The 72,089-nt window shown below is 39.6% G+C and overlaps 2 protein-coding genes across 3 annotated transcripts in view; both read right to left on the bottom strand.

The window, feature by feature from the left end:
- The window catches only part of LOC121958893 (hepatic leukemia factor-like), a 14,647-nt gene extending 7,617 nt beyond the window's left edge, over positions 1–7,030 (bottom strand). Inside the window, exons 1-2 of one of the 2 annotated variants that reach the window (XM_042508057.1) lie at positions 6,653–7,030; positions 4,265–4,639 (exon numbers count right to left, since the gene is read on the bottom strand). In XM_042508057.1, coding sequence (XP_042363991.1) covers positions 4,265–4,639; positions 6,653–6,785 — 508 coding nt within the window. In that variant the 5' untranslated portion in view covers positions 6,786–7,030. The remainder of the gene's footprint in view (positions 1–4,264; positions 4,640–6,652) is intronic. The other variant, XM_042508058.1, reaches the window with a different exon arrangement.
- Positions 7,031–16,259: 9,229 nt separating this feature from the next.
- Positions 16,260–70,894, bottom strand: stxbp4 (syntaxin binding protein 4). The gene is made up of 22 exons (XM_042508466.1): positions 70,839–70,894; positions 62,066–62,139; positions 61,787–61,882; positions 61,623–61,692; positions 60,318–60,392; positions 52,856–52,941; positions 51,396–51,549; positions 49,847–49,979; positions 48,648–48,754; positions 47,926–48,151; positions 47,007–47,088; positions 43,913–43,995; positions 42,761–42,857; positions 41,320–41,444; positions 38,515–38,604; positions 38,328–38,393; positions 32,190–32,369; positions 30,149–30,265; positions 29,669–29,718; positions 25,870–26,006; positions 17,804–17,861; positions 16,260–16,419 (listed from the first exon to the last, which is right to left on the bottom strand). The coding sequence occupies exons 1-22, from the start codon at positions 70,892–70,894 to the stop codon at positions 16,260–16,262; spliced, it is 2,322 nt and encodes a 773-aa protein (XP_042364400.1).
- Between the last annotated feature and the right edge of the window lie 1,195 nt (positions 70,895–72,089).

The raw sequence follows: 72,089 nt of genomic DNA, 5'->3' as shown, positions 1-72,089 counted from the left end.
TAGTTTGTGGTTTGTCCGTTCTGGGCTACTGTAGAAACACGGCGACAGAACATGGCGATCGCCGAAGACGAGGATCTGCTCTCTATACAGATATAAACGGTTTATTCGAAGGTAACAAAAACACAACCATTCTTATTTCCAGGTGATTATACACTAAAGAAAAAAGACTTTTTAATAAAGTCCATTTCTGACAACATATCAACCTAAATTCTGCAAACTGGACTTTTACAAAGAAGTCAAAAAACAGTACGTTTTTAAAAAGTTGCATAGTATCATAGATTCTGAAGAACGTGCAACTGTGCTCTTCAGAAAAGTTCAAGAAGGACACAAACTTTTTTGTGGGAAAAGACGAATATTTAACAAAAACAAGTGGAGTGATCTTTAAGAATATCTCAGCTCCAAAAAACCAAATGAACTCCTGCAGCTGATTTCGGAAACACAAGACATGAACTCTGCTCTGACCCAAGAGGAGTATCCCTGTCTGACTCACACACTTCAGCCACGTGTGTGTGTGTGTGTGTGTGTGTGTGTGTGTGTGTGTGCCACAGGGTTATTAGTTGATGTGAGCGTAAACACAGGGTTGGAAACTTGGTGAGTGTTGATGTGAGGGTTGCCGCCCCCTGGCCTATTTCTTCAGAGAACACTATGTTCTTAAAACATTGATCTCATGCAGAGACATGCACGCACGCACACACACACACACGCACACGCACACCCACACGCAAAGACACGCACACACAGACACACACACCACTGGTCACATGTCTCTGCACGCTGTGAGAGGAAGGCTTGTTTTCTTCCTCTATAAACATGAGGAACTCGAGGTGAGTAAAAGACTTAACACTGAAGTTTTCGTCGTCACACACACGCGTGTCGGTACACGAGTGTGTGCACACACAAACACACAAACACACACACACACACACACCCTGAGGCCAGGACATCTGTCGAGGTGCTGAATCTGACACCTCTCTCACTCCTGGCGTCTGGGGCCAACATGTTTTCCTCGCAGCGGCGCAGAGCGCGTTACTACTCACAGTTTCCCCCCATCTGAGATCACACCTGAGCTCATCTCACCTTTGCACTGTTTCCCGTTTTTACGCAGCGTTTCTGTGACCACGAAGAGGTCGAGGATTTAAACTTTGCTCTCTTTGCTTTGAGTGTTTTCTGCGTGTGGCGAAAGAGCCCACAGACTGAAGATTAGAGCGCAGGGCGGTCGGATCGCGTGCAAAGAAAAGCCTGACAACAATGTGGAAATGCCACACGAGTAGATGTCATAACGACTGACGGTCACACTGCCACCAGGTTTTGTTTGTTAGTTATTCCACAAAATTTGGAGGACAAATTGGCTTCAAGGAGTAAGATTTCTTTATATTTTTGCCAACATTTCTGATTTTTTTTTTTGAGGATAAAAAAAAAGAAGCAAAAGTTAAAAGTTAAATGTTGCCTGATTGCTTCACTTTTACAGGGTTTTGTGTGACAGTTTCTAAAATAAGGATCGTTAAAATATCAATAACAATATCAATAGCAAAACAGCATTTTTTAAAACCTTACTTCTCAACAAAATCATTTTTTCACTAAATATAAGTAGCTCAAAATCTCAAATGTGAATTGTCTAAAAATGAGCAACTTCACTTAAATAAAAAGGTCAGAAATTGGCTAAAATGGGATTTGGCTCCTGGTGTTTTAACTTCTGGGTGTATTGTTTACCTAAACCTCTGGCATGTGGTTTAAAAATAGCGTACAGTGGCCGCATGACGTCATAAAGTTACATAAGAATCAGGCTGACTCAGAAATGTTTGTTTGTCTTTGAAACTTTGCTAACGTGACTCAAGAAGTCACCATAAGATACTGGTCTCACCAGTCCCTGCAGACTGAGCGCACTGAGATGACACTTCGTATTTCTTATGAATTCAATAAAGTCCTTCTTAGGAACTATCCTAACAACATCGTTATTTGTATATTGTTTTGGCCCCGACTGACAGAAACCTTCTCGTCTCTCTCATGTTTGTTGCAGTTTTCCTGTAAATGTTCTTCTGCACCCTCAGATGTTTGCTTTCTCTTTCAGTTTTCCACGAGCTGCATGATAGAAATGTCATCAATACGGCCACTTGCTCGACAAGGTCCTGTTTTATTTTGACATAACCTGAACGGGACAGTGCACAGACTTTGCACTAAGGACTTTTTCACACACAGCTCCTCCAGCTAAAGTCAAGATTATTTCAGGTTTGCAGTGCATGAGTGAGCGCACACGAGAACCGAGACCTCCGTCCGGACGGACGATGAAGTGGAACTGTTACTTTGAGGGACGCTGAATTAAAAAGCATTTAGGCTATTTATCTGAAACGTAACTTGCATGCGTGAAGTGCGGCCGTGATGTTCTCACAGGATTCGCACGTTGCCAGTTTACACGGCGACAGAAAGGGTGGCGTTTTTAAAAGTTTACACTCTGGAACCCGATTACAAAAGTTTGTGTTTTCAGGTCCGCAAAACGATTGTTTGTGAAAAAAAGGCCAAACCTCAACGAAAGTTTAACATTTAATGCAAGAACTGTTGCCTGTAAACTGTAAATGGCCCTTGAGTTTAAACTTGTGGAATATGAACAGCCCTCAGGTGTTCAGACAAGCAGACGTGACCTTGGTGTTGCCGTAGTTACGGCCCTGCTGAGAGTCCTGCTATTTAACAATCGATTCCCAGCGACAGCTAAGAGTCCAGAAATAATTTCATCTTAAAGCTGAACTCATGTGAACTCATTTTTACCGATTCCTTCCCTAAGCTGCAAATCAAACCGTTCCTCGAGTGAGATATTTAGCCGATTGATTTTTCTAAACAAAGACCAAATCCCCCCTGCAGCCACGAACGCCTCCTGACTGCCTGTTTTCTGCTCATCCATCACTGCAAATCACTCAGGAAGACAAAGACTTCTGCCTCCTACTGCAGCTACAACTCATCGTCTTCCCTTTTGTTTTCAGTCCGTGACGACTGCTAACAACGAGGCAAACGGGTTGTTCAAAGTAACAACTCTGCTCTGGCAGCTTTCTTTAGGTGTTGAGTGAATAAAATGCAGCCTTGATGTCAGTTTGACCGCCTCGCTTTTCAAGTCTGGTGATTTCTCAGCTCAAAGAAGAGATCATTTAAAGGAAAATGTTTTTAGTTCCTGCAGATCATATAAAGTTATATTTTTGCTCATTAAATTCAAAATGTAGAGCTTTAGACATCTAGCTGTTTTTGCCCTTCAGTTTCAGACACCTTTTGGTTTCCATTCATTTTTGTGAGGTCTGTTGAACTAAATTTGAAAAGATTAGCCAGTTTCAAAATTTGCTGATAGATTTATTGACAAAAAAGAACAACAGAATACTGAATATTTTGGGGTTTTGGACTGGTGGTTGAATAAAAGAAATACTTTCACATATCACATAAAATCACATACCTATTCCATAATTATCCTTTTTGTGCCAATTTGGATGATTTCTCATTCTAGGAAGAATCTCTGGTGAGGTTCCTCAAGGACCCATTTTAGGGTCCTGTTATTTTTCTCCCTGAAAATTTCATTTTGCCTCTATGCTGATGACACCCTGCTTAATCTACACCTAAAAAATAAACGGACTGACTTTAAGACTCTAAAAGACTGCAAATTGCAAGAAATTAGTAGATTTTTTTTGAAGATTATCCCAAAAAAGTAAAAGTAAAACTGTCATGAAATCTTTAATTCTAATATCATGATTATACTTTTTAAAGGATGTTGTAGAATTATTGTTCTTTTCAAGCACTTTTTCAACCAATTTCCTTGTTTTAATGGTTTTCTTAGACTTGTATGATAGTATACTGAATATTTTGGGTTTTGGGCTGGTGTTTGAATAAAAAAGCAATTTAAATCTGTAAACTCTGGGACATTTTAACAGGCATATTGGGTTTTGTCCATGTTATATCACATAAACCCTACACTTATTTACTGATTGTCCTTTTTGTGTCAGTTTGGATGATTTGGATTCAAGAAAAACTCTCTGATCAGGTCTGTCCTTGGGTCCTGTTATTTTTCTTCCTGAAAATTTCATTTTGCTGCTATGCTGATGACACCCTGCTTAATCTGCACCAACACACAGTTGCATGGTTTGCAAATCCAACTCTGCTTGTAAAGTATTAATGCAATTTATAGTTAAAAGGGGTAAAACTTGCAAAAACATCACCTTAAACTGAGGCTGGAACACGAAAATCAGTTAAAACCTTTAAGGAGCCGCTGGGTGTAAAGATGTGTGTGTGTTACCTGCTCTTGCCGGGCTGCTGTGCAGGCAGTTCGGAGAGACGACGCTCGTATGTACGGAGGTGGAGGCATGGTTGCTGAGGTCCATCACGGAGGGTGTGGATGTGGGCGGGGCTTGGGACATGATTGGCGGCTGGTGCGGCTGGTGCGGCGGAGCGTGCGGTTGGTGCTGGTTGAGTTGGTGGTGGTGGTGCTGGGAGGGGCTGGAGGGGATGCCGTTTTCAGACAGGAACTCTTCCAGGTCCATGTACTCCAGCTGGAAGGTGTCTCCATCGTAGGGCAGGGTCTTGTCCCACAGCGTGGGGCCGAGGAAGGCTGACTGTGGGGCGCTGCGCTCCTCCTCCAGGTTCTTCTCCTTCTCCTGCTCCTTGCTGAACGCTACACAGGAGGACAGAGGGACTGAATCAGTCAGTGCACCCAAAAAAATAACTTCACTTTTCTGGATATGTCTCTTAGGATTGGTAGTATTTGATCTATTTTTTCCAATATTCGTGTTTAAAAGCTACCCTGTAGTTTGACAACTTGGAGCGTTTCACAATTGTCTTGTTCAGCAAGTCCATGTTTTTATTTGGGGTCGACAGATTATTGGCCTGGCCGATCAATGGGGCCAATATTCAGCATTTGCCAATTATCTGTATCGGCGTTTTATTTTATGAATCGCCAATAAAATTAATTCATGAAAAAGTGTGTATTACACTCAACTAAGAGCAGGGAAGGCAGTCAGCAATAAATGCAAAGAAAGTGTCAGCAGAGGAGACACAAGCGATCAAAAGTCCTTTGTCTTCGTAAAACTCATTCGTTCTGACAATTTAATTTTCAAATCCATGTTTTCTGATGCAAACATGGATTTAAACATTGCAAAATCTATTTTTTGTAATTATTTTGAAGAGGTTTACTCTTTGAGTGAGGAAGATCTGCTTTCAGGGACAGTTTGAATCTCAAAAGTAAACATGAGATTATTTACATGCATCAGGTGAAAATTAAGAAATTTAAGTTGAAAGTAAACAATGCTTCTCTGAAAATCTGTGTCCCCTCACAGGAGAACTGCAGTGCTTTTTTCATTTGTTGTGAAAACACCAAACAAGAGGGATTATGGGTATAAGATGGCAGATGTCATAACAGGATACTCAGTATGAATTGTAAACACATGATAAGCCAATGTGTTTACAATTATGTTATTTCTAACAAATCACCAAAACTTGGGACGAGCACAGTTCAGATTTTTGACTAAAAACTTGAAACACGAACACGGCGCCTCAATACCAGAATTTCTCTCTGAGAACTTTGATGGTTTTCGTACTGACAACATTTCCAGCAGCAGCGAGGCGTGTCCGTGAACACAACACTGGACCTCCATCAGCTCCAAAAAAACCCTGACCTCTGACCTTTCCACAAACAGACATGTCTTTCTCACAGGAATCAATAAGGCCCACACAATCTATTATTATTGATTATGAGTGTTTTTTAAACTTTCTGGAGACATTTCTGCCCAAATGTTCTTCGACAAACAATCGATAAGTCCAATATTTTGAAGAAAGTATGAGTGTACTTTTCACGTTTAAATATGCACTAATTTTTTTGCATTCAGTCCTAAAATATTACTTAAACAAAACTCACCGTAATGTGAGGCCTTTCAAAAACATGGTGACAGCCGATTTAACAAGAAACGGCACAATTTCACAATGATGTAGTAAAAATAACTTGAAAATTACCTGAAAATAACCACACACACATAAAAAAAGATTTAAAAAACACCTTAAGAAAGTGCTAAAAAATATTTTGTACTTTTGCTATTTATTTAATGGGAAATGTTACAATTTGCATTCATTCATATTTAGAAATTTTACATAATTTCTTTAATTAAATGCATTGAAAAAAACAACTATACTCCAGAAAACTATATTTATGATTAATTTAATTTTAATATAAACTACTAAGTAATTTTCTGCACTTTTCAAGATGATTTTCTTTTTTGTTTGGTTTTCTCCTTTTCTTTTTTTTTTAACTTAATTTCTGGTAACTTTTTAACTCTAACTCTTTTTTTTCTTTACTAATTTCTTGCTATTTTGGGCATTAGCTTTTTGTTGCTCATTGCCTTCTTTTCGTGTTTTATAAAGAAATCGAGGAGATTTCAGGTTTCAAAGGGTTAAATGCAGGTTTTAAGGACTACAACTGACTTGTTGAGAGCGCAGAGAAACGCACTACATGTCTGTAGCGCAGCTCCGCAGCAGCACTGAGATTCTCATAAATCAGGTCTCTTTAACGCACTGCGCGCAGTCAACATGGACATAAAACCACAGAGTCATAAACACGGACTGTAAATAATCTCCTAAATGAGCTGCAGAGGTTCAGAGCTCGCAGCTGCGCCACACTTTTCCCTCCCAGCTTCACCTTCATGATGCAGCGGCAGCTTCATCGGGTTCTCCAGCAGAGACTTGAGCACTCCGTGCGCCGCCGCGGGCACAAAACTTGGGTTGAGCGGGATGGGATGTCGGGACATTTTCTCCATCACGCCTCCTTGCATCGGGGAGATCCCAAAAAAAGCAACACAAAAAGAAGAAAAACAAAAAGGAAACGTAGAGAAAAGAAAAGTATGACTGAGCTGCGGTTTCCTCGAGCTCTGCAGCCTACATGGATTAAAAAATACAAAATAAAAATCCCTTAGAATAAAAACCGAGAATTAAAACGGTGATCAGCGCGGGACGTGTTGTGGGCGCGTGCGGCGGTGCCTGACCGGGCTGCAGGAGGCGGACGGACCGATCACCGATCCCATGTGTGAGACCGGAGGACTGCTGACGTCAAACCGAGAGGCAAGGTCCCGCCTCTCTGTACCGCCACACCCCTCCCTCCCCCCCTCTGTCTTTACCACTAAACTGACATTTATTACTGTAAATAAAATAATGATAATAATAATAACACTGATAATCATTATTAGTATTCCAGAACTTTTAATTAATTCGGAGTTTTGACATGCGTTGTCAAAAATCAGTCATAATTAAAATTCCGTGAATGCACTTACCAGCATATCAGATGATTAACAATGTCAGTAAAATTGTTTAAATTTAAATTTGAATAGTAAAGCAAACTGAAAATATTTAATAACGTTTGTTTGAGGTCATTAAAGAAACAATTAAAAAGAATATATTGATAGAAATTCATAGAATCAAGAGTAAAACAGTAAATAAATACATAAATTTCATTTTTATGTAAAATAATATGTGATTTTTTTCTTAAAGTCACCCTAATAACAGGATTTAATAAGCCTGTAAAGTGCTGTAAATCTGGATTAAACTATAATCTTAATTCTCCTTTAACGGACTGTTTGCAGCCTAAAATGTATAAATACATAAAGTCAAGATTTCTTTTTTGTTGTTGTTGTTTTGTTTTGTTTTGTATGTGTGTGAAACTTTAATTTTTGGCTCCTTTTATGGACACAAAAATATCTAAATCCTCTTTTTGAAGCACACTGGATAGATCCTTAAAAATGTCATTTGTCCTAATAAGTTATTCATTTTAATGGTTTTTTAACTTTTTAAAATCAGTAAAGATGAGTTTCATATTTTGTGAGTCAAAACAGCAGTTAGAGCTGCTGAGTTTGTCTCCTGAAGCCTCCATTCATGATTTTTTTCTACTTTTTTGTTTTTAAACATTTATTCTTTAGATTTTGGTGATTATAGTAAGTGAGCACACACACACACACACACACACACACACACACACACACACACACACACACACACACACACACACACACAAGAATGCTGGGTCACATGAGTGGGCGGGCTTGACCTACTTTTGTCCAATGAGAGGACGCCGTGTCTCTCACTCCTCCCTCCGCTCTCCTCCTCCTGCTCCCCCCCGCAGCCGGGACACATTGAATCTCATGTGCTCCGGAGGAGAGAAAAACAAACCGAGGGGAGGAGGAGAGAGAGATAGAGAAAGGGGGGGCAGAGGAGAGGAGAGAGGTGGAAACAAGAGGAGGAGAAGAGAAAAAAGACATGAAAGGAGAAAGGAAAAGAGGAGAGGAAGGGGAAAAGAGGGGAGAGAAGGAGGGGGAAGAGACAGGAGAGGAGGAAACTAGTGAGGAGAGGGCAAAGAAAAAGACATGAAAGAAGGAAGGAAAGAAACAGGAGAGGAGAGGAAAGATTGAGGACAGAGAGAGGAGAAAACAGAGAGAAACAAGAGAGAGAAGACACGAAAGGAGAGGAGACAAAAGGACACGAAAGAAGGAAGCAAAAGAGCACAAGAGAGGAGAGGACAAGGAGGCAGGAAAGGCTAGGGAGGAGGAAATAAAGGAAAGGAGAGGAGCGAGGAGGAGAGAAAAAAGGACACGAAAGAAGAAAGTAAAAGGACATAAAAAGGACATAAGGAGAGAGGAGAGGCAAACAGAAAAGTGCTCTATATGTCCAATTTATTATTATTATTATTATTATCTTCTTCTTTGTAAAGCATCTTTTAGTATCCAGGAAAACGTGCTATAAGTTCATTTTTATTATTATTATAATTATTTATTATTATCTTTTTTGGGTTAGGGTTTTATTATTATTATTATTATTATTATTATTATTATTATTATTATCATCATCTTTGAAAAGCGCCTTTGAGTATGCAGGAAAGCACAATATAAGTTCAGTTTTTTAAAATGTATTTATTTTATTTTTTTGGTAAGGGTTTAATTATAATAATAATAATAATTATTATTATTATTATTTTCTTTGTATTAGCTGTGGACATGAGCTGAGCGGCTGGGTGGACGTCCTGCGGTCAGAGTCCTCTGTCAGACACCATATGTGTCACCGAGTGGGAAAAAGAAGTCGTCCTCGGCAGCCTTGACAAATCCCCATCAGCCTCGTCTCATTAAAACTTCCTTAGCAACAGCGGTTGCTACAGCACAGCGATGTTGTGACGACCTCTGAGAGAGAGGAAAGTAGGACAGGGCTCAGACTCGCTGAGAGGTGACTCGGCCAAACGCAAAGCTCTGACTCATCCCTTTAATACGCACGGTCGACCTGCAGAGAGCTCGCTGTCAGATCCTCAAGTGTCTGTCTTTAGTTAATGATTACACCTGTTAGAAACGCCCTCTGCCGCTCTGCACAGAGACTTTACCGAGTCAAAGCTGCTCTCATCTGCATTTTTATATTAACATGTAATATGAAAGTAGTTTCTTTCAAGCCTGTGGGAACCCAAATCACCAAAACCCAAAAATACCTTAATCTTAATATGTAATTTTGGGCCTCACATGCACAATAACAGCATCATTTACGACGGAGGATTAGGGCCACGTTAAAGAAAAAAAGTTCAATTTAGAGAATAAAGACACAAAATTACGAAAATAAAGTTGTAATTTCAAGAATAAACTCGTAATATTACGAGATTAAAGTTGTAATTTTACGAGAAAATAAATTGTACTTTTATGAGAATAAACTCGTAAAATTACAAGAATGAAGATGTAATTTTACAAGAAAAAAAGTCATACTTTTACAAGAATAAACTGATGTTACCAGAAAAAAGTATGAATTTTAGGAGAAAAAAGTTGTACTTTTATGAGATTAAACTTGTGATATTATCAGCAAAAAGCCGTAATTTTATGAAAGTTAAAGTTGTAATTTTATGAGAATAAACTTGCAATATTACAAGAAAAAGTCGGGATGTTAAACAGGCGAGAGTGCAGGTCAGAAGGTCACCTGATGACTGTGTGGCACAGCATGACATCACAGACAGTCGTTGCCAAAGAGCACAGGCGGTCTCCTTGGCAACGACTCAGTGGAAATGCAGTCATCTCACAATTGTATTTTTTTGGGAAAAATATGGCTTAAGTTTTGTGCAAACCTGTAACGGAAACCTGCCTACTGATATCAGTACGTACGAGGAAATGAAATTTTCAAAGAAGCTGAGCTGCTTCGGTGTCGCAGCGCTCCTCCGTCACACCTCACTCACCTGTCTGCCTCGTCTTCATCGTGGTTCAACATCCACAAACATCACCTGAGGAGATCCTGCACGCTGTTTTCACTCAGCATCACACTGATACTAACATTTTGTTTTCTTTGTTCTTTCATCAAGAGCGTCTGACGCTGCAGATCAGCGGACGCACAGATGAAACCGATAGTCTTAACGATGTTTCCCAGTCAGTCATTCAGGTGAAGCAGCGTGCACAACAGCAGAGCTTCACCTGAACATATGCACCTGTGCTTTTTCACTCACAGGTGATCAATTAAGCCTCCACTAAATCCTGCCCCTTAAGTTTCAGTTTTGCATTATTTTCAGGCTGCTTTTATGGATTTGGGGCTAAACGCTGAGCCCGGAGCACGGACCGGACAGTTCTGAAGGAGATAAACGTTTCTTCTCCGTTTCAAAACTGACATCAGTCGTTTTTGACTTTTTAATTATTAAAACAGTGAATACAGTGAATTAAAAAACAGTCGATATTTTACCAGCTGTGCGTCGCTTTTATTTGTTTATTTATTTATTTATTTATTTTGATTGTATATTTTCTGACAAACATTAATTTTGGCGTGTTGGTGGTGCTTTTCGTTTCATTTATTTTATTTGGTGTTGGCTATCTGGATTATTTTTGACTGTAGTCATTTGGCAAGATGTTTTGAAACAGCAGGACACCATGAAGACAGCAACGGCTACAACAAACAGGAACTCCCGATACAGAACACGAGCGGCGCGGAGCAGCGAGGAAACAGCAGAAAACCAGCATCAATGTGAAGCTTTTAGCATAAACAGTCACGTACGCAGCACGAAGCCACGACACACACGTGCAGAGCAGCTAAGACTCACAACGTAGCTCGTAATAATGTGTTAAAAAATGTATGGGTTGTCAATATATTTCAGGTCATGCAGCGTAAATTTTTGCAGGTTGTCAATAAAATGCAGAGTAATTAATTAGGATTAATCATCTTCAGACACCAGTGTGTCGAAACACAGAGCCAAAACCTAATTAGTGTCTTTTATTGTTATGAGACGAAAGTCTTTGCTGTGAATTGACGTCATGACGTAAAAAGGGAAACGTGGAAACATCGGTGGGATTCTGGTGGTTGTTTGTCATTAGACCACAGAGACTCTACTGTGAAACCTAAACTGGATTTTCCTCCTGAAACGAAAGGATTTGCCTCCGGACGGCTTCATGCTGGGGAGCTAATTTCCCTCAAGAGCTCCGTCACACAGAAGCGTTTTGTTTTGTGGGTCAGTTTTTTTTTTGTTTTTTTTTATAGCTGACTGTAAACAATAATGTGCTCATGTAACCCCAGCGTGAGCGAGCGTGGTGCCTGCTACGCTCTTTGAAACTGCAGATTTACATAACCAAATCTGGCCTGAATGAGCTCAGTCAGGAGCTCCTGGTACGCCTTAAGACCTGTTAGACCCTTAATGAGACCCGTCATCACGGAGAACTTAAGTCTCTTTTAAAATCATCTTTGTTAGTCGGGCCGAGCGCTGACCGACTGTGATCTGTTTGGGTCGAGCTTTCTAATCCAATCTGTGCAGCGCTGTTGATGCAGCCTGTGACCTTTGAGAGGTGCAGGTTGAGTCGAGGGAAGGAGGCTTTGCAGGTTGTGTAACATCTCCGCTCATTTGATTGTAAAGTGTTTCGGATACGAGCCGTGTGTGTGTGTGTGTGTGTGTGTGTGTGTGTGTGTGTGAACAGATGATCTAACACACGCAGTGTGTTCAGCAGCTTCCAGTTCTCTATAAATATATCAGCGTCTTTCCTCCACCAAACAAAAATCACGAGCCTTTATCGAGACAATATTGAAATCATGTTCTCGTTTATTTCCAGTTGGTGCAGGATATCCAGATTAAGTAATCCGAATCAGAAATACTTTATTGATCTCCGGGGGATAAGTGCGGTTCGTTGTAGTCGCTCTGATGAGAATTACAGCAAGAAATAAGCACCAGCACCAGTATATAAAAATAGAAAACAGATAATAGAAAAAAGAATTGGCACAGTACGTAAATATTTAGATCTTTAAAAAAGTATGTAACTAAATATGCTCAGTATGTAAGTGTGTCAACATAAATGTAAAATCAGCTCTAATCTGTGAAAATATGAATTATAATGTGTTGAGTGTGTAAAGTGTGTAAATAAAAACTATAAAACTGTGCATATGTTAGCATGTAATGTATCAACTAATCAGTAAGTTCAAATTTAAGAACATAAACATGCTACAATAACAACAATATATACATAATAGCAATAAGGAGAAATATCCACAGTATACAATGCGTAACATGTTGAGTGAGGCCTACATTCAAGAGTTAAAGAGTTAAAGAATATTCCACATTTGAGTGATTGAACAGCGTAATGTTGCTGTTGAAATAGAAATATTGCACCAAATATCACAGTGTAAACAGTGATATAAAGAATTATTGCACCTTAAAAACCATATTTCACATTTAAAATAGTAATAAATAAATGATGGAACAGAGTTGCAGGTGAGTGTATGACGTCCGTTTTACTGAGTCAGTGTGTCAGAAACTCTGGGGGAGATGTAAAGTTAATTAAAGTAAAATGTTGCTGCAGATCAAAACTTGTATATCTTTTGACTTCAGCCTTAAAAATAAGAAAACGTGGAGCTCAGATCACGTTGTTCATTGTTTGACACTGATGGAGACGCAGCCTCGGCTGAACTGAGTTAATGACCTTTTCTTTTGGATGAGGCTCCCCCAATTTTTTTGCAACCAAAGTGGTCAGGATGGAAATGACCTGGAAGTTTTCAATGATAATCATTTTGGAAAATTATTGTGTCAACTTGTGCTCTTAAAACGCTTAGATGAAATGTTCAAATGTACACGTCGACCGTACACAAGTTATACAACGTATTGTGACGTCATCGTCTTTTAATTTCATACAGGACACAAACAGCAGTCTCTCGGGTGAAAGTCTTGTTTTGTTTGACCCACTCATCACCCGTACTCACGCAAAATCAGCATTCAGAGAGAACGATGTGGGAGTCACTCGACCAACGAGACAGGCGAAAACATCCACATCCTATAGAATCTACTTCTGAGACCTAAATTTTAGATTTAAAGACATTAAAGACACCCGCTCCGCGAGCTTTGAGTCATTCTGTAACAAACTCCAGGCTGAGCGTGCAGAAGACCCAAAAATGTCCTGTTCTGTCTGAGCGTTCGGGACGGAGAGCATAAAGAGGTCCTGAGAACACGAGTGCTGACCGGTACTTTTTTTGGGTGATTATATGAAAAGATGCACCGCTGTAAGAGCTCACAGGTCGCCAGAGCTCGCCATCCAACCCGAGAGCAAAACTCACAGTGGAGGGTCAGATTCACACGCACGGTGAGCTGAATCAGCCGTGAGGAGACACTGAGCGGAGGCGTACGCAACATCCCCAACACCCGACACAACCGAAATATCACGTAGTTACTGTCGTCACACCTGTTCTCACTCCGAACTCAGAACGTCAAAGCTCGTCGTGGCCGAGATACCTAAAAACATCACAGGTCGGCGTGAACGTGCACGAACGTGTTCAAGGGTCACGCAATAGTGTAAGCACAACTTAAACTTAACAAATTTAAAGAATTATTAAAGATTTAAAAATGTTTACCAAAAACTGTCCCATCTAGCCAAATATATTTGGATTGTGGCAAAAAACAAATGCAGATACTTTTGAGCATAAAATCCTCCACAACAAATGTCAGAAATGTGTCATCGTTAACAAAAACACCACATGCAGTCATGTCTGTGTTTAGGTGTTTATGAGTGTGTGTACATGTGTGTGTGTCTCATGTCATTACAGCTGCAGATATTTATAGCTGCACTTGTCAGCGCGAAGGGAAATCAATACTCGGAGCCCGAGGCAGGAAGAATATTGGCTCGGCCCTTCCACTTCCAGCCCTCACACACACACTAAAAATACTACCATTCACACACACACACACACACACACACACACAAAGCCACGCATTTAATAAATGATTCCCCGACGACTTCCTCACCCGAAGCCCAACAGTAGAATAATCTTATTATTACAGGCTTTTATTTTGTTACTTTGGAGTAAAGACGTCAGCAGAAGCAGAAAACAGAGAAGAATCCGTTTAAAGACCCACATCAAAACGGAAAGACCTTTTTCTCTATCGATCTGCCTCTCTGACATAACATGTTTCAATCCAATAATAACTCATATACGCGGTACAGTGCGGCTACTGAGGACACACTCAGCAAATCGTTACGCGGGCTGCAATAACGGTTTAAAACGCTCCACATTCAGAGCTTTTCAAGATTTGATTCTCATGTGAAATGTGAAGAAATGAAATGAAAGAAAGGAATAAAAATGGAAAATATTTGAATGGGATTTGTTGGAAAGATTGAAGTCGTTTTGGGTCTCAGGATCAGAAGTTTTTACACGCAGCTGGATCTCAGTATTCAGGACATTAGCACACGTTACGTTTAGGAAAGATGATGTAGGATACAGCTTATCAGTTATCGGCTCCAAAAATGTTCAGAGAATGGTACAATGCAGCCGGTGCAATGATCAGATTTTCACAGAAACATCTTCATCACATGAAAACCATTTCACATACAGAAGCCCTAAAAGGACATCTTTCTGTTTTTTTATTTTCTCCGTTTTCGACACATTTTTCTTGAGATCACGACTTATTTTTCTCGTTATCTCGGGACATAAGTTGAGTCTATTTTTGCTCGTTTTGTGCTTTGCAGCTCTGAGGATACAACTTATGATTACCAGCCTGAAATGTCAAAACGGGCTTCGTTTTCCTGGGATAACGAGAAAAATAAGTCATTATCATAAGAAAACGACTGTCATAATCTCAACATCACGATATAAAGAAGTCGTGATCTCGGAAAAACAACCGGAAACACGACGTTATCGCGAGAAAACAGAACGTAGAGAAAGACGTTTTCAGACTTTCAGGGCTTCAGTGATTTCACACACAAACCACAGAAAAAGCAGCTTTGTGGGGCACTCTTTGAGACTGAAGTATTTTCCTTCTGCAGCACTTCAGCTCGTCTGGACTCTGTTTCTTTGTCTCCGCTCAGCTCCCGGCCTTCACAGCCTCGCGGCCTCAGCAGCCGGCATGTTTTTATTCCCAGCGACAGGAAGGTTTTCTCAGCGCAGCTATTCTGAGAAGGTCTGCATTCCTGCCTCTGAATTGTTCTTCGGGGCCACAATGGAGCCTGAAAGTTTGCTTCCACGAGCTTGTCCAAACTAACAAGATGTGTTTTTCTCTCCGCCGCGGCTCCAGGGCAGAAGGACGGAGAGTCGTCTGCAGCCAATCAACACGTCAGCTTTCCCGTCTGACGAAAAAGATAAGACACAGCCGGCAGAGCTGCTTCTCTCTAGTTTCTACGTGTTTATTTTCAACTATAATCTGTGTTTTTTATAATCAAGATAGGAAAAGTAGAGCGTGTGGTATTTATTTAAAAAAAGGCATGTCATCATTTTTGGATTTTTAATGGAAAAATTAAAATTAAAGAGCGGAGACTTTTTTCATGGACTCAGTAGATATATTTCTGATATTTTGTTCACAAATTTGTTAAAATCCATGTTAATGAGCCTTTTCCTTTTCAAAGAGAGTCCACCTGACAGGTGAGACTGATTAACCATTACTGCACAGGTGTGCCTCACTAACCAAAGAGCCAACACGCAAAACATCCAGCAGAAAACATCCGAAAACGTCCAGGAGAAAACGTCTGAAAACGTCCAGCAGACAAGAAGAGGACAAAGGAAAAGAGACTCAATTGCTGCAGAGTCACAGCAGAATTTTATTCAGAAACATTTCAAATTATTACTTTAATATCACGTTTACACTTTTACTAAAGCGACTGAGGCTTTAAAAACAGATTACATACTTCAGAAATATCCGGTGTTTATTTTACACTTCACCAAATTTCCCCTGAATTCCTTTAAAGTAAAGTTCTGTGAGTTTAACATTTTAAAATATAAATTACTCAAAAAGCATCATGTTGCTATGGTAACACTAATGGCAGACAGGAGGGAGAGTCTGCTGCAGGTTTTCACATCTCCGTCTCGATGGACGGGCTCGGACGCCGCTCCGTCAGCTCTCCGTTCCGCTCCGCCTCCCGCTCTGACGCCTCCGGAGGCGCAGGAGGCCCAGAGGCGCCGCCGCCACTGCTGGTCACAGGGAGGCTCCACGATGTCGTCTGGGTCACGTGACTGTCACAAAAAACACAAGACAAGATACTTGTGCGAATGCTATCAAACTTTAGAGGCCTCAACTTCCTCCTCAGAGTTTCTCTGGAGGCTTAATGTTTCTGTTTCGGAGATATAAATGACTTCATGATTAATGTGGGCGAGTTTATCAATAGTTTTAGATTTCAGATAAAACCCTTTGAAACCTGAGCCCAAAAGGGCAATGAGCAACTTAATCAGAAATTACCCAAAAATTAACAAAAATAAATAATACATAAACAAAACTACAAAAAGAGCGAAAAAAGAAGGAAAAATATAAAATAAAATAAAATAAAAATTCAAAAAAGCATATGACCTGGAAAAAAGTGCTTATTATAATAATAATCATATTTATGTAAAAAAAATGATTTTAAATATATAATTATGATAATGATACATTTAGTTTTTTTGGACATTTTTCTCTATTTAAAAAAAATCCTATTAATTTCCTGCAATTTGCGTAACAGTTCTTGTTGAGTTGCTCAGAGACTTTTTCCTCACGTTTCAAGTTTTTTATCGTGACGTCAACAAATGCGCGTGGTGGGATGAAGCAGCGCGGTCTTAAAGTTTGCACAACAGTGCGAACTGTCACCATGGTGATCAGGCAACAAAGTCACAGATATTTAGGATTAAGCGAAAGAGGAACACGATAAGGTGTGAAAAACACAAACAGAAATCAAACGCCAAACTCCAGTAAGTCGGTTGTTTAACCGCCATTAAACACAAAGAAGAAGAACAACAAAGTCACATGACATTCTCCAAAACGTGACTCGGTGTGTGAGGACGGAGGCAGAGACCGACTTCACTCGGATACGAGACAAAGAAATTACGACGATATTAGATCGGCTTTATTGAGCGGCTGAAATAGAAATAAAGCTGCCAATGTTTTGGACATCCATCGCCATGGTTACTGGGTTGTTAATCGCGAGAGGAAAGTTGCATAACATCACGAGAGAAGTCGCATAATATCACGCAATGGAAACACAGTCATCTCGCAATTGTGTTTTATTGAAATTTCAAAGATATCGCTTAAGTTTTGCAAAAATCTGTAATAGAAAACCGAGCTGATGACTATAGATGAATGTTAAACACAATCAAACTTCAAAAGATCCAAACTCACCAACATTATTCACACTTTCTTAATTAGTATAACACCAAAGATGTTCAAAAGATAATCCACATTCAGATGATAAAACAGGGTTTTTTCCATGTTTGACATCTGAAACTTTGTGCACGTTCTGGTTGCACATAAATTAGATTGAACGCAGATTTGTTTGGGAATTTGCACCACTGACATACTTTAGAAACTTGCACTGCACGGAGGGAAAAGTACTTTTTGGGTTTTGGGGTTGGAAAGTGTTGCTCTTACTTGATGTAGTATTTGACTCCGTCCGCAGTGTAGGCCTCCTCCCAGCCGTAAGGGAGACCTGCGGGGGGGAAACAAAAAGTCATCAGTGGGCGTCGTGTTGAACGTGGTCTGTTTGCTTCACTTTTCCAGACAGAATCAGGCCAGCAGATCTCTCTCTCACACACACACACACACACACACACACACACACACACACACACACACACACATATCGAGTTTCCATCCTGCCTCTTTTCCCTGAGAAGCTCCAGGATTCTCCGACTCCCCTGTGAGTCTTACTGTACTTTTCCACTGTGGCTCTCCGTTTACTGTACGAGCTGCAGGATGAAAAGTCTCTTAACCCCGTTTCAGAGCACAAAGGGGGGCGACGTTTCAAATGCTGCCCCCCGGAGATGATCCCGTAAACTGACGCCGAACATTTCACACCTCCAGAGAAAAGAGGGATTGTGTTGAACGCTGTATCAGTGACCCGATGACACGATACACGACATGATACATGACAAATGATGTGTTATTATGACATGGCAGCTCTGCAGGGAAACGCTCTAAAAAACATGGATAGGTATTATCAGTGGCGTCTTCAGCCCCTAATTTTTGTATACTTATATTTATATTTATTTCATGTGCGTGTTTTGACTTTAAATCTTCCTTTGACACTCATCTGGCTCTTTAGATTACACAATATTTAGCATGTTTGTGCTGCGTTCAGGCACTTTTCTCAAAATTAGTTTGATTTACTTCTTTTGAAAACAAGGAAAAAAGGCCATGAACAACTTGTCAAGAAATGAAAAAAATAAAATACATAAAGGAGACAAGAAAATGTTGAGAAAATTAGCTGTAAAAATTATCAATGAAAACATAAATATATATATATGTGTGTGTGTGTTATTTTACTTTTTTCTTGTCAATAAATCCAATAACAAGTCATAAATCAGCGTCAGTCCGTCTTTGCACACGAAAGAAAATGTAAAATATCATCACATTTTTTCATGTTGAATCAGGGCTCAGTTATTATTTGCAGGCTGCTGTAAATCTAGTGTATTTTTTATGCAGATTTGTGAGTTTTTTTAAAAAATGATGACAGAAATTGGAGGTCCAGCATCACTGTCGCTGATTTACACTGGTGCAGTTGTCATGGCAACAGCAACACAAAGACACTGGCAGTTATGGCAGACGGCTGCGTCTGTGAACTCTGACAGTCCTCGTTTTGAGACCGATTTTTTAAAGAAATGATTCACTCTGCAGTTTCATCTGAATGATGACGACTCCGAGATACGACTGAAAGCTCCAGAACTAAATGGACCTCATGGTGAGATTGTCAGCTTCTTTTCTGCAGAAGAAGTATCAAGAAAAACAGATTTTTTTGTCACTGCAGAGGAAAATCTTTGGTTGTCATGACACATTCAAACGAGGGTTTAACGCCTTCTGTCACATAATTCATGCAGTTTCACTGACACTGACCTGTCACACAGGTGCTTAATCACACCTGAAAACTGTTAGAAACATGAGTTTATCATGGGAAATATTTACAATATCAGCTTGTTAAAGACGACGAGAGCCGATGTCTCTTCCACAAAAAGCTCTTCTGTTATTGGCTGCAACTTTGCAGATTCAAGTTCAGCAAAGTGAACTCCACTTGTGCAGATTTGCACAATACTTAAGCGATATTTTCGTTAAAAACCACAATGAGGAGCTGACTGTGTTTCCACTGAGTGATGTTCTGCGACTTCTCCTCTGGTGATAACATCCCAGTAACCATGGCGACGGATGTTCAAAACATCAGCAGCTTTATTTCTATTGCAGCCTCCAAACTATCCGTCATTATTTCCAATCCAAGGCCACGTAGGCGTGTTATGGAGCCGTGATGGAAAGGCGAGCCCCTCATACGTGGGAGCGGCCACGTATGAGGGATTTCTGGGAGATGTAGTCCACGATTTCACAGAGGAATTGTGGGTTAAAAACTTAAAAGTTATGTGATGCAATAACAGCTCTTGTAGCTCCTGCTGCATCATGAGGGAGCCAGTTCCTACTGACTCACATAGCCACAGCGTCATGTGACCTCACAGCGTCATGTGACCTCACAGCCTCATGTGACCTAGAGGAACCAAAAAAGGGTTTCCACCACAGTTTGGACAAATGTATTTTTCCAGTCGCCTGAAATACGACCTTATGTGATTTTTTTGTTTTTCTGGTGTGATTTTTTCTTTCTTTTCTTATTATTTTTAAAAAATTCTTATGTTTGTGTCTCTTTACTGTCTTTATGTTTCTGTTAAATTGGCGTTCACATCTATGGATATCAATGCAGTCATCCTCAATATTGTCTCTATGGTTAAATTGCTATTATGTTACAGCAAAAAGTTTTAAAAAATATTCATGTATGTATGTATGTATGAATAAAGCCTGATATGAGTTTCTCAGGCGTCTCTCCCTGTGTGTGTGTGTGTGTGTGTGTGTGTGTGTGTGTGATTGTCTGAGTGGACTCAGGTGTGTTGGCAGAGCAGAGACGCAGCAGCTGCATCTCGTCCTGTAATCAGACGTCCTGCAGACTCAGCTCTGCCTCATCGTAGTATCTGCTCAGCCTGTCTGCGTCTTCACTCTTTTCTAGTTCAGATCTGCTCGTTTTCCTCGCTGATGCTGTTTCTCTTCTCCCTGCCGTCCCGCCTGCTCTCCTCTGCCCAAAAATGAGCAAGAAATTGGTGAAAAGTAACAAAAAATAAGAAAAAAAAAAAGAAAAAAGACCAAGACACTTTTATAAAAAATTAATTTTTCAATTAATTTTTATATATATATATATATATATATATATATATATGTATATATATATATATATATATATGTACTATATATTTATGATAACCTTGGATTTCTATATATGCCCTGACTAATTTTTGGACAATAGTATATCTTATAATAAAAATTGTAATATATATATATATATATTTCTTGTATATGATTATATGTTGGACGTTTTTTTGATAACCTTGGATTTCTGTGTTTTTTGGATAAAGAAAAAAAAAATTGTTTTTTTCTTGGTTTTAGGTGTTTGAATGAAATCAGCACGAATGCAGCACGAAAACTGGTGTTAACTCAGGTTTCAAAGGCTTAAATATGTTGAAGAAAACATACCAGAGCCATTAATAAATGTACAAAAAAATATATAATAAGTGATAAAAGTTTATCTGTCAACCTCAATTATAAAATTAATTATAATAATAAGGTTAATTCTTCTCTTTCACCTGCTTAATGAGCAGTTGATGATTATTATTTTTTTTTTTAAATCGAGGTCCCGGAGGCTGATTTGTTTTTATTTTATTTATTTTTTAATAACTGTGTTTTTCTTTTGTTTGTCTGTTAAATATTCTGATCAAACCACAGTCTGCTCAATATTCTGCATTATTAATGTTGAGAGTTGTGCGGGTTGGTGTATCGAGGTCGACATGATGGATGAATTCAGCATCGTGCGTTTAAAAACACGTTACTGTCCTGCTGCAGGTTTTGGGTTCTGACATGAACATGAGGAACCTCGTTCTTTACGTCTGTAACTCTTAACAGGATCTGACTGAGTGCAGCTTGATGTCTCCTCCGTCACAGCTGTATACATGCTGCAGTATCCTGATTTCTATCAGAGCGCTCCGGAAAAAGGGTGTGATATGACACGTACGACATAACCGAGTATAATCCCAAAAAATGATCAGAACCAGGGCACTAGGCCAGACGCAGGCGCTCAGTTCTTTGTGAGGACGTCCAGTAAAAACCTGCTGAAATGTTTTCTGGACAAAAATGTCTAACTGCTGCGTGATTCAGGACTTTTCGTCCGTCAGAAATCAACGTGGACAACAAGTCCTTGAAATGTCTTCAACATGTTGATAACAATGTGATTTGAGACGCCAGGCAACGGACAACAAAATGTCCTGCTGATAAACGACACTTTTTCTGTGCTCTTGGTTTGCTTTCTTTGATTTGATCACTTTTTATCTGGTTTCTCCTTTTAATGTTCGCGTTTTAAGTATTACTATGTTTTTTTCGACTTTGCTCTCCTGTTTTTGAATCACATTTAATCAAATGGTCCCCAAATAAAATTGCTCTGTGCAGACAAATGCTTTAAATGATGCAAACTAAATAAAACATGAGGCCTCAAATTCTTTTTCAGAGGCATGTTTTCTCCGTCAGTCGAGCTCAAATTCAGCTCTGATTCTGCTTTAATCGTTTTGGTTGCAGCTCTGCAGACTTGCACTAACATTAATCTTAAAATCTAGTTTTCTTCACACAGAGAGCACAGCGTCTCTTCTTGGAGCGAAGGCTCACCGAACCTTTAAAGGTCAGAATCTGCAGGTTTTATCCACTTATTTCTAAATGTTATGAGCTGTGAGTCATTGGAAATGAAAAAAAAAGGCTTTTTATTGTGTAACATTAATCAGGTGGCGGCGAATGTGTTCGACGAGGAAGAAAAAAACACTCTAACACCCAGACAGGCGTTCATCATAACCTAAAAATTATAATATTTTTAGGCATTGTAGTCGCATTATGACTGTTGAAGCTCAGACTCTGCTGATGGCTCCTAATGCAATCTATTGCCACAGTGTGTGTGTGTGTGTGTGTGTGTGTGTGTGTGTGTGTGTGTGTGTGTGTGTGTGTAGGAAGATGTTCTGCTGATCATATTAGCTGGCAGTGAATGGAGAAGACAAAGGTTCCTGCAGTTACAAGCTTTACAATTTTAAAAGCAGAGCACGTCTCCAGGCAACCAGAGCTGTGATGAAACGAGCTATAGGTGACACACACACGCACGCACGCACACGCACACACACACACACACTAGACTGTGCCAGCAGGATCAGTCTGACCTACTTTCTGTGTGACTTGTGTTTTTTGTGTCTCCGTCTTCATTAGCTCTAACAGGACATTGTGAATGATGGAGGAGGTCTCTGTGATCCTGAATCACGGCTGTTAATTATGTAACTGCGCCCACGTCCGCCCACTGATGGAGGGAAATTAGGTGACTGTGTCAAAAACCACATCCTGCCGGCTGAAAGCAAACTGTGCTGAAGAGCTTCAGCATCGATTCAGAAATATACATCAGCAGGGAATAATGTTAAAGAGATCTTTAACTTTTATTTTTAATGAACTCCCACCAGCCTGTCTGGACTATACGCTGCTTGGAAAGCTCCGTAACATTAATATTAACCCTTTGAAACCTGAATTCAGCTCTTTTTTAGCTGCATTTTGACACATTTAACAAAATTTTAAACCTTTAAAACCTTTCAAAGACAGGAAATTAGTAACTTAGGCTAAAATGTATTGCAAGAACTTTTCCAAAGGTGACAAAGAACTGCCAAAAATTTGCTAATATATATATATATATATATATATATATATACAGAGAGAGAGAGAGAGAGAAAGAGATAATCATTTGAAATTTTTTTTTTTAAAATAAAACTGGAGGAAAATGATCAGAAATCAGATTCAGAACTATGTAATCATATATTTAAAATTAGATTACAGAGAAAAAAATAATTATTTCTATTAATTATTTTTCTTTTAGTTTGGCACTTTTTTCAGGTTATTTTCTGTTCCTGATACTTTTTTTTATTCAAATTTTTGCCAATATCTTGCTAGTATTTGAGTCATTTCTTGCTGCTCATTGCCTTCTTTGCATGTTTTTGGAAATTTATTTTTTAAAAGCTGGGGAAAAAGGAGAAAAAAAGCTATTTAAAACTGTATTATTATGTAATTATTACTGAAAAACAAAACATCATGATAAAATAATAATACTAATAATACTACTACTACTAATAATAATAGATTTTATGTTTTGGGTTTCAGTAATAATTATGAGTGATAAAGACATTGACTTGACATTGAATTTTGGTCACAACCTAAATTCATTCAAATATTAACTCTGTTGGTGGCCAGCTGGGACAGTTTAATTCATGTTTTTTTGTTTGTTTGTGTGTTTTTTTGTTTGTTTGTGTGTTTTTTTCGTTGTTTGGTTTCTCGCAGCACCGCACTGATGACGATCTTCCATCGTCTGAAAATGAAAAACACTCTTCAGACTAAAATTTGCTTTGCTTTGCTTCTTAAACAAACCATGTTAATTTTTACATTTTGAACGTTTATTTCGTGATATCAGTCACAGCCCGGTTAAATAAAGATTCTTCCAGCAGCTCAACTGTGAAATAATCCAGAAATCACAATCAAATTTCACACAGTTTTAGCTTCTCCTCTCATGATATGTACTTTGTTTTTAGAATATTTACCCAGAAAAAAAAAGGAGAACAAACAGCAAATAACTCCAAACATCACGACAGCGACTAAAGCGTCCAGACCGTCCTGCTGGTGTCCGACCACGAAGCCGCATTCCCATACGAATACCGAGACTCCTTCATCCCTCCTGCTTGTGGAGGTTTTCGGGATTTCCTCCGCTCGTACCGTTTGATTTTTTCGGCTAATCTACTGCACAGACACGAGCGCTCGGCCTCTCAGACACGAAGCTAAACACTGACAGGAAGCTACGGTAAGTTTAGTTCACTCGCTCTGGACGGATAAATACGATAAACGGCGACCACATGAAGTGACGTCAAAGTTTGATATTGCTTTATATTGCTGATATATGAAGGTGTTTGTTGATGCTACACAGACGGAGGTCGGGTTAGACGACGCCGCCAACGCTTCGGAAGTTCTTCCCAATAATCACTTTAACCAATCTGACGAGAGTTTTGGACATAATTTTAAAAACAATTAGATCTCAAAGATTTGCCTATTTCTTGAAAAGGAGCTGCTCACCTGGCGCACACGGCGAAAAAGTTTGATTTCGCAGTATGAATTTGTGCGGAAGTGTTTCTCCTGCAAGCTCACGCTTTTTACAGACTTTACGTTATGATGAAGACAGTTTTTTTATTATATCACTTTTCTCATCTTGATGAAAACTTTACAAATTTAAAAACCACCATAAAAGAAATATTCATAACAGAAAAAGTTAATCTCACTTTCAAGAATCTTTGGGACCGATCTCTGAAAAAGTCAAGTAAAAGTCAGCTATTAATCTTAATTCATATTTACATTTAAGTTTACTTGAAATGTAGCTGTTTCAACTTAATTTTGTGAAGTTGCTGCAACTTGAAAATGACCATTTGAATGACCTCGTTCTTTTAAGTTTTAGCGACTTCACTAAAACAAGTTACTCTGAACACGATCACGTCAAAGAGGATCTCGCGCTGATGCTAAACTTTGCTGATCTGCAAGTTCTGTTTTCTCGACACGTTTAAGAAAATACAGATCAGGTTTCACGCGGACCAGTCCGCATTACATCACCCAGCAGCGGGAGCGTTTTATTGGTCTGATGCAGCGCAGTGCATTCTGGTAGTTGTAGGTTTTCTACCTCGTGAGAAATTTCTTAAGTATTTGCATCTTTCTACTGCAGAGACGAGACAGATCAAATCTTTAAAGTCATTAAATGAAAATTGAAAATTTAAGAGGCAGGGGAGAGATTTGGTGCCATTATTGTCTTCCCATGATTGATAAAGTGACCAACGGGCAAAATTTCTGAAGCGTTCACGAAGTCTGTTGATTCACAGCGATCTCCCTCCAGTGTTTTAACCGTAGAAAACATATTTCACGCTCTGTTTCGACAGTAAAATGTACATTTTTATGCTCTTGATATGCATTTCTTTTCCATGTAATTCAGGTCAAAACACTGGAGCGACGCCGCTGACTGGCGGGTGCTGACGACTCAGATGTGCAGAGATAAATGTGCAAACAGAACAGTTTCATGCAGAGTTCAGACGGGAGTCCACAGCTGGCAGGTAGGAGGAGATGAGGAGTCGCTGAGGAGGGAGGACAGAGTTGAGCTCGAGCTCAGGATGGCTGGAGGCGTCCCGCAGACGTCTCTTGCTGACGGAAGAATCTTCTAGAAGGTCAGCACTGAAACGGGGAGGACAGTTAGCTCTCAGCGGCAGGATCACTTTGGTTTCAGCTTCGTCCGGTGGGAGTCGCATGCGGGGCGGCACGGAAACAGAGAGGAGGAGGAGGAGGACATGCAGACCGGCGTGCGCGGAGGCGAGATCACTTACAGTCGACCTCCAGGATGGCTCTGACAGTCCGCGTGAGCTCCTTCGCCTCCTGGGCGAGCGTGGCCGCCGTCCAGGGACTCTTCTTGTAGCGAGGAGGGAGGCCTTGTGACGACGAGCCGACTTTAACGTCTCCGGAGCTGCAAAATAAGAGACGGAGGAATCAGCGGTGAAAAACCACTCGGTTATTTCGCCTTTGGATGAGGCCTGAAAGGTTAAACCGTTACTAATCTTTACCTGCAAGGTTTTGCCAAATAAAGATTCAAATCCCCAAAGTTGGACAAATTGCAACAAAAAATTGTAAAATGTGACAAGAAAATTACTTAAAAATTCATTTTAAAAAGAGAGGATTATCAGAAAATTATTTTAAAAAACAGAGAAAAATGTCCTTCAAACGATATTAATAATTATAATAATTTAAAAATATTTTATTATTATGTTACAGAAAACAATATAATGAAAAAATACTCTTTTTTTTCCAGCACTTCTTAAGTAATTTTCTTTATTTCTTTTTTTTTATATATTGTATTTTCCTGGTTTTGCTTATTGTCAGGTAATTTTCTTTTCTTTTCTTTTTTCTTTTTTTTTTTTTACTAATTTCTTGCTAATTTTGGGGCCATGTGTTGATAAGTTGCTGGCTGTCTGAGTTTGAAAGAGCTCAAACTCATTTTCTCAGGTTTTAAAGAGTTAATGTGGTTCGTTTCAGGCACAAAAAAAACAAAAAACACTTTGTAACTGTTAGAAAAGAGATCGAGCTTTGGCTAAAAATTCCCACTTTTTTCTGTGAGGGGTGCTACTGTCTCCTCCTGCTCCTCCTGCTGCTCCTCCCCCTCACTGTCCTCCTGCTCCTCCTCCTCTTCACTGTCCTCCTGCTCCTCCTCCTCACTGCCCTCCTGCTCCTCCTCCTGCTGCTGCCCCCTCCTCCTCCTGCTGCTGCTGCTCCTCCTCCTCCTTCTCACTGTCCTCCTCCTCCTCCTGCTCCTCCTCCCCTCCTCCTCTTGCTCCTCCTCCTGCTGCTCCTCCTCACTAGCTCAGTCAGCTGATGAGGAGTCTGCAGTTTTTCAGGAGTAAAGGAGCGAACAGGCAGCTGAGTGTTGAAAGTCACTTTGCTTTTTTCTTTTCTTGATTTTTGTAAATAAATCACAGCTTTTGTTCAAACTCATTTCCACTTCTCCTTTTTTTCTTTTCTCTGGTTTCATGACAGAAATTCATGTTTAATGTATTTTGGGAGGCTGCGATCACGTGCTGAATAAAAAAACCCAGAGCGGTCCAGTTAGGAGGCCGGTTGGGGTTTTGGATGAGTTTCCGCTCAGGAATGTTTTCACCTGAACTTTGAGTAATTTTAAGGTGCATCCTAATTTTTCTTTTTTTAAAAAAACCTAACCGCAGTAACTTTACATGAATTTCATAACTTTGTGTTAAAAATATAAATTTCCGGGATGCGTTGCTAAAAAACACAGATGTTTGGTGCCCTAAAAGCAGAAAAAAAGATCTGGTTTGTGGTCTGTGACGAGGTGATGAGAACGTGTTAAATACTGAGCACTTAAATCATCAGTATTGATTATCATGCAGCATGTGATCAGCTGATCGATGTTTGGAGGCGTGTTGCATTTACCTAGTGATGCATTTTACATCAAATCACGAAGCAAGTAAAGCACCATGAACAAAACCAAATCTACTCGTTAAAATAAACATTTTTGTGTGTTGAGAGAACAAACAGAAACAGACAGTGTTATTAAAAACAGCGGCCTCCTGCTCGTTAGAGCCTCTCCTGTCGGTTTACAGGTTCGGAGGAGCCACTAAAAGCTTTAAATAACTCGGCGGAGCTGCCGGCTGAGGTCGGTTTGTCACAGCCTGATGAATAAACTCACACCTCCCACGTGTTTGACTGATGCAGGAGCTAAAAACACTTTATGAAGCTGCAGAAGTGGCCGCGTCTCCATGGTTGCAGCTGTTAGCGGGTTCACACTCCCGTCGGTAAACGGCGAGCCCGCTGCTCAGACACGGTGATCCTCTTTGTGCTTCATGATTTATTCTCCTCTGAAGGACGTTTCTTTCTGTCACGTGTCGCTGGATTCAGGGCGACCGATGACTTTAATGAGAGTGATATTCAGCGTCGGTAACGAGCAGCGCCCAAACAAAGAGGAGCGCGGCGCCTCGTGCCCGCTGCCCTCCGTGAACCCAAATGTAGGTTGGCCCTACTTTTTTTGTGGCCTAGAAAGGGACGGGACAGGTGAATAAAGAGAGAAAAGACGAGCAGGGGGTCTCGTGGTTATGAAAGACGAGTGGAGGTGTCCCACTGACCTGCGGCGAAATAAAAGGAAACCTGGCGGGAGGTGTCACAGCTCGGTGACTTAATAACATGACCGATTGACCTGATTTACAGGATGTGACTTACACAACTGAGCAGAAGGCGCTGATAACTCGTCTCATTGTTCACAGAGTGCACTCGCTCGAGTTACATACGGAGGAAGACATTTATTACAGGAATAAATCCTGCCGTTACACATACAACTGAAGAAGAGGCCACTATTACCCTCCATGATTACTAACAGGAAAGAACGGAGGGAGCAAAACGGAGGAGAGGAAGGACAAAAAAAGCAGGAAAGATGAGAAATGGCAGAAAAAGATGGGAAGAATTTAGGGAGATGGTCCAAAAAGTAAAAATGAAATAATAATGATGAAGGAAGGAAGCACTGCAGAGTAAGAAAAGTTTTTAAAAGAAGGATGAAGTGAAACAAAGAAGGGGAAGAAAGACAGAAGTCAAGAGAGGAGAGAAAGAAAGAAATGTGACTTCAATAAAACACGAATAATCAACGAAAGACGAAGAAAACAAAATAAAACCTAAACAACGTGCAGAATAAAAAACGACAAGAAAGATGAAAACACAATGGACTGAAGGAGAAAGAGACAGGTGGAGGAGGACAGAAAGACAGAAACAAAGAAGCAAAAATAATAACGAAGGACGCTGAAACTGAAAGAGAGATAAGGAAAGACAGAGGGACAGAAGGACAGAAGGACAGAGGGACAGAGGGACAGAGGGACGGAGGGATGTATGGACAGCTGTTGCTTTTCTTCTTCTGTGGTGTCGTCAGTGACCTCACAGGTTGAGACGTTTCATAACGGCGCCGCGCGCTGTGGGCGACCATTAACAGGAGCTGCTGCACCTGCACCGAAGTGGGCCACGTTGTGTGTGAGTGTGTGTGCGCGTGAGTGTGTGAGTGTGTGTGTGTGTGTGTAAAACTGGGCTAATGGGCTTGTTCTCTGCAGGATCTCTCATTATGTGTTTCCAGCGGTTGGTCACACAAACGCACACAGACACACACAAAAATAACACTGTACAAACGACATCATGAACTCAGGCACACACACACACACACACACACACACACACACACAGACACACACACACACTGAAAACACACACACAGCATGTTGTATACTGCTGTAAACACACACTATTACATATTCTGTACACAAAAAAACAACACATATAATAAAGCACACAGAAAATACACACACAAAAACACACTCATGTGTACACATGAGTACACATCTGTACCTACACACACACACACACACACACACACACACACACACACACTGAATCACACATACACATACACACACTGATAAATCCACACACACTAACTAAAACATCCTGAAAACACACACGAGATGCAGAGCTGGTGGTTGCTAACGGCAACCAGTTTAGCAAATCATACTCATCAGCATAGCCGTCGCATCAATTTGTGTCTCACACACACACACGCACACACGCACACACACACACACACTGTACCTGTAGCTCTTTGTGGGTCCTTGACTTTCAAGCAGGAACTCCTGAACGTTCTGCGGAAAAACAAACAAAAACAAAAACAAATATGACTGATGTGCTTTTATTGGTTCATTTCTCTTTAACTTTGGGCTGAATCAAAGATTACGACACAAACTAAAATCCTGCAGAAGAAAAATGTCGTTTGAGGTTGTCGTGATCTGAATCTGTTTTATCTCTGAAATATGTCAAACCTGAATATTTAGGATGATGAAATCCTTCAACTTTAAGTCAGTAAAGACAAATAAATCTAAACATCTAAAGACAAATAGACTTGTAATAGACATTTATAAATGATTTCTAAATATCTATTACATTTATAAAACGTTGCTCGGCGGGTAACAGGTGGTCTATGCTTGTTTTTGGTTAAAAAAAAATCTGTAATAACATGAAAAAAGCGTTCAGGTAAAGCAAATAAATGAACAAATAAGGAATAAAAGTTTCTACCTCCACAAAACTCAGCAGTTTCCCCGTTGACATCTCAAACCCCTTTTTGGTCGCTTCGCTCTTCCGTAGTTGACACTCCAGCACGGCGACTCTCTTCTTCAGCTCCTCCGTCTCCTCCTGAAACCAAAATAAAAAACATTAAAACAGAACAACAAAGTAAACGTTTTATTCTTCTTTGCAGCGCCTCTGCTCATTTCGCATGAAGTCATGATGGTAAACTGAACATCTGGAAGAACATGAATTTCTTAAGTGGTGATGAATTTTTTTTTACTATTTTTAGACATTTTTATGACTAATTGGACAAAACTTTGGTCAAAATATAAAAGGACTAGACGGGTTTCCGTCACAGATTTGCACAAAACTTTGTGATATTTTCAAAAAACTCAACGTAGAGCTGACTGTGTTTCCACTGAGGGATGTTCTGTAACTTCTCTGGTGATAACATCCCAGTAACCATGGCAACCGATGTTCAAAACATCAGCAGCTTTATTTCTTTTGCAGCCACCGCACTAGCCGTCATTATTTCCAATCCAAGGCCATGTAGGCGTGTTATGGAGCCGTGATGGAAAGGCGAGCCCCTTATATGTGGGAGCGGCCACGTATGAGGGATTTCTGGGAGATGTAGTCCACGATTCCTTCGTGAAATCGTGGATTCAAAACTTCCAGACGATCTGCTCAGCCTTCTCAGAGTTATGTGATGCAGTAACAGCTCTTGTAGCTCCTGAAAGTCGCCTGAAATAACACCTCATGGTTAATGGAAACCTTCTTCTCCCATGTAGTTGATTTGAATTCGACTTTTTGAGCACCTTTTCAAGGTATTCTAATACTTGATTTTTCGAAATGTGTACCGCTATAAACACCTGGTTTGACCCCTGAAATATTAAACTGTGCAAAGTTGAAGGGTCGCTCTTGTTAATGACTGTGGACGTCATATTCTGACACTGTCAGAGGATTTCCTCGTAAAAATAAAAAAGCCCGAGTCAGCACTTTGTTTTCACATTGTCATAATATTTACAGCAGAGAGATTTCTGCTGATCTGTAAAAGCTGATTTGGCCTGCGGCGTCTCAGCTCGCCATCAGCAGCGAGCCCGCCGCCGCCGCCGCCGCTGCTGACCTGCAGGTTGCTACCCAGATTTCTACCAAAATAACCTGATGGAGAGAAAGGCGACGTCAGCGAGGAGGACGGAGCAGAAACGCTGACCCAGATTCACGCTGAGGATGGAGGGAGAAACAAAACATGGAGGGACGGAGGGGGAACGGAGTCAGAGAGGGATGCTGGGAAATGAGACTTTGCATTAGAGCGCATTGATGATTTCTTTAAAGAAGCATAAAGACCGAAACAAAACATTTTCTAACTGAGCTTGTAAATAATTGATTTGAACATGAACTACATGACTGACTTGTCTTATTTTAGTTTGAGTCAGGAACTAAAAATGTGCTTGAAATTAATAGATTTTGTTTGGTTCTTCTTTGTTTTTGTGGTAATTTTCTTGAACTTTTTACTAATTTCTTAGTAATTTTTGTCATTTCTAGTTAAGTTATTTACTCCCTTCTTCTCATGTTTTTGAAAGAAATCAAGCCGCTCACAAATCACGATGAAAAAAACGGTTTTAAAAAAAAGTAATGTTTTACTTCTTAACCTCACCTTTTTTTTGTTGTAAAAAGGTCTATTTAGGCCAATTATTGTCTTTTTTTTCTTTTCTTTTTTTTTTTACCATTAGGTGATTTCTGCATTTAAATTCTTCGTCCATTGGAATGAACAGGGAAAAAAACACATTAGGCCTCCCAATCTTTTTTTTTTGCTTATTTATGAGTGTATCTAGAGTAGAAATCCATCATTAATTTTATTATTTATTTTATATTATTTTTTATTTTTTTAGTGTGTGTGTGTCTGGAACATAATCGGTTTCTGGTGGCGTTACGAGACAATCTACAAATGTATTAAAAAATAAAAAAATAAAAAAAAAATAAATCTGTTTTGGTGAACCTAAACTAAAGACAAACTCAAATTTAGCTCTGACCAAACAGTCCCGTCGGTCACCTTATTGGCCGGCGGCGGAGGCTCCACCCTCTGAGTCTTGAGCTCGGCGATCTCGGCCTCCAGCAGGTGGATCACCTCCTCGTAGTCCATCTCCATCCCCCTCGCCTGCTTCTGAGCCGCCTCGGCCAGCTGGATCCGAGTCCTCAGAGCACGACTCTCCTCCGCTCCCAGTTTTACTTCCTGCACAAAGGTTTGCAGAGGAAGGAGGAGGAGGAGGAGGAAGAGGAGAGATTCATCATCACAGCTCAACAAGTGAACAGATTACTCAGCAGCGTATCGGCGCTGCGTTCAAGGTCTCAGAGCTCCTTGACCCCCGTTCGTCTCTGAAGGTGCTGCAGCGGTGATGTTGAATTCTTGGTGTCGGGGCGAATTAGCGTGATGAAGATTTTCGCCCAGCGGGCCTGTCAGCGCTCAGCATATTTCTGTCTTTGATAAGGTTACCGACATTTGTTAGAGGAATCATTCAGGACACCGGAGCAGTAATGTAATGTGTACCAGTTAACTCTGGCTGACCCTTTGAGACCTGGATCGACACAAGTTTTCTTGTGCTGCGCACAGACACCTTTTACATGCTGTTTAACCCTAAGAATATGAATATGAATATGATTTAAAATTATCTTTCAGAAAAAAATATATTACATACATAGATTTTTATTATTTTTTTTAGCACATTTTTTGGGGGTATTTTTGCCTCTTTTTTTCTTGTTGGCTTTTTTAAAAAAAAAAAATTATTTCTTGTTAACCTTTTACTAATTTATTGCTAATTTTTTCGGACCGTGTCTTGTTAATTTGCTCATTGCCTTCTCCCCGTGTTTTTGCAAGAAATCAAATCAGTTTGCTCAAGTTTTAAACGGTTAACTCCTGTCGATCCTACAGAGCGAAACAACCATCATGTGAACTGTTTTTTGTTGTTGTTTCCAGTCATTCAATTATTGAACATAATTAAAAAAGTCATCAATAGTTTTTGTAATGCAATGTCTAATTCTGCTGGTTTATCTTTAATCACTATGAATGTGGTTAAGTGTGTCTAAGGTGGTGAAACCAGTGAAACCAGTGACTCGCTCCATGTGGTTGGAACAGAGCTCCAGCTCACAGCGAGTGTTTGAGGCCGGGAGGGAAACCGGCCGTCAGTGGAAGTTACATAACTGAAACACACACCAGCAGCAGCGAAGACACTGTAACCCCTCTTGACTGGGAAGTAACCACTCCCAGTTACTGTAGGCACACTGGAAGCCAGTAACTCTAACCCTGCAAACACCGGAACTCCCGCAGCGCGGCTCGCATCACGCTGTAAAGCGATCCTCGCAGGTAGTAAAAGATAACGAGGCTTTACAAACGAGTCGTGAGTTTTGTCACGCAGCAGAGAGAGAATGACTCAGCATTAAATCTGAAGACACAGAGACGGAAACACAAACGTTTATATGATTTAACGTTTTGCTCAGAGTACGACTGCTGGCCACATACTTTTGTACACTTTCATGTCCTGGTTTTATGCCACATTTCACTCCTGTGTTTGGGTTTCTGTCTGTAAGAGCTGTGGACCACCTGGTGCTTTATTCGGTAATCATCACTACACGACACGGGACATCCTGCAGAAATCAGCCCGTTCTCACTTCGAACTCGTCAAATACGTCCGCTCTGTAATGTACGTCGACGAGAACGTGCTCGGTCAGAACCGGTGGCGTTGTTATGACTCGCTGGGGGACAGCAGGCATGTCCACATGCAACACGGATGCATGGGCGGCATCACTTAAGAACACGGATAGATGGAACTTTGCGTGTGCACGAAACACTGAAGGACGCTGCCGGTAACCACGTAATGAAAGGAGCACGAGTGTGCGTACAGGGCGGGCAGGAGGGGACTTTCATGTGGCAGTGCAGAGTTCGCTCTCCATGTCGATTTGTGTTTTTTACTTCTACACCTTACCATGTGCCTATTTTGCCTAGAGCTAACCATCGTGATAGTACACGTTCGTTACCACGTCACGTTGTCTGTCAGTGACCTTCTGCATCAGCTGTTTACGCTCTGGGGTCACGTTACCGTGAAGTCAACAAATGCAAATGATGGGATGAAGCAGCACGGTCTTTATGTTTACACAACAGCACATGGAGACCAACACGGACCGCCACGATGGTTAAAATTAGGCAACAAAGTCACAGACGGTGAGGTTTAGGCAAAAGAGACTCATGGTGAAGTGCAGAAAAAAACACACACATCCACATAAAAAGCGAACTCTAGACGCTGCACACGAGTCAGTTGTTCGTAGAACCCACCCCCCCACCGTAAGCACACTCGTTTTATTATGTTATTACCGGCCACGTCAAGTGATGCCACCCGCGTGGTCATCTGACGCCATCCAGCCGCGTTGTGGCTAAACTAGCTCAAACACCGAAAGCACCGTCAGAGCTGATGTATTTGACGAGTTGGGGCTCAGATCGAGCTGATAGATGCAGACGTCCACTGTTGAAGCGACGATATGTGACCACTTGGGATGAGATTGGTTGGCTGCACACTGATGGCACTTTTCCGTATAACTGACTGAGTGTGGACGTTTCTCTGCTTAGCTGCCAAAGAAAGGATTCAGTCTTTGTTTGAGTCTCTCCTGCCTTCAAATTACCACTCATTTTCTCATTAAAACAACATTTAGAGAAGCAGCTCTCCACCAGTGTCTTCTGTTATTGTTTATGCAGCCTTTGCACGCACATGCACACACACACACGCACACACACACTCAATGAAGCAGTGATGTTGGCGGCTTCACTCTCCTGCAATGCTGTCATATGCAGAGAGAGCTAAAAGGACACACATGAAGTGCACGCAAGACGTGTTTATTTCTGACCAATGACACACACACACACACACACACACACACACACACACACACACGAACGCATGGATGCACAGACAAAAACACATGCACGAACACACACACACACACACACACACACACACACACACACACACAAAACAGAAAGAGTGAGAACAGTCCATCTGTTTGCTTCACTTTTCTCAGCAGGACGACATGCAATTTCAAAATTCTCCAAATCGTTGTTCCAAGAAAAAAGCTATTGTGTGTGTGTGTGTGTGTGTGTGTGTGTGTGTGTGTGAGTGTGTGTGATTGAGAAACACAGATAGAGGGCGATAACAGAAGCAGACTGTCCACAGCGATCAAACGCTGATCACGACTTCAGAGTCTTGAGGTGATGAATGATGATTGTTCCATCGTTTCAGCTGCAGTTTTTTCTTCCTGGTGTTTAGGTTCAATTTTTTGAAAGCACACAGTTAAAGTTTTAGATAAAAGCTGAAATTTATATTGATTTGTATGTCTGACATGTTTGAGTCGGGCTGGGCGGTGTTGGTTTAATGTGGTGAAAATGGACACTGGGCAGGGGGCCGGTGAATGGAAGGCATTTGGTCGTTTTGTCACCATAATAAAGTAAAAAAAAACTCTCCTCCTGCAGACTGTGAGATCTTTGCAGTCTTAAAGTTTACTCTGCAACATCGATCTATTAATATTCAGTTTGACATCAAGTGACATCACCTACTGAACTGCAGGCTCCATCAACGCCAGCATGCAAAAACAAAACGCCATCAGCGCCATCCATCTACGCAGCTGTAATGGTAAAAGAAAAATGTAAACGAACGAATCGAGTCCTCGCTGCCAGCAGCGAGTCCCGCTGCTGGCAGCGTTTTTTCCCTGTCGAGTCTCAGTCACGTGATTAATAGTGAAATCGACCCCCATCTCTGGGAATCCCATGGGAATCATGTGACCCGCAAAAATGTCGGCCTGTAATGGGAGTGCAGTCCGAACACGGTGCAGGAAATATGGGTCCACTTTAGTTTTCCAGCACAGACCATAAGTCTGCTTTCACACTGTATGAGTGCGTTTAATATTCCCTCCTCTGAAGGCGGCGTTTCTGCGGCTCCGTGGCAGTTTTTGGTGACAGCGGCGGCTCAGAGGCAGAGACGTCAGTGTTATATAACCACAAAACAAAACAGAAAGTGCCACAGATGTAAATGTCACTTGTGAGTGAGGTCAGCACTCAGACTGAACCTCCAGCAGCCGCCGCTCTTTAGCCGCCGCTCTGTGCAGCGCGTGCACTGCAAGAGGCTTTTTTTTTTACCATTATGTCGTCTTTAGTGCAGAGCGGAGACGCAGTGACACGGAGACACGCTCGCTCATTAGAGCTGCAGGTCAGGCCTCAAGACGGGGGGCCTCTTGGGCCCCGCAGACCCCCCGAGGCCACAGCTGGAGTGAAGAAGCTCATGCTGGGAACCATTAGTTACCCAACCATACGAGCCCGGACACACACACACACACACACACACACACACACACACACACACACACACACACACACACACACACACACACACACATTTCATCTCCACGCTTTCAGCAGCCGCAGCAATTGCCAGGAAAATATTGGTGTTCTAAAACTCTGCAAACAGCGGATACACGATAACATTTTTACGTCATTATGTAGCGAATACGATGCAATTTACGGTTCTAAAAGTACAGAAGCCCTAAAAGGACATCTTTCTATACATTTCATTTTCTCAGTTTTCTCGTGATAACGACATATTTCCGTTTGTTTTCTCGAGATCACGATTTATTTGTGTCGTTATCTTGTTTTCTCGTGAAAACAGCTGATTTATCTCAATATCTCAGGAAACAGAGCTGGTTTTCTTGTTTTTGCTTGTTTTGTTTTTGCTTTGTTTTCCGTAGATAGATGTGTTTTTTGTGTGTTTTCGTGGCTTTAAAGCTAACGCTGCCACTCATCAATCATTGGGCGTAACCACGGTGACTTCCTCTATTTTAGAGAAAATCTTGTCCCAAACCTCTGACTGTGAACCTCCGGCTTTAAGGGACAAAACTGCACCAAATTCATTTCAGTAAACCCTCTGACAAGAACAGCAGGAGACACAACAGGTGCATGAAAGACTGCAGCTGCATGCAGGCGCATCAAACTGAGAACACGACGTACGAAACAAGAGTGTGAACATGAAGCGTTTCTGCCGTCAGAGAGGAAACGTCCCGGCCGAGTCTTTGCTGCATCTGTGAGCCGAGTCTAAATGTGGATATCGATCGTTTTATGCAACAGAATAAAAGTTGAGAGGCAGCAGAGAGTGGGAGGGAGCCGGAGAGGCTGAGACCCTTCAGCTGTGAAGCACATCACACACTCACACTCACACGCACGCACGCACGCACGCACGCACGCACGCACGCACGCACGCACGCACGCACACGCACGCACGCACGCACACACACACACACACACACACACACACACACACACGAAGAGGAACCCAAAAAAGATTCAACGGTGGCCTTCCACTCCTCCCACTGTCAGCCTGCTGCTGTGTGAGTCCGCCTTAACTCTGCCCACACACACACACACACACACACACACACACACACACACACACACACACACACACACACACACACACACGCTCTCTGCAGGTGAAACTGACTATATAAACACGATAAACTCACTGCAGCGTTCACACATCGACATGACTTATAATTCATAAATAATATTAATATTTTTGGTGCCCCATGGCATCGTGGGACATTTTTGTACACAGTTTGGCCACTGCTTCAAATTGGCCTTAAAGCCCAGCACACTTTTTTGGGAGATTGATCTTAATGACTCTCTACATTTGTAAGTATAAAGTTGAATAATATGAAAATACTCAAATGTATGGTCCTTGAATTTGTACTTAAATACAACAGTTATATTAAATATTAAGTTTTTTATTGTCTAGCATGTCGTCCAAAAAAGCATTAAAAAGTCTGAGTGCTGCTCAGTGCTTTATTTAGTAAGACTAAAGAAAAAGATTGCATTTGTAAATATGCAAGATTCACAAGGAGAAAATCTGGAAAGCCCGGGAGAGGAGACGGAGGGCTCTTTATCGAGATCAGCTGTGAATGTTTGGTGTCTCATGTGGTCAATTCGTTTCGGATGTTTTGCTGTGGATTTTTTTGTGTTTCATTTGTTGATGCAGGAGATGATTGTGTTTCAGTGTGAGCTCGTCCCAAAAAAGTCTCGGCACTAAAATAAAAAGGAGCGAGTGAATGAAAGTAGCAGCATAATTAACTAGCGTGTGTCATTGCGGCAGGTGAGACTCACCTGTTTGACTTTGCTGAGCTCCTCCTCCATCTGATGGTGAACTCTCTGAGACTCCACCAGCTGCTCCTGAGGAGGAGGAGCAAGCAGGAGATCAGCAGGAGGCAAACGAGTCAACGGGAAATATGTCGTCTAAACTGAGATACAGGTGTGTATGTGTGTGTGTGTGTGTGTGTGTGTGTGGTTTTACCTGCAGCCTCTTGATCTCCCTCAGGGCCTCGATGTGCTCCTTCCTCAGCCTCTCCATCTCCTCCAGGTCCTCCGAGTCTGAGAGCGACGGCTGCTCACAGAAAACAAATTAACTCTTAATGCAACTTAAATGTCCTCACATTAAAAAATAAAAATAAAAAAGTGCACTAATGACTTTAGGATGGTGGAAAACACGTTAGGATACATTTATTCAAAAAAAGTTAAGAAATATTGTTGAGTTTAAGTCTCTGAGTGGAGCCATAAACCACCAGGACACAAGAGTTTCTTCTATTAATTGTGTCTATTTTCAGGGATGTCTGCAGTTATGTGTTAATGCAATTAAATTGTACATAATGAGTTAATCTTTTAATCTTAACTTGTCTTAACTTGGACATGTTTTAGTTTAGAAACAGTCGGGTGCTTATGCTCAGATTATACAGATTTATGGTTTCATCAGTAATTTTCTCAAACAGCTGCTCACTGTAGTTTGTATCAAACACAAAAGAGGAAACAGTGACTTCGAGTGGGACTATTTTCAGTTTGAGTTGTTTTTTTTTTCCAAAAATACAGGAGAAAAGCAATGACGATATTGACAAAAAAATGGCCAAAAAAATTGTAGGAAATTAGTAAAACATTTTAAGAAAATTACCTAAAAAACAATAAAATTAAGAAAATCTCAATTAAAAACCTCAAGAAAGTGTCAAAAGTGCAGTGAAATATGTTTTTGTGTAGCAAAGTTTTAAATATATAATTATAAAATGATGCTTTTCTGGACATTCTTCCCTCTTTTTAATAAGATCCAGTTGCTCCCAGCAGCTAATCTTCAAGTCAATTCCCTGTGATCTTTTTTAAATTATTATTATTATTTTATCATGTTTTTCCCAATTTACAGGCAATTTCTTGCCAGGTTTGTTGATCCAGGTTTCAAAGGGTTAATTTGTGTCACGTGTGTGTGAGATCAGTGTGTGTGTTTGTGTGTGTGTGTGTGTTCATGGTGATGATTTTTTCATAATAAAAGCATGTCTAGTAGTTGCTCTCCGGCTGTGATTTATTATCGATGCTGTGTGACCTCAGCGCAGCAGCAAATCTTTACTCCCTGCTGATTGGACGGTTCACGTGTCAGCAGGTCGATGTCGGGCGAAACACATCGATGTGACTCTGAGCAGCGAAGCAGCACATCACACCAGCTGAAAACACACGTGATGAAGATGAGAGAGACGTGATGACGCTCAGCGTGTCACTTCCTATCACGTACTGCATGTAGACACTCTGATTTATTATCATTCTTTGTTATTATTTATTCATTGTTTTTCTTACATTAACCCTTTGAAACCAGAGCAAACCTTGATTTCTTTCCTAACTTCACAAAAACTTACCCAAAGAGCAACTTAAAAAGAAATGACCCCAAAATAGTGAGAAAAAAAATCAAAATCGAAATTATCAAAAAAACCCAAAACAAACTAAAAACAAGCAAATGACCTGTAAGAAAAGGGAAAAAAGTAATAATTCTAAACATATAATTATAAAATTGTAAGTTTAAAATGATAGTTTCCTTCTTGATGTTTTCCCAAAATAAGTTTCTTATAATTTTCTTACAACTTTTATTTAAAAAAAAAAAACTACTACTTTTTTCATTTTTAACTTTCTTGTCACCTTTTTCCTACGTTCTTGAAACTTGCAGAGTATCTCTTTCCAAGTTGCCTGTTTGCTGTTTTTGCATGCTTTGGATCTGAGCACAGGTGCACTGTCACAATCAATGTTGCTGCTAATCACTCTCAAATATCCCAGACTGTGTCATTAAAATGACAAAAATCTTCTTTGGATGTAATATACTGAAAATAATTGAATTATTAATTATAATTAAAAATTAATTCATAATTTTTCATCTAAAAACACAGTGGCATCATGAAAAAAACTTGGCATTTAAAGGTTTAAAATTCTAAAAATGTATGAATTATGAATATTTGAAATGTATGATTATGACTGATGTTGGTTAAAAAATATAAAAAATAAAATTAGAAAAGTAATATTAATGTATAATATTTTTTACAGCCTGATTCTGAAAAGCACATTTTGTGCACAGAGCACAGAGTGTGTGTAATATTAAAGTGGGCCCTAAGGGGTAAGAAGCACTAAATGTTCACGCGATGACTCTGCTGTGTCATCAGGGCTGCGATGGTTTTCACCTGCGTGAGCTCTCCTGCAGAGAGGAGCTCGTTAGAGCGACTGTTTAACCCTCCGTGACTCTCCTGTTTGCTTTGCTTTTGTTATTTTCTGTGCTTAGAAAACTGAAGAACACTTTTAACAGATTAAAAAGTGACACCTTCTCACATCTAAAGACAATGTCAGTTTTTAGTCACATGCTACACAATTTTATGGTTATTGCTTTCCATATTTCTTCTAATTTCCCTGCTGAGCCAACACGTTTTGTTTGGGGAAGTTACCTCTGTAAATGTGAATGTGGCACCTATGATGAACCAATTCATTTTATTTACTTCAAAAAGTAGTTGAAATAATACAAAAATAAATGAGAAATTTAATGAGAACAAAGTCATAATGTTCATGAAAAGAATCTACTTGCACTTTAGTGCATTTCTTTGAGATTATCTGGATGAAGCTAAGTTTAAGCGGCTGTGAGCTGCTTTTTATTGAAGCTGGAAAAACAAAACTAACTGAACACTGATCGGGCGTCATGGTCGACGTAATCGTCCCGTATTGATCAGATCAGAACCAGCTGCTGAGTTTTAAGGCGACTGAACTCTGCTGTGGTTTCTGAGCGAGCAGCAGGTCAGCAGTGAGCTCCTACCCGCCGGTCGGTGAGCGACTCCAGCAAACTGAACAGGTCTTCAGACGTTAACCTCGACCCCGGCTGACTGACGGCCAACTCCTCCAGCTGAGGCTTAAACAGCTCCCTGATCAGGCTCTCGAAATCTGCGTGCGCACGCACACACACACACACACACACACACACACACACACACACGCACAAACACAGTTTTTATTTGCACGTGCCATTTGGCTTCTGTTAAAATTTTCTCAGCGCATTCACAAATCAGTTGGTGCGTCTGATATGTGTTTTATCATTTGCTTCAGGATGTTCAGATGCTGTTTTCAGATCAGATTCTCAGCAGATAACCCTTTGAAACTTGGGCGAATTGTCTTGATTTCTTCCAAAAACATGGACAGAAGGCAATGAGCAATTTAAGAAAAAAAATTACCAAAAATCAGCAAGAAATGACCAAAAAGTACAAGAAAATTACCAAAAAAATAGCACTCAAAAAAAGGCAAAAGGCAAGTAAAACAACAACAAACAAAAAAAAGCAAATTACCTGCAGGTCAAATTGACCCGTTTCAAAGTTTAAAAATACAGAAAAAATATTTTTAATAATTTTTGGAGCATGAAACTACACAGACGCTCATAAACAATGTTCTCTCATTCTTGTTCAGGTTTCCTGTTGAAAAAAAAAACGTAAATATTGTTCAAAAATTAAGTTTAATTTTAAGATGTAAATAGAATTTAAAGGGTCAATTTGAGAAAAAAAAGAACTGTGTTGTTTGAATTAATCAACATGACAAACTATTTGAAAAATGTTGAAAACAAATGTGTAAAATGTCTTGTCAAATGTTTTTTTTTTTTTTTTTTTACAATTTTACAGAAAAAAAACCCGTTTGAAAATTATTTGTTAATGAAAACAAGTGCATTCTCATCAGTAAACCAGTGATATGTGAGAGGTAATAAACAAACAAACTTGATTACACTAAATATAATAAATAATACATAAAACTATTATAAAATATAATAAAACTGGATAATGTTTATGGAGAAAATAAATACTACTTTCAGATGGTTAAACATGCACTGAGTCAGTCAGATCTGGGAACATTACTGATGTACATAACAGGAGGGTTAAAAATTATAATAATTTTGTTAAACAATTTCAAATATATAATTATAAAAACAGTTCTCTTGACTTTTTCTGAGCCATTAAAAAAAAAAAAAAAGACTTTCTACTTTTGAAAAAAAGTTTGAAGGTTTAAATATTTGTGAAAAGCTTCTAAATGCAGGACAAAAAAAGTGACAGCGGTCCAGGTTTCAAAGGGTTAAATCAACATCACAAACACTGACTGCAGAAACGTGGACACTTAGTGGAAGCAGGAGAAACAGGAGGGTTAAAGGGTTAAATAATCAATGTGACTGTAGGTGGTTTTATCTCAGGGTGAATTCGGGACTCAGTGATCCGTCTTACCTGTGAAGGCCACCGTCCCCGCCGGATCGGCTCGTAGTCTGGACCTGATCGCCTGCCACTGAGCGTCTGTGGGCTTCAGACCGAGCAGATCCAGAGCCTGCACACACACACACACACACACACACACACACACACACACACACACACACACACACACACACACACACACACAGAGATCAATACACACAGTGGTGACGCCCCTGAAACAAACATGAACATGCATGATGCCACCATCCAATGAAAACTTTGTTATCTCCGTGTTTGAGGTGCAGGAAATCAGGAAATGTCATTCAGAGCTGGAGAAATGACAGAAAGTCATAAATAATAATCTGATAACATCGTAATAACCAGATGTGGAGATAAAATGTTTTTCAGAGGACGACACAGCTGTGGCCCGAGGCAGAAATTTGACCTACAAGGCTCGTTATAATCAAACATAAATACAAGTTTGTTAACCTTTTAAAACCCGAGCAAACTGTTTTTTTTTTAATAACAGTGGGAGAAGACAATAAGTAACTTACTCAAAATAAGTATGTGAAAAATTTAAAAACTGAAAAAAGAGAGAGAAAGACAGAAAATTACCTCAAAATTAGCACAAAAAGATTAAAAGAATAAAAGAATGACTTTAAAAAGTGCTCATATACAAATGTGTTCACATTTATGTGGGGTGATTTTAAACATGTAAATCTTCTAATTATATTTTCTGTAAATTTTCCTATGCTTTTAATACATGTCTAATAATTTTACAAATAAATAAATAAATAGATAGATAAATAAATAAATGAATACAAAAATAAAAATGAGGCTAATCATTATGTTTGAGAAGCTGGAACCAGAGTGTGTTTTTTCCTTGTAAGTTAACTATTCTATGAATAAAAATATAAAAAAAACTGCTTTGAGTTTAATTTTCTGTCAATCAACCCATCAGTTATATAATTTCTCCATGTCTTCTTTTGCTCGTGCCAAATCAAACCATGCCGACCCATTTTGTTGTGTGAAAAGACAAAATTGGCATTAATATGCTCTGCAGGATAATTTTTCAGAAATACTGGTGAAAGAAAAAACACTGAGGACTGAAATCTTTAGCGAAACAGACGCGATATCAGAGAGTCTGGCAGACCTTCAAAATAAAAGCATAATATATATACTCACCTGCTCCAGTCTGTCCAGTTTGAGGCGACAGCTGATGCCGAGGGAACACTTCCTGTGAGGGGGCTGCTGGCTGCTGGTCGGCTCTGCAATCACACAGAAAACCTCATAAACATCTCGACTGTGTACAGCAGAAGTATCAGTAAACAACAACAACGCCACATCAACACAACAGAACTTTGGCCACATAAATGAGAAAAACATCACTAAAAATGCATTTTATCCAGTCAATATTTGCTATCAATGAGCTCTAAAAGTTAAAAAAAATTAAATGAAAAAGTACAGCATCAATAAATGAAAAAGTAATAATAATATTAATGATAAGTAAAAAATAAAATAAATAAAAAGAAATAATGAAAAAAAATTAAAAAGTGATATTTTTTACTTATTTATTCATTTTTAACCCATTTTTGTGGGACATTTCTTGCCAAACTGCTAATTTTCCTTTTTCTTGTTTTTTATTATTATTTAAATCTAATTATTGACACACAGCACTTTCGGCTCTGTTGTTTTTAAATGTGCTTTTTAAATAAATTTGGATTGGATTGAAAATGTCATCTGTCACAATTCTAATGCAAATAATTGCTTTACTGTGACATTTTTTAAGACGCTGACCCTAGTGTTGATGTTGATTTTTCTCAGAAACTAAATTAAACATAAATAAAGTCAGTTTGATTGATGCTATCACTTTCAGCTCAGCTTAATCTCAGATTTCTAGATTATGAAAATCACCTTGCTGAGCAGGATGTTACAGTTTCACACTTCCTCTGTTTCGCTGCACGTGCAGATTGTTGGACTGACAGCGAGTGCAGAAATGTGCAGGAAGGAGCGTAAACAGGTTGTGTTTCGTCAAACTGCAATCGTTTAATTTTGGTTTCAGCTCAATGTCAATGCAGGTCATCACCTTTAATAGTGCCAGATATGATGGAACAGAGATGTGTGTACGGTGAATAGTGTTTAAAAGATGCAGGTTTTGCCTCAATCTTTCACAGTAAATGTCTGAATAATATATTAATGAGCAGGAATATTTAGTTCTGCAGGTTGAGATGTTTAACTTTGTCTCATGCATTCACACAAATGGTTGAATAAAACTGAAGTTAAATGTTTGGTAATGAAGAAATCAGTTAAATTTCACTGTCAGTTCAGAAGCGCACAAACATGATCATGGTGCAAAGACGGCAAGATGAGGTTTTCAAACAAAAAAAGCTGAAGTTATCATATCACACTGAACTCACAAAGACACAAAATGGATGCAAACAGACACAAAACTATGTCATAAGACATGAAATTACCGCAAGAGGATGCAAAACAACTGCAAAAAGATCTAAAACACCCACAAAGGGATGCAAAACAATTACAAGGAGATTAAAAAAACTAAAAAGGGATAAAAAAACACAAAGGGATGCAAAAAATCACAAAGAGATTCAAAATAATCAAAAGGAGATTTAAAAACAACCACATAGTCACAAAACAACCACAAAGGGATGCAAAACATCCACAAAGGGACACAAAACAACCACACAGAGTCACAAAACAATCACAAAGGGATGCAAAACAACCACAAAGGGTCACAAAACAATCACAGCAGGATGCCAAACAACCACCAATGGACACAAAACAACCACAAAGGGATGCAAAACATCCACAAAGGGACACAAAACAATCACAGCAGGATGCCAAACAACCACCAATGGACACAAAACAAACACAAAGGGATGCAAAACAACCACTGAGGGATACAAAACAACTACAAAAAGATTCATAACATCCACAAAGACATTCAAAACAATGACCAAGGGACGCAAAACAACCAGAAGGGACAGAAAAAATGCTAAAAGGGGATGCCAAACATCTGCAGGGCCTTTTACACTGTCTCATAATCTAGACTAACATTATACAAATATTCCCATAAAATGTTTTAGTGGAACAACTGAGACAAATGTCAGAGGTCCCCTTTGTCCTGTCACACATGGATCTGTCCTCATGTCCTTCATCGTCTGTCCCGGGACGTCTAGTGGTCACCGGTGTGACGTCGACACACATACGCAGAGAGACCTCAGGACCCCTCTCACACACAGAGACGAGATGATGCTTCACACCCCCTCGGCCAATCGTAGGCCAGACCTCCCGCCCGCCTCACTTCCTCCTCCGACAGGCGGCCAACCACACGCCATCTGTCCTCCTTCTGTCCCCCTCGTCCGTCTCCATCAGGACTGCTGCCCGCTTTTCATTCACGCCTCACAGTTTACAGCAGGTCATGTGTGCACAGGCATGTGTGTGTGTGAACGCCGTTTACCCCGACGTCTGCTGTCGTTAAGACGGTTTATTTTTCACCTGTTTTTATTTTAAATTCACAGATTAAAAACCTCAGACGCTCAAAAAAGGGTTAAAATATGAGTGAAAGTGTTTCCTGTCTGAGGTGTGACTCTGTTTAGGGGCCACAAAGACAGGAGGCCAGGGGCCCGTCACAGCAGCCCCAAACATGGTTCTAGGTTTTCAGAGCATTTATCAAGTTTTAGGAATGTTTCTATGATTTTATGACATTTGTAGGATTTTAAGATGTTGGTAGGAAATTTTAACATTTCTAGGATTTTAGGACATTTCTCAAATTTTGGAACATGTTTGTGATTATAGGACATTTGTAGGATTTTAGGGCCTCTCTTAAATTTTAGGGCATTTCTAACATTTTAGGACATTTGTAGGATTTTAGGAGGTTTCTAAGATTTTTGGATGTTTGTAGGATTTTATGATGTTTCTAAGATTTTTCTATCTGGCACCTTATGTACACTAAAAGTACAAAATCAATTCCCAGTGTGAATCATGTTCTTCTTACTGTGAATTAGAAACTGGTTGGGGGGCCACCCAGCATATCGGGGGGCCAGATGTGGCCTGCGGGCCGTAAGCTGATAATCACTGCCATGAAGCATCAGGTGGTTTTTTGTCGTTTGAGCTTCGACTGGCGCTCTTTTGTCACCTCTTCTTGTTCTGCAGTGGTTTAATATCACTGACTGGAGAATTCGCTCCACCAGCTGCTGTGTGAAAATATTAACTCAGCATGTGGATTTTTATCATTTATAAGAGAACGACAGATTCGTACCAGGGTTTGTGTTGGCCACGCTGTCGCCGTCAGGCGGGGTGGAGACATGTGTCGGCTCTGTTCTGACTGGAGACACTCGCACCTGCAAATATTAACACAACATATTAATAACGGTTTGATAAGAGTGTGTTCACATGTGTGTGTGTCATGACCTCAGTGAGAGTGACGACGTGCTGATTTTACAGAAGATGGTTGTGTAACATAAAGATGACAGCTTTCATGAAAGTAATCAAAATCCTTTTCAGAGGAAGTTTTAAGACAATCCTGGGAAATATATTCTTTACTAAATGTTCTATCTTGAAACTTCATTTTAGCCATGCTTGCACTGAATTCAACAAATACAATAATACTAATACTTGATAATACTTAGAGCTGAAATTCAAAAAATGTGTTTTTAATTTTGTTTTGGTTCCCTAAAATGTCCTAAAAGGACTTATACTGTACTGGACTATACTGTTTACTACTGTTATACTGTTTGATTTGTAACGAGAGACGCGTTTCCACATTCTTCTACTGAAGAGGGCGATGTCTGTGCACCTAAAATCTGAGATTAAAACGTACACTGAGCAGCTAGATTACATATATCATTAACATTTAAAGTCAAGCTCTGTCTATTAACGGGAAACATATTGGCGGATGAACAGACTTTGACACAAAAATGGCAAAAAAACCCAAAACCTTCCATTTTGGCGAACAGCAGACTCCTCATGTGTCTGGAAAGACTTTTAAAAACAGGGTTTCAGATTGATCGAGTTTAGCTGAAATCTAGGTTTAAAGTTTGGGTGCAATATATTTGTAACATAAACGATGATTTCACTTCAGTTTAAATGTAATCGTAGTTGATGATTTAAGTGTAGTTTCAGTTTATTTAAGACAGAACCAGTAGAGTTTTTATCCCGGTGTGTACCGGAGCTCCCACCTGGCTGACGTTGACGGCCGGCAGAGTCTCAGAGGCCGGGTTTCTGCTGGACGTGATCTTAGTGACCACGGCAGGCTGTGGAGGCCCGGGCCCCAGCCCCGGGGCCCTCGTCTGGGGTCCGCCTCCTCCTCCTGACCCCTGCAGGGAGATGGGGCTGTGAGGCCCGCTGCTGGAGCTGGAGGAAGAACGCCGCCGGATGAAGGCAATTTCCACCGTGGGATCCGGTCTACAACACAGCAAATGAATGAAGAAAATTTAAAACAACATTCATATGTTCTTCTTAACAGCAACATCTTTATCCAACAACAAAAAGAGTATTGGTAGCTTTTGTTTCCCATCAACCCCTTTAAATTAAATAAAATATTTAATAAATAGATTTGGTTTGATTTCTTTCAAAACATGAAAAGAAAGAAATGAGCTTAAATAGAAGAAATGAACCAACAATTAGCGAGACATTAGTTAAAAGTACAAGAAAATTACCAGAAAAAAACAAAGACAAAAAGTTAGAAAAACAAAACAAGGTAAACAGAACTTGGAAAAAGTGCTTTGATATTGAAATAAATCTGTAATAGAATTTATTTACCATTACTGTAGTTATAAATATGTTTTTTCCCCATTTTTATATTTATTTACTTAGATCTTAATTTAGAGAAAAACTCTTCTGTTTGCTGTTGAATCTTGAATAATTTATGCGTTTGAAAAAGTGTCCTGGTGTGTTGGACCTGAGTTTGGTGCGTGTCAGGATGCTCCGGGCCTCCTCGTACGTCACTCCGATCAGCGACTCTTTGTTGATGGACACCAGCTGGTCTCCGACCTGCAGCCTGCCGTCCTGAAACACCACAGATACACAGAAATCTGCAGATTTTCATTTTCAGTGGACCGACTGAACCACTGGGACTGAGCACAATTATGGATGTTTTTTGTTGATTTTGGTTACAACATTTTTGTTTCTTAGGATCTGAACAAACACATCAACACACAAATAATTTTGGATTTACTTTTGTCAACCTGGAAAAAAAACGTAACTAATTAATTTCTTAGAAAATACATAATTGTTAACAAATAATATTACTAATGCCTGTAAACGACTTTCTTGAGTTCAAATATAAATCACTACGTCATCTGCATAACAGTGTTGGTGGTTTATTTCTTAGGAAAAATATAATATAATATTGACCAAAACAAAAAAGGGTCTAAGAACGGAGCCTTGAGGAACACCGCAGGTTAAACATACTTCTGCGTTAAACTGACGTAGGCTCTACATAGCCTATGTTCTGTGTTTTCCTCCTGACAAAGGCGCCCTGATTATTTTTGTGAGGTGAAAACCATTTCCCCAACAAAATATCATTTGAAGTCTTTTGTGTGAATTAAAATGAAAATGTGAATTCCTAGAGCCCTTAATGGCTGAAGACTTAAAATTTTTATTTTATTTTTATTTTTATTTTTTTTAAATGACTTCTCTAAATACATACTCCAGGTAATTTATTCCATTTTCCCTGTGCTATTGGTCTACATGTATTGTATTAGTGATACTATACTTTTAGGTTACATGAAATTTATATTTTTAAACTTTGTGTGTCATGACTAGCTTATCAGGGTGTCCCATCTCACACATTTGACTTAAAATCATGTTTGTATCTATATTTTTATCAACTCTGTGAATAAACTAAGCTGAACTGAAATTTTCAGAATTTTGCATAACTGATTTTTTTTTTGTGCTTTTTTAATGTTGTTTAATGTTTCTCTTTGCAATTCTCTTTATTTCATTGGATTTTAAAGTTTCAGTTTCAGGGTGTTTATTCTGTATTTTTTTTTACTGAATAAAATGGTGAATTTTGTAATAAGTTAAGGTTATGCAACACACAATCCGAATGACTTTAATGCTTTTGTCCACGTTAGAGCCTTTCGTGAGGACGCTGACCTTCTGGCAGTCTCCTCCAGGCACTATTTCCTGAATGAACACCATTGGTCCCTCTGTGCGGTTGGCCCCACCCTTGATGACGAGCCCCAGGCCTGTTCCCTTGGAGACGCATATCAACTGAATGACACTGTCACTGGGGAGAGACACAGAGAGGACGACACTAAGCATGATTAAAAGCCAGAAAGCCACGCTGCCGCTCACATTCAATCCCTCTGTGACATAATCTGTAACCCTCCTCCTCCTCCTCCTCCTCCTCTTCCTCCTCTCTCTCTCTCTCTCTCTCTCTGGTCTTCCCACACTTCTCTGTGATACTGCTGAAGATGCTTTTCACTATTTTTAGCCCGTGCTGTTGTTCCAGTGCTGCAGAAATACAATTTAACAGTTTATATAACCGCCTACCAAAAAAGACAAAATAACACCTTCACAGAGGGGCTCTTTATTTACTTTCTGCTGCTGCTGGATGACCTCACCTCGTTTGCAGTTTAGCTTCTCGTTCTGTTTTTAAGGGATGAAAAACGTTGTTTTTTAATAAATTGAAACAATTTATCTTGCTTTTTTAGCCTACAATGTCAAAAGTTGACAAGAAAGTGTCACGTGTTTACCTGTTCAGATCTTTTCTTGGACGTCTACGTCTGTGATTACTGTCGTCTGACTCCGCCCAAATGCACACACTTATTTCTACACAGTGTCGCCAGAGGTACCATAATAATCGTATTTGTACAATAATTTTGCCCTTTGTACAATGTACAATCAGTAATTCCAAAAATGCCTTAATGTATGATAATTCGACCACTGTGACACTTACAACAAGCACTTAGTTTAGTTTACACGTCTCATTTTAACTCATCCTACATCTGGCCATGATGACACCTGACCCGTGTGAGACGACTTGTCACATTCAGGTCATGTTCGTCGCCATGCCCTTAAATATTTTAATGCACATTATCAAAAGTTGGCTGTCATGTAATTTGATTTTATAGTAGTAGGCTACCACAAAAAAAAGCTGAAATGACTTTTTCACAAACATCCCCCCTGAGAAACAGCTCCTCTCTGAGGCAGCGGGTAGATTTGTAGATGTGTCAAAAAGTCGTTTAAACACTTGTTTACTAAAGTTATAATTTTAAACTATTCGTTCTCATGATAATTTTTCTCAAAATATGATAACTTTGAGCCTCTGGTAAGATAGTTTAACATTTCCAACACAGTTTCCTCATCATCTAAAGTGGACTGCAGTAGAGACACGCCTCCTTTTTAACAAGCCTGTCAGACCGTAAGGCAATCATTCAAATATAATTAAAAACAATCTCAACCAGTCAATCAGTTGTCTTGATATTTTATTTTATTTTATTTTTTAGATGATTTTGTATTTGTTAAATTGTCTTTGATCAAACTCTGCAAAACATTTGTCTTCTTCTGTTGGGACCTTTCTGACTCCATAACTCTACTTTATCCAAACTTTTCGGATTGACTGAGCAGAGCAGGCCGTGTTTGAGGATCCATAAGAACAGACGAGTTCTTTCGATAAAGGTTGAAATGTTGTGATTCCTACCTGAAGGCGTGCGTGGGCGTGTGCACGGTGTAGGCGGGGTTGGCAGGGTACGGGGAGGCGTGGGTGTAGGCGGTGACCCCCTCTTTAGGACTGAGGAGCTGGGGGCTCTCCGATCTGGAGGAGGAGGAGGAGGAGGCCGTGTCTGTCAGCTTCCCTGAACAGAGACGAGAGAAGAAGAAGAAGAAAAAGGGAGAGGTGAGCAGGAAGAGGTGGGAGAGAAAAGAAGAAGAAAGAGGAGAGGGAAATAGAAAGAGAGTGGGAGGGAGACGGAGGGAGGAGGTGGAGAGTGATGGATGATGGGACAAAGAGCGAGGTGGAGGTAGAGAAAAATCACAACACAGAACCAATCAGATCACTTTAATTTTATCTAAAGATTTATAATCGATATGAAACTCAAATCACAGAATTAAGTGGTGTGAGCGTCTGAGGAAGATTTCAGAAAATCTTGTAAGTCCAAAAAGATGAAGAAATTTCTGCAAAGCAGACTCATTTTTGGAAAGTGAGGACATTTTGCAAATTTGGGGCTTTTTTAAAAAAAATCAGGACATTTTTGGAAAATTTCAACATTTAAAATGAAGACAATATATATGCATACGACGGATATATATGCAAAACGGTTAATCTTTTTATAAGTTGGGAATTTTTTTGCAAAGTTAGGACGCTTCTGCAAGATGGGGACATTTACGTAAATGAAGGACATTAAGGACAAGTCATGAAATTATTGCAGAATAAGGATATTTTTGCAAAACTGGTTAATAAAATTCAACAGCTCATTTTTTTGCAAATTAAGGTTATTTCTACAAAATGGGGACATTTTTGGAAAGTGAGGACATTTTTCCCAAATCACCAAATTGTTGCAGAATTGGGAAATTTTTGGAAAATTAGTAAACTTTTTAAAAGTGGGGGCATTTAACAAAAAATTAAATAAATAAGGTTTTAAGTTTTTCAAATTGAGGATATTTTGGCATAATGATAAATTTTTTGAATGTCGGGACATTTTCGCAAAGTCAGTGCATTTTTGCAGAATTAGAAAATTTATGTAAAGTTAAACCATTTTTGCTACATGAGGACTTTTAGAATATCAGGGCATTTTTTTTTTTTTTAGAATAGGGATATTTTTGCAAAGTGAGAATGTATTAAATGTATTTAAAAAGTGAGGACATTTTTGCGGGGTGAGAATATTTTAAGAAAATCTGTATATCTTTGGAAAATTCTAACATTTTTTGCAGAGTCGGCAAAAGACATTTTTGGAAAGCGAGGATATTGCAAGGTGAAGACATCTCTAGAAAATTCAGATATGTTTGCAAAGACGGCTAAAGGCATTCTTGGAAAGGGAGGGAATTTTTGCAATGTGAGGATATTTTTCTGAGGACAATTATGTAAAGACACTTCTTCAGAGAGCTGCTGTTTCGTGTTAGTGAGTCTGAGTCTGAACGTTTCTGTATCTGTGGGTGTTTCACCTGTGGAGAGCTGAGTCGGAGAAATTCGTCCTGAAGCGCTGATATTATTGGAGCCGTACTTTTCCATCAGCTCAGCAAACTCCCTCCTGAAGGACACCAAACACACACACACACACACACACACACACACAAAAGTGCGTTACTCAAACATTACCAGTACGATGAAAAAATACTCCATTAAAAGGTGAACATGTTTTTGCAGTAAAAGTACTTGTTTAGAAGAAATGTCTGTTTTGGAGTGTTAAGATCTTCATGTGTTTGACCTGTAATATTTTTAATAAAGTAGTACTTTTAATATAAACATACATCAAGAGTAATCCAGCCAAATCAAAGACACCAAACATACAGATTATCTGTTGGCTGCTATTTGCTTTCAAAATGAAAAACATGAAATATTGCATTTATCTGTCTTTCCATGTTTCCTTTTTTCCCTCACCAACAAACGTGAAACCCTTTTATTTTGGATATTTGTTCACTTCTACTGTACTCAGACTGTGAATGCAGTTTTTTATTTGAAAAGTGGACACTTTGAGGAGAGCAGACAGATCTGTGAGTGTTTGTCTCCCTCACATGGACGCAGAGAAAACCTGAGTTTTACAGCATCACCGTCTGGTCTGGGTGTGATCCGATTGGCTGTTAATGCCTCTTAAACAGGATGTGTGCGGTCATTGATACACTCAGAGGTCAGAGGTCAGGAGTCGCAGACACTGTGATACCCAGCTGACCTTTGTGGTACAAGGCAACAGCAGTGAGAGGAAACTTAACTTCTTAATTTTAAGTGTCAAAACAATACTTTATATAATATAAATATATTATTATTCTATTATATTATATAAAAAAGAAAACACTTTAAAAGACTGTAAACTGTGTTCATCTCAGAGGAATTCATCAACTCAGACTTTTCATTTCTAGACAACAGCTTAAAATTGACACAAACCTCCAAAATGTCCTCACAAAACTCCCCCAACAAGTTCAGACTCCAGCCTAATTTTTCTGTTTTCATGCACCAAACCTGTGAGGACGCCGGGGCCAAATCCCCTCGGCATGATTTCATCACAGCGTCCTCAAAGTGACCCGCTGTACCGCCGGGAGCAGCTGCACACAATAATCATAATTTGCTTCAAGTGTGAAACAAATCGCTGCAACAATCGAGGCTGAGCTTCGAGGTGAATACCTGACGTGTCGACACAAAGCTGCTTTATCTCACACACACACACACACACACACACACACACACACACACAGACTCTGATGCTTTGGTTTCATAATAACAGGGATGAAAATGAAAGGACTCTCTCTGGGACGACCTTTCCTCTGCGGTCACAACAACACGGCCGCTTCCTTTTAACTTCTTCAGCAGGTCGCACCTGAAATCACCTTCACTTCCTATTTTTTCTTCTCCAAACAAACCAAACATGAAATAACCTGAGATATGCCTCCTGTCACAGGCCAGATTTTCTAAAACCTGAAAACAAGCCTGAAAATTGGCTGAAAATGTCATGGTATAGTATGTCGAAAAACATCATAGTAATATAGTACAGCATGCTGAAAATATGTTGTAAATGTCATAGTATAGTTTGTCAAAAAACGTCAAAGTATAGCATGTCGTAAAGACAGCTTGAATTTTCTTATAGTATAGTACATTGAAAATGTCGCTAAAGCTTGTTTCAGAATCATTATTATTTTTAAGCATTTTTTTCTGAAGCCATTTCTTTGTTTGTTTTCACTTTTGCTTTTCTTGTCCTTTCTTTCTTTCTTTTTTTTGTAAATTTCCAGGAATATTTTTTGTAACCTTTTACTAATTTCTTGCTAATTTGGGGGTCGTTTCTTTTAGAGTCGCTTACCCAAAATCCCTCTGAAACGACACTTGTACTCACTCATTTGACCGCCTCTGCCTCTGACTGTTTGGACCTGCAGCCGCAAATACGTAAATAAAACAGTTAGCTGATGCTAGAAACAGATAGCATCGGCTAGGCTATTAGCTAGCTAAAATAATAACAGTACATAAAAGTAAACACATTAATTTATTAGCAGCCTACAGCTTAACCCGCATAATACAAATATAACTTATCTTAAAATTTACGTCAAACAAAACAGGCAAAAGTTAGGATTATTCAGACTGTAGTTACGTAGCTTGCTGCTAACGTTAGCTTACCTGCTACGTGTGTTGACAGACTGAGGGCAGCGCGAGCAGCTCCTCCGTGAGCTCGCGACTGTTTGTGACGAAATAATCTAATTTAGGAAGATTTACTAGCCTCTCTTCATCTTTCTTTGCGCTCCTGTCTTTTCTGTTCTGTTTTATTTTTGTCCTGACAGCTCGCTCGGTTTCCCTCTGTGTCCTCAGCTTGTCCATGTTGACAGATTTTTGCGCCTCGTGCCGCCGCAGTCTTACCGTCGTGTCACGTGATCAAATGGAGACTTACGATTGGCCGACGTGCAGTCGTTACCCAGCATTCATCATTGGATCTGTATGTGACTCAAATACCAAAAATAACAAAATATTCATTTGATTGAAACCTTTGTTTAGAGTTGCCCATTCTCTTCTTAAAAGGGTTAAATAACATTTTAATTTAGTTTTAAATGGATGAAATGTTGAGATACAGGCTCTATATTCTTTAAAAACAAGGCCTCGTGACCCCATGAGGCTTTTGGGACCCCCAGTGCAGGAACCAGTGCATTAAACAAATGTTAACGAACATATGAAATTATGATAAATGTTGGCATTGGGCATTTTTGCAAAAAATAGATATGTTGAAACTTTATTTAAATTTAGTAATTTATTGAAATAATATATAGTTTAAAAAGTGAAAAGGGGTAGGGATATTTAAGTTTTACTTGTCTACTCCTTTTTGTGTACTTTTTGTTTATAATGTTTTAATTTTTTGTTTGAAGTTAAGTCATTAATTCATAGGACACCACTGTGGTTAACGTGCAGACAGATTTACGCACAAAAAACCCACTTTGTTATAGTTAGGGAAAAACAAACATCAAATTAAAAAGTCATGAGAAATCATAATAAAACCCTATTGACATTTAACACAAGCATCCTCAATTTGATAAAGCTGTTAAAATTCAAATTTTTTTTACCCTTAAATATACAAAATACACCTTTGTCATGGTTCTGTGAGTACAGTAATTTCCGATAAAACTATGCAAATGTATGAGCTTATTCTGCATTTATTAAAAATATATCGAGAAACTTTAAAAACTTTTCAATCAAATGATTATTATTATTGTTATTTTTGGTATTTGAGTCACATACAGATCCAATGATGAATGCTGGGTAACGACTGCACGTCGGCCAATCGTAAGTCTCCATTTGATCACGTGACACGACGGTAAGACTGCGGCGGCGCGAGGCGCAAAAATCTATCAACATGGACAAGCTGAGGACACAGAGGGAAACCGAGCGAGCTGTCAGGACAAATAAAACAGAACAGAAAAGACAGGAGCGCAAAGAAAGATGAAGAGAGGCTAGTAAATCTTCCTAAATTAGATTTATAATTATTTCTTCATAAACAGTCGCGAGCTCGGAGGAGCCGCTCGCGCTGCCCTCAGTCTGTCAACACACGTAGCAGGTAAGCTAACGTTAGCTATGTAACTACAGTCTGAATAATCCTAACTTTTGCCTGTTTTGTTTGATGTAAACTTTAAGATAAGTCATATTTGTATTATGCGGGATAAGCTGTAGGCTGCTAATAAATTAATGTGTTTTACTTTTAGGTACTGCTATTATATTAGCTAGCTAATTAGCTAGCTAATAGCCTAGCCGATGCTAGCTTTTTCTAGCATCAGCTAACTGTTTTATTTACGTATTTGCGGCTGCAGGTCCAAACAGTCAGAGACAGAGGCGGTCAAATGAGTGAGTACAAGTTACTTTTCAGAGGGAGTTTTGGCCTTTTCAAAATGTTGTTATCTTTTGGGATAAAGGTGGCTGCTGAGCACCTGTTTCACTGTGTGTGTGTGTGTGTGTGTGTGTGTGTGTGTGTGTGTACTTTTTCGGGTAAACCGTGCGTGTGCTGCTGTAGCTGTTTGTTGATATGCTGGGGTGTGTACCACAGAGCCAGCTTCCTGTCTCAGGTAGGTATGTTCAGTCTAAATGGTGGTTTTCTTTATTAAGAAGTCGGCTGGGTGATAAAAGGACAACGACATCAATCGCGAACTTTTCCTCGATGGACATACTAGAGGTAGTCCAAAGAAAGTATTCCAGCCATGTCTGCTCTGCTCTTATTGTCCGCTGGTGTCTTCGCCGGTGTCTCCGCCAGGTGTCTCAGAATGTCCCGTTCTGCTGTCCTTTTGCACCAGTGTCTCTGAATCTCCGCTCTGCTCTCATGCTCCGCCATTCTCTCTATTGGTGTCTCCGTCAGTGTCTCCGAATATCCACTCAGCTCTCGTTGTCCGCAGGTGTCTCTGCCGGTGTCCACTCTGCTCTCATTCTCTCCGCTGGTGTTCCCACTATGTTTCCAAATGTCCGCTGGCTCTCTTTCTCCTTGGTGTCTCCACTCCACTCTCACCCTCGGTTATCGGTATTTTTTCGGCCGTGAGAAGCTGGAAATTATGGGTTTATCGGTATTGGTTGAAATAATCATTATCGTGCATCATTGATTATGGTATCTTCATATCTCACTTAGGAGTCAAAGGGAACCTTCAAGCTTGACAGAAATGGTGTTTATATCATGATATATATCGAGATTGACTGATATGAAAAAAATTATTGCATTAAGACTTTTTTTCCATATCGCCCAGCCCTAATATTAAGGTGGCTCTCTTCACCGTTGTAGCTTTTATATCAAACTTAACCTGTTCGTCAGCTGGTTATGTTCTGAATTTCAGCTTGAAATCAGCTAAAAAGCGTCTTTTACAGCTTCTTTGAGGAGCGTCACTCTATATTCAGCGTCAGTAAATGAGCCCTACAGACAGCTTATAAAACAGTGTTGTTTTGTGCTGAAATACTTTTTAATATTCTTCAAAGACAGAAGTAAGCCCTCAGGTCGCTGCCGAGCAGCTGTTTCATTATGTGTGTGTGTGTGTGTGAGCTTTTGTGGTAAACTGTGTGCGTGCCCATGTAGCTGGCCAGTTTTTGGGACATGGTGTTGTTTGTTGATGAGTATTGCATCTCTCGTCTCTCTTTGTTTACTATCGTCTCTTGCCTTTATGTGGAGGAGCTCAGTTGTTGTACTAAAAATGCCTGAAAAAGTCTGCAGTCATTTCAGCAAACAGTGAAATGTTCAGCTGCTCTGCTCTTTTGTTGTCACTTTTGTGTTGTCGCAGCACGATCCATGCTTCTGATCACTTTCTCTGTAACCTCTGGACTCTGCAAATACAATACAATTGATGACACATTCCCACTGTAAAACCCAACGTGTGGTTGGTACCGTATATAGACGTCTAATTGTGTGTGCATGTCGTAAGTGTGTGCGTGTGTACTTCGTAAATAAGAAGCCCATGAGCCCTTCATAATAGCCTGCGCTGGGGCCCGTCATTAATAACTTGCACCACTGGGAAATGATCAGATTTGGGCTAAAAGACGTGTTCTTTGCACGCTATTCCTGCTGTTAAAACAGCCACAGGTTGAGACAAAACACCTGCACAATAAAACTAATTGATGGTGTTGAACCTGAACCTCCACCTCCTGATGAAAAGCTCAGATACTGCGTCACTTTAGAAACTCTGATGAGCAAACGTTATGTATTTATGCTTTGCAGAAACGTGCAATGCTGAGATTTTTTTTTTACCTTTGGACGGAGCCAGAGTCGCTGTTTCCTGGTTAACCAAACTGCTTTACAGACATTTTAAAAAGTTCTCAGTTTTATTTATTTGAACAGGGCTGTAATGTTGTAGAACACAGTATCCAAATTATAACTTTTATATAATTTAAACAATTGTAAATTAACCTTTAGGTGCATTTACGCACTTTTTATTCTTAATTTTTGGATCATTGTGGCTGTGCTCATGCATATGTCCTAAATGTAGTCCAGATTGTGTATTTGAGTGTAATCAGTGAATTTGCAGCTCAGCTCCTACAATAAGTCTAAAATACACTGTGGAAACTAAATAGTTACATTCAGACTGTTCAGGTCAAAAAATGCTCCATTGAAACCCATTCAAACTGACATTTTTGATCCCACAGCCATCAGAGCAGAAAAACAGGACTTGTATTATTTCTGGGTGTCATTCTGGCTTTGACTCTGAATTTGTCATTTTGACTATTTTCCACCTGATGAGGTCATTTTGACCATATTTGGCATATGGAGGAAATACATGCTATTTCCACTAGGTGACCTGTCACAGTCAATGTAGCTGCTGATCACTGACATATCCCAGACTGTGATAATCAAAAACAAAAAATCTACTTAGCATGCAGTATATTGAAAATTATTTATTATTGTTTTTCTTTTTTCCCTTAAAAACATAGTGGCATCATGACTAAAACTTGGCATTTAAAATTTAGAAATTCTTAAAAAAATAATGAATATTTGATATTTCTGATTAGGTGATGGTAGTTAAAAAATTAACCAATGAAAGTAGAAAATAATACTAATGTATAATATTTTTATGGCTTGATTTTGTGCGCAGAGATACAAGTGTGTGTAATATTAATAGTATCAACATGCAGGTTTTGATTTGATCAGTGCCAGCATTTAGTGTCTTTGTAGAAAGTAGTGTGTCCTAAAATTAATGGTTGAGAAGCACTAGTAAAATTGGTCATGTCAATTTAAAAACAACACAAAAATTATAAAAATACTAATAACAATAAATAATAATAATGATAATGATAAGTGATGATGCTTAATCATAGAAAACGCTGCAGTCTGACATCCTGCAAAAAGTGCAACAGGAAACAGAGCCTATTTCTGCTGATCACTGTGCAGCTTTCCATCTCTGATCAGCTGGAGCTCTCCTCTTCAGCTGAGACCCCGTGGACAGACAGCAGAGTGTCCCTATTGTGTCACTGTCCATTTGTCTGGACGAGGCAGGCTGACGTGGAAAAGCACAGGGGACAGCAGAGTGCCAGGTCAGTTTACCTCCTGCTGGTGAACAGCAGGAAGGCTGTCTGTCAGCCGCACACATTCACCTCCGAGTTTACTCCGAGGACGGATCTAAACACTTTGGGAATACAAAATGATTCCTTGGAGAACATTTTCATGAACACTTTACAAACTCTGTCTCTTATTCCACACGCACTCTTTGATTTTTCGAGAAATTCTTTTGTAGGAGGCTTTCTAAAATTCAATCAGCCTATTTAACACACACCTGAATATGAACCAGGTGTGTTTGAGGGGAGCAAAAGCAAAGAAAATCCTGCAAACATTCACTTTTAACCTTGAAGATGTTCAGAAAATATTACTCCTCATTAGGTGGGTTTCCATTACAAGGTTGTGCAAAATTTAAGCGATATTTTTAAAATTTAAAGCATCCTGAGGTGAGGGACCATCACAGTGAGCTTTTATTTTTGTCTCACCTGGATTCATCATCTCTGGCGATCAGCAGGGACATGTGGTTAGAGAGCGAGGCTGACCTCATGATCTCCACCGCTCTGTAAGGACACAGGACAGAGACATTTTCACTTAATTTGCAGATAAACATATCGGAAATACAGAGTTTTAGTCCAGTTTTTATAAGAAAATCATGGCATTGTACATTTCTGCAAACCGTGAATATGAATGTTATGTGTTTCTGACGTGATGTAGTGTATGAGCTGATTTTGTTATGGAGAGGTGGGATGGTGGATGCCGACTTGGGTTCAGATTTTTTTTAACAAAAATATTGTTTTTAAAAAGCAGAAAGTTTCATTAGATAAAGATAAATAACATGTTGGGATCACACAGAAACTTGTAAGAAACCTTTGCATCCTTCATCAGTGGGGCGCTTGGCTACTCATTAATTTTAAGTCATTTTTAATTACTTAATAGGCCTACCTGTGCAGGTTGCAGATATGTAGCAGCTAAATGTGTCCTTGTTGTTCCTACATTAATGTTAATAGAACAATTTAGGATTTAATGGGCTCTGATGGCCACTGCAGAACGCCCAGGTCTTGGCCAGAGGTTCAGGATTCGGGGGGACATAAAACCCAGTGCCCCCTCATAAATAGCGCCTACGCCTGCAAGTATCAACAAACCAAAACTCGAGGAAAAGTCAGAGAATTATAAACCAAGGCCAAGTTTAGACAGGAACGACCCTACTAAAAACAGAAAAGTCTGTGTTTGAAAAAAAAAATGCACGTTCATATGATGATATTGTGAAAACGATCCTCGTGTACACAGATCTGCAAAAATAACTGAAAACGCTGTAGCTTGCACGCCAGGCCAGTAGTATGCTATGTAACACTGTAAAGACACACAATGGAAGAACACCACGCCCATGTGCAAAATGCGGCTGTGGCGTCATCGTTCTCACAGGAACGTTGCCAGGGGTGGCGTTTTTAAAAGATCACACGCTGGAACCCGGTTTCAAATTATTTTGGTTTACAGGCCCACAAAGCGCCGTTGTCGTGTGAAGAAAAAAGCCAAACTGCAGCAAATGTTTAACTTTTCATGCGAGAACTGTCACCGTGTAAACACCCCAAAGATTCATCCTCTGGGTGTCATGAATGTCTGAACCAAATGTGGCGGCGATCCATCTGACTGTTGTTGAGATAGTTCAGCGTGAGCCGCAGAGTCGGACCGAGAGACGCCGTCATTCCTGCAGCTAAAAATACCTCTGCAAACACACACGCACACACACACACTCAGTGATAAACTGCAGACACAGCACACGCCGAACTCACCTCTCATTGGTCACCCCGATCAGACTGATGTTATTGACATCCAGAATCAGGTCACCTGACTTAAGCCGCCCTGGAACAGAGAGTCACAGTCAGATCTGCAGAGGGAGGATCAAAATAATAACAATAACTTTCCCAAATATCAAAATACCAAAAAAATAACCTACCGTCCAGAGCTGCCAACCCGCCGGCTATCACCCGCTTGATGTAGATGCCAAACTCTTCTCCTGTCAGCTCTCGGTAACCTCCGATTATCTTCACACCTGTGCAGAGAGGAGCTCGGGTTAATTTGGAAACAAATTAATACCTTTATTGCCGCTGCCTGTTGTATGCACACGTGCTGTGTGGTACATCATGTTCCAGCACGCTGAGCTGCAGTTCAGAGATAAGTGAGGCCACATAAACAATGATCCAGAGGTCAGAGAGGTCAGGAGGGAGATGCTCACCGAGTCCCTTCTTGCAGTCGCAGAACTCCAGCCTCTGTACGGCTCGGTTGATGCCGTGAGGGCCCATGATCGTCCTGGCAACGAGCAAAAACACAACAGACTCAAAAACATATCAACATTCTGCCTCATGCAAAGCCTCTCCTCCCTCTCCTCCGCACTCCGCTGCACAAAATAATCAAATCATCACAGGATTTTGTTATTTCCTCCCCCTCCCTCACTCTCTCTCCCTCCGTCTCACCCTCCTCCACCCAGCAGCATCCGAACCAATAAAATCCGTCGCCTCTGAGCAGCGGTTGAACCGTGCGGTGACCTGGATGTCAGGAAGCCAAAACTAATAAAAATAATCAAAAGAACATGACAATGCAGTCATTAAATCCTCGACAGCCTCTGTGGTGTCACAAAGACGGCGTGCAGAGAGATTTGTGGGTGAGAAGGTTCAGATTAAAGCTGCAGAGATTCCTCAGACGAGGTTAACATGATGCTGCTGTCTGCTGGTCCTGTCCCGAGGCTCAGCGCACCGTCACAGCAGAGCGTGTCTGTGTGTCTGTCTGTCTGTGTGTGTGTGTGTGTGTCTGTGTGTGTGTCTGTGTGTGTGTGTGAGAGAGAGAGAGAGATTTTGTCATGGGCAAACTGACTTCACAGGGCCGGTACAAGAGTTTTTTTGTGGGTTTTTTTTGTGCAAAGTCTAGGCTTCACTTTAGTTAACCTTTTGAGACCTGAGCAGGTTGGCTCAATTTCTTTCAAAAACATAAAAGAGTGTCAAGCAACTTTACAAGAAATGGCCCAAAAACAAACAAAAAAATTTGTAAGAAAGTTACCTGTAGATTTAATTTTTTTAAAAAGGTGAAGCAGAAAACAAACAAAATAAACATCAAGAAAGTACTGTATACTAGTACTACAAGATAGTACTTTATTTTATTTTTTTAAATGTGTTTTAATTTTAAATAATAATAATTAAGGCAGTTATAAAATAGATTTATAGGTTTAAAATAATATTCATTAATACATCCCTGATAGATTTCAGGCCTTTTTTGTCACCTTTTAATAACTTTTTGCAGTTTACGTGACATTTGTAGTGAAGTTGCTTATGTTGTTTTCGTGTTTTTGAAAGAAATCAAACCAATTTTGTGAGGTTTTAGAGGTGCAACACAAAGAAAACTGATCATACATACAGAAAGATTGTGCAGAATTGACAGGGATTGGCTGAATTTTTGTTGATTGTTGTGATTGGGATCACTGGGAGGAGAGCGATTCTGGAGACATTTCTAAAGTGCTGCATTTCCCCCCCAGCAGCAGCAGCAGCTTTTTTGAGAGAGATGGATGTCAGCTGAGTGGACAGTCAGATCTGAAGCCACAATCATGCCTAAGAGACCTGGCAGGTAAAGTTCAGTTTTACTTGCAGGCGGAAACAGGCAGCGGTCAACATGAGAGAGGTTAGAAAGAAAGGGAAAACTGATCCAATTAGGGGTCAGACAAAGAGGCAGGAGTCCAAAAAGCAAGCTGCGACACTAAGTAGCAAGAACATTAGAGGATATGGCAGAGAGTGAATGGAAATGTAGGAGTGTTTATACACTGCAAGGCTTAATGAGGAAGTGAGGACATGTGGGACATCAGGTGAGCAAGTAGATGGCAGGAAAAAAGAGCAGACATGAGAGTCTTTGTCAACAATTCCTAAGGCCAATCCAATCTCCAAAAAAAGCACTGCCAAAAATGATAATGTATAAAAATCAATATTACTGCGAATCAGAGATTTATCCCAGGCCGTGATAATCATGAAAATGATCTCCTTTTCAGATAATATATTTAAAATAATTCTTTTTTTTTCATCCAAAAACATAGTGGCATCATGACAAGAACCTGGCATTTAAAGGGTCACAATTCTGAAAATTAATGAATGCTTTATATTTATGATTGGGACTGATGTTAGTTGAAAAATTAAGCAGTGAAAGTAGTTAATAATATTAATATATAATATTTTATAGCTTGATTTTGCTTGATTTTGTGTGCAGAGGTATGAGTGTGTGGCATATTACAGTCGGCCTTAAGAGTTAAATTTAAATCTGACGCATAGTATCTCACAATGCACAAAAAATAATAATGTAAAAAAAAACAATGTTGCTGCTGAACATTGACATATCCCAGGCTGTGATAATTTAAAATATTCTACTTTAAAAAAAAATAAATCTAAAAACATGGTGACATCATGACAAAATCCTGGCATTTGAAAGGTAAAAATTCTCAAAATTAATAAATATTTGATATTTATGATTAGGACTGATGTTGTTTAGTAAAAATAAACTTTATGAAAGTAGACAAGTTAGAAGTTTTGGTGTAAAATACCTGGTTCTGGTGCCGTTGTCCCTGCTGGACAGTGGCACCAAAACTGCTGTCCATCTCAGTTTTGTAGTTTTTGGTCTCAAACAGGCGTCTGTCTGAGGTGTCACAGCCGTGTAGCACACTGTAAACTGTAAACTGACCCATTCACCGTTTGCCGGTTTGTTTTCTGTGTTTCCGCTTTAGCTCTCCGGCCATCTGTTCTGCCTCCCCGCCGGACCTCCGCCTCTTGGTCTGACCCCTTTTAGACTTGTCTGCCTGCCTGGTTTTGACTCCCCAAGTCAAAACCAGGCAACAAACCAAACCTGATTTGTGGAGTAAACTTCCACTCATCCTGTCTGTGTCTGAGTCGTGCATCTGGGTTCAGACCTGCCTCTCTGCTGAGCCGTGACAGATTTCATGCTCATACATCTGCAGCTGATTCCTTCGCTGCTGCTCAGACTCTTTGTGCCAGATCTAACGGTAAAACCGTTTGCTATAAATGGTCAAATCCTTGATGTAGGCGTCTCTGGCTGACCCGTCTTTACTGTACTTTCATGTCGAACCTGAAAAGCACCTTGTACTTCCAGCCATATAAGTATTTCCGTCTGTGGATGAGAAGTAAAAAGTGGTAAATCCGGTGAAATGGAGCTGCGTTCGGGACTGTTTGAGCGCTCTGATAAAGCGAGCTGTTTGGCGGCGGCGCTGCTATCAGGACAGAGATACATATACTGAGTGTTATGTAAGGGATAATGTACAGAGAAGTGGATGAATAGAGATCCGAAGGTGAAGCGGAGGTTAGTCTGATCTCTCTGGAGAGGCTTATTTTGAAATAATAACATTATCCATCTTAACATACAGCCAACTACCAAATATATTACCAGAATATATAACACCAGGGAGTGTGTTCATTTAAAATGTAAAGCCAAAACACCCAAAAGCTCACGGCTTCGCAGAGTAGAAACATGACTTTCTCTCTGAGTTTCAACATCATTTTGGATCCTGTTAAAATCTCCAAAAGTGACCTTCTCTTCTAAGCAAACCTTGATTATGTATTTCTGTCGCTGGGCCTTCCACTAGGATGTCATGGCTTTAATGTTGCACTGATCGACAGAGTCAATTAACCCTTTGAAACCTGAGCGAATTGGTTTCATTTCTTAAAATATGGTGGCTTCATAAGAATCTAAACTCTCAAATCTTATGCAAATTGGGGAAATCATTGGAAAAGAGCAATGAGCAACTTATGATTCCTTTTTGTTTGCTTGTTTTGTGCAAATTGCAGGAAATTAGTAGATTTAGAAAATTTGTTTAACAAAAGAGTGAGGGACATGTTCAAAAACTATATTAATAATTAGCATTATTATATAAGTATTTTACAGAATTATCTGTTTAATCAACTTTTTTGCTTGTTTTGTTCTTTCCCATTTTCAGGTAATTTTCCTGAACTTTTTACATTTTGTTTGCTAATTTTGTGTACTGCTAATTAAACTGGTAATTTTACTTATACTTAAGTAGTACTAAATCTGTTAAAAGTAGCCTCCTATTACACAAGTAATACTGAGTAAAATTTCTAAAGTAACAGTACTTGTACTTGTGTACAATAGTCTAGTACTTTTTCCACCTCTGCAGATGTGTGTCAGTAAGTGCATGTTGCAATAATTTGGCGGGTTTCAATTACAGATCTGTGTAAAACTTAAGACATATTTGGAAAAGTGGATAAAATTCAACATCGAGCTGACTGTGTTTCCACTGAGTGATGTCATGTGACTTCTCCTCTGGCGATAACATCCCAGTAACCATGGCGATAGATGTTCGAAACATTAGCAGCTTTATTTCTATTGCAGCCACCTATCTGTCATTATTTCCAATCCAAGGCCACGTAGGCGTGTTATGGAGCCATGAAGCTTCATACGTGGGAGATATAATAAATAAGGGATTTCTGGGAGATGTAGTCCACGATTTCATAGAGGAATTGCGGATTCAAAACTTTCTGTGAGTTATGTGATGCAAAACAGCTCTTGTAGCTCCTGCTGCATCATGAGGGAGCCAGTTCCTACTGACAATCGAGTGAAATACAAACTCATGTGAGTGTAAAAACTTTTCTGTGATAAATAGGAGTTTTTTCAAAGTTGATGTGTTGTCATTAGGCGCATTTTATATTTGCAATTTCAATTTACGCAATTTGAGGGTTAAAGGAAACCTGTCAAGTGTGTTTCCAGCAGGGATTTTGCCACCAAAATCATGTATTTTAAGCTGAAATGTGATCTTTTCTGCACCATAACCGAGCTGTTTTTGTGCCTAAACCTAATCTTAACATCAACCACACAAATAACATATATTTATTTGTGAATGTTGTTGCAGCTCCAGCTTTCAGTACTATGAACAGTCAGATCTGATTGGTTTCATTAAACAACTTGATCTTTAAAAGAAAAAAAAAGCTGTCAGGAGGAGCACCTTTCTTCCTTCTCCTCTTGTTCTTGGTCGTCATCTTCTTCTTCCTCAGTGTAGATATGAGGACAAAGAGACAGAAACTGGTCATAGTTAGTGACCAGCCGTCTCTGCGGTGGCATTACTGTGCGTGTTCCTCCTGGCAGCCGGCCTGCGTGTGATGTTAATCACTTGCGGCAGGTAATGCAGATTATCAGGCATTAAGTGATCGGTTTAATCGCTCCCTCTTGTCCCAGCGGGGAGCAGTTGCACGTTGTCGGCTGTTGTCATCTGTTTGTGGGGCTAAGAGAGCTGCTGCTGCTGTCGGGTTATTCATGTTTAAACCAACAAGCCAAAACTCAGGAGGGACTCTGATGAGTTTATACAGGTAAGAGCTGGAAGCTCTGGAGTCCACACTGGTCAGGTGAACCAGTCGTAATGAGTCTGATCAGTTCCCGGTATCCGGGACGCGACCCGGGTTCAACCCATTCTGATCAGGTCCTGTTTGTCCATCTCATTCAAAAAGTTATAAAAGAACACTTTTTTTTAGCTCACATCCAGGATTTTATTCCTATTTCGATAGGACCCACCCACCTTATTTTTGCTCTTCTCTGTGTGGAAACAGTCAAAAAAGCATCCACTTTTGGTGGCTAAAACACTGCTGGAAAACACGGCACTGCCTCGCAAAAACAGCCACTTTTGTTGTTTGTTGGTCTTGAACATAGGGCTGGGCGATAAATGATAACAATATCAATCACGAAATAACTTTTCATCGATTGAAATATGAGACGTTGTTGATAGAGTGTCGATAGAGCGCATTCCAGCCACGTTTTGACAGACAACACAAACAGCCAATGGTAATAAGAATAGTGCTGCAGAGAACCAAATCCAGTGAAAGACTTTGACTGTAGAACAGCTGAGTGTTTGACAGCCACAGCGCTGAAACAGACACATCTGCAGAGGTGGAAAGTGACTTCTTTAGACTTCTACAGACGACTCTGTTAGTTTCAGCTTTAATCAGACTTTGGATGAATTATTTAGAAACAGCAGGACGCATTGCTCCGTGTCTCATCCGGCCGCTCGCACTGAGCTCTCATTATTATTACCAGGGGCAGATGTAATGTTTTGGGGGCCCGGGGCCACAAGCACATGAGCTTATTTTCAGCCTTTCTCTAACTGGGAATGTTGGCAGGCTGTTGGCAGCTAGTAGTTAAGTAGGCCGACTCAAAAGTTTTTAATTTCTGAGTTAAAATGATTAATAGCACAGAAGTTTGACTGAAGTTGAAGTCCTGCAGTCAGGAGAGGTTGATTGATATATATATATAATTATATTAATATAAAAAATAAATCAAATTAAATGAAAATATATATTTGTAAAAATGTGACCCATCACATCAGTTAAAGCCCCCAGCTCTAAATGCAGGTTTTGTCTTTCTTTATAAATAAAATATAACTTAGGGACTGCTCTTTATTTACTGAAGGAGGGCGTGGCTGGGGTGTGACTTTTTTTTCCCTCCCCAATGCTACAAATATTTTTCCTTGCACCTCCCTGAGTGACTTTTATGACCCTCCCTCCACCATCAAAGAGCTGTTATAGTTTGAAAACCCTTTGATGTTTATTTTTGCCAATGTTAAATGAGTCGTAAAGTAAAGTGATCTTGTTGAATCATCACGTTTCAGCTCAGAACTGGTTATGCTTTTTTTTTTTTCTCATGCAAGTGTTTTTAGTCCAACAATAATTTTACATCACTACGTCACTGTAGAAATGCTGATATGAAACAAATAAAAAAAATAATTTTTTTTGTGTTTTGCGGAAACATTTTCTTCTGGTAACTGGACTGAAATTTTTGTGTGTCTTGAACTCAGGGTCCAGACACAAGATAACATTTTAAGTCAGGAGTAAAATTTTTTTTTTTTTTAAGGGAAAAAAAAAACAACATGAAAATGCACTTTCCCCAAGCTGGCAGCAAAATCTATCCAATAGTATAATAAATAAATATGTATAATAAAATACATTTCTGTTAAGGAATCATGACGTGCCCTTTGGAGAGTGTTTGCATATTTAACGTCCTCCTGTCTGTCTGCTCTCCCTCTCCGTATGCTCAAGAGTCAGACAGAAAACAAGTCGCCCCAAAAACAAGAGGGGAAATAAAAAGACCAGCCTCCCTGCGGTAAAGCGCAGCAGATGTTTTCATAGAGATGAGTGATGCAGATGGATCCGCGTGCTGACAGATTATCACAGGAAGCCGCGAGGTCGACAGAGGCCGCCGCAGCTCGGTTCAAACGGGATCACTGAGTGATCACATGAGGAAAGATCAATCAGTCAGTCAGGAGTCATAACCAGGTCGTCACAGTCATAAAGGTTACCAAATGAACATTTTTACTTAATCTTAGATTATGCGAATAATAAGGATTTTCATAAGGGACTGTTCATTATTTATGAAATGGCTGCATTTTGTATTTATTTTACAACCAGTTTTACGCTGTTTTCTTTCAAAATTGACAAAATTACACTGTTTCTGACCATCCTTGGACACATCATATACAACAAATGCCTCCATCAGAAAAAAATCACTTCCTACATGTCTTATTTAAAATTTTGGTGATTTTTTTTTCTTAAATTTTGAGGAAATTTTTTTTCTTTGAAAATTGTTGCCGATTTTTTATTTCTATATATATTTGGCGATTTATGCTTTTAAATAATGGCAATGGGGTGATTTTTTTTTGGGGGGGGGTGTAATTTTTCCTTTACTTTTTAAAAAAATTTTGCAAATTCATAAGGAAAACATTTGAACCTGCAAGTTTTGATGGCATGGCATCACCATAAATACAAAAATAATCACAGCCAGAAACAGTAAAAACTGAAATTGTTGGATTTCCAAATTTCCCATGGTCATTGGACACATCATGATTGACAAACGCTTCCTTCAGAAAGAGCACAGAACCAAATCTGAGCTGAAAAATCTGATATTTCAACAAAATCACTTTATTTTACATCTCATTTAAAATCTGGGCAAATATAAACCAGCATGAATGTCAAGAGTGAAAAACAGGCTTTTTTTTAAAACACCAGGATTTTGTCTTCGACTTTTAATTTTCAAACATCAAAGGGTCACTTTTTAAAGTCTTATAACGCATATCAACTCACTCATATTTGTAGCTTTGGGGAGGGAAAAAAGTCACTCCCCAGCCACGCCCCTCCTCTGGTAAATAAAGAGCCGTCCCTAAGTCACACTGTGTTTATAAAAAAAGACAAAACCTGCATTCAGAGCTGCACAGGGGCTTTAACTGATGTGAAGGAACACATTTTTTATCAAATTTTCGTAATTTTGCAAGTAAATAATTTCATTAAATTTTATATATTTTTATGATTTATTTGTCAATCCATGTAAGGCAGTTGGCAGTTGCAATATGACTTTCACATGAAATTAAGCAAAACAATTGCGCATTTATTATAATTGTACAATTTATAAATTTTTTCACCTCACTCTTTTTAAAAAAATGTCTTAAAGTCATCTTAATACATGGCTATTTCTCCCTTAAATTTTGGAAAAACACAAATTTTACCTGCAGATTGCCACATCCAGCTCACGTTGAAGGCAATATATGAATCTGCAAAAAAAAAAAAAAAAAACGCAGTAGCTCCAGTTGTCAGATCGCTCCGCAAAAAGAACAAAATGTCCCTCTGAAATTAAGTCGAGGAAAAGTCTGGGAAATGAAACTGTGCTGAATCTGAACTTGATTCATTTGTGTTCTTATTGTCAAAAATGTTGTCAACTTCCTTTAAAACGGCTCTTACAGGCGTGACCCAGAACTGCGGCCGAGCATGTGGACTTAAACTCTGAGGCATCTGCCGGTAAACAGGCTGTAAACCTAATTCACCTCTCAAGTCTGTGACCCACATCAACCACCGCGGCAGAGATCGAGGACGAGGCACAAAAACAAAAAACACAGTGAAGAAAACAAGTTTAAAAAAATAAAAGGAATAAAGAAAAGAGGGAAGGGAGGAGGAGCAGAGGGGGAATTATCTTACCAGTAGACGAGAGACACCCTATCGAATCGCTCTGCCTCTTGAGGGAGTAATGGCATCCCAAGATGGTCCGAATTTAAAAAAAAAACAAACTAAAACAACCAATCATACACAAACACACTCCAGGGTTATGGCGCCATGAGACAGCAGCGGGTGTTTTGGAGGAGGATGAGAAGAGACGGCGACGGCGGTTCAAACGAGGTCGGTGTGTGTGACCGGAGTGAGGAGGAGAGGGATGGAAATCCGCCTAGACAGGGAGAGACACACGCTTACCTTTACTCACTAATCCATGCTGATACCCGTCCGTCACACACACACACACACACACACACACACACACACACACACAATATAAGCACATGCAAACACACACACACACACACACACAACATAAGCACATGCTCACAAACGTCACGGGAAACTTTAAACGTTTTTCAGCAGACGACTGCCTCTCTCCAGCTGAAAGATTAGAGCATTATAGTTAAAAACACTGGAAGGAGCTTAAACGTCTCAAAGTGTTGCCTCTTTGGAGAAAAAAGCACCCGCGAAGATAAATCACCTGTAAACATTACGCCGACAAATCTGCAGCGTCGCTTTTTAAAAAGTATCGAGCCACGCAGGCGGCTGAGCTCTGCACAAATTCTAATTTTTATTTAACTGAGTCCACAAAAGGCTGTGAATCATTTGTGAGATTAAAAAGACAGATGGAAAGAAAGAATGAAAAAGAAAGTGAGAGCTGTGCCAGTTTTAGGAGTCAGAGATGTCTCGGCCGATCTTAACCCTTTAACCCTTTGAAAACCTGAGCAAATCGTCTTGATTTCTTTTAAAAACTTGGCAGGAAGGCAATGACCAACTTGACGAGAAAAGACCCAAAAATAAGCAACAAATTAGTAAAAATAGTGAAAAATAAAAACAAATGAGAAAATGACTGAAAAACAACTAATAATAATGATTACATATTATGTAACATTTATGTAATTTTTAAATATTTCTCTCCCTTTCTCATTTTATTTTAATTTTTGGGTTGTTTTCTTGTCAGCTGTGACCAATTTCTTGCAATTTTCTCATTGCCTTTTGCCACATTTTTGAATATAATTTTCACATTGTTTTTTTTTTTTGTTTATTTGTTTTTTATCTTTACTTTTTTCTTTTATTTCCTGTTTTCCGGTAATTTTCTTGTAACGTCTTATTAATTTCTTGCTAATTTTGGGCCATTTCTTATTAAGTTGCTCGCCACCATGGAATATTTTTGTA

The sequence above is a fragment of the Plectropomus leopardus genome, chromosome 19 (assembly GCF_008729295.1).
Source record: "Plectropomus leopardus isolate mb chromosome 19, YSFRI_Pleo_2.0, whole genome shotgun sequence".
In the NCBI taxonomy this organism is placed as follows: domain Eukaryota; kingdom Metazoa; phylum Chordata; class Actinopteri; order Perciformes; family Serranidae; genus Plectropomus; species Plectropomus leopardus.
This window is presented reverse-complemented; position numbering and strand designations above follow the sequence as displayed.

Excerpts from the sequence above, each read along its gene's own strand:
- stxbp4 (XM_042508466.1), bottom strand. The coding sequence starts at position 70,894 with ATGCCATTACTCCCTCAAGAGGCAGAGCGATTCGATAGGGTGTCTCTC. Across the intron at positions 52,942-60,317 it reads GCCAGAGATGATGAATCCAG|GAGGGAGTTTGCTGAGCTGA; the intron begins GTGAGACAAAAA and ends GGTGTCCTTCAG. Across the intron at positions 41,445-42,760 it reads GGGGACGGTGGCCTTCACAG|ATTTCGAGAGCCTGATCAGG; the intron begins GTAAGACGGATC and ends GTGCGCACGCAG.